Raw genomic sequence first — 72,089 nt, 5'->3', positions numbered from 1 at the left:
TAATTCTGCAGAATTTAGATATAGAAGATAATTGATAAGTATGTATAGAAGGATAATTAAAATGCAAATGGTCTTTTATTAAATGTAATGAAAGTTGTAAATCACTCATATTGTTCAGATGTAAAACATCAATTATTCCTTGAGTCTTCAAGTATTTGCTAGATAGTTACTACTTAAGAGGAAGACTGGAGAAAAAGATGCCCTTTGGGCACCATATGGTGAGATGATCCATGACTCAACAGTGACTGACCCTCCCAGTGACCAGAGCAGGAGACAGGGAGAGATGTGAGGCTGCAGGACAGGAACAAACAGACATGGTGAGTACTGTATTCGTGCTAGAAATCACAAGGCTGTTTGAATTTTCCAAAGCACAGTGATCCAGTCACATCGTGACAATGCAGAATGAGGAGTGGTCTCAGTGTCACAGAGCTGGTGCCACATGACTGTGCTGAATTTCTTATTGAGACAACAAAGGGTTTCCTTTTGCAGGGAGCAGCCTGTCTCCATTTCTCTCTTGTGAGTATGGACAGGCAAGACAGAGTGTCTTTTCCCACAATTTGCTGTATCAGCATAAACTTTCTTCAGAGAAATATGTCCCACATTAGAGCAACAGACAGATGAGCAAGAAAGATTCCTTTCAGTAAGTGATGATACCTTACGAAGAGACAAAAAATAAGACTGCAATGTATCATAAATAGGGTTAATCTGTATGAATTCTTGTGGCTTATTCAACACCAATTCTTATTAATAGTTTCTGCCCTTCAGCTGTGGGTGGGCAGATGGATGCCAATGTGGCCTCAGGCTGCTGTTGGTATATCCTAGGCTCTGTCTGCATTCCCAAGATAAGTGTTTGTCTAGGTTATGCATTGCTGAGGGCTTCTAGGCTTCCATGCTCTGTTCTGGTAGCACCTTAAAAATGGACAGGAGCACTCAGTGACTAAGAACAAGTAGTGAGAATTAATAAATGGAGATTTTTCGTGTAGTTGGCAGACAGCAGTGTCTGTTTTACAGACCAGCAGAATCTGGATTTCTGTGAATGAGGGAGAGGTTGTCTTGTTCGTTTGTTCATAAGAAGTCTGCTTGAGCCCCAATTGTAACAGCTAAACTCTATGGGAAAGCTGCTAGTTGTGTTAGGTCACATATGATGTCCTTAGCACAGAGACAAAGAAGATATTTTACAGGAAATTCTTTATAAACACAGCTTTTGAATACACTTTGGTTGTCCTACAGGCACTGTCAGTGCTACATTGTCATTTAAAACAGATCATGGTTAAATCCCAGCATGAGTAGAGACTATTTCAAGATCAATAAGAATATAGCACTTTCCTCTTTAGTTGATGCAATATTTGTATCCATTTACAGAAAAAAGAAAACCAAAATATTATTTTATACATTAGATATAAATGGTCAATTAAATTAGCTCAAACACCAACTTGTCTTAAAACTTAACATAATTTCCTTAACTGTTGTGCCCACAGGAACTGGACCCGCTTTCCAGTTATTGTCCTCAGCTTGTACTGGTGCATGGGGTTGTTCCTCCCCAGGTGCAAAACTCTGCACTTGCTCTTGTTGAACCTCATGAGATTCTTCTTAAGAAGTTGGAACACAAAAAGTTCAAGTTAAACACAAGGAAGAACTATTTCACAGTGAGAATATGGGAGCCCTGGCTTAGGCTGCCCAGGGAGGGTGTGGAGCCTCCTTCTCTGGAGGTTTTCAAAACCTGTCTGGATACATTCCTTTGTGACCTGACCTAGGTGGACTTGCTTTAACAGAGGGGTTGGACTAAATGATTTCTAAAGGTCCCTTCCAACCCCTACCATTCTGTGATCCTCTGATTCTGTGATTCTCTGAAATGAAATTTCAGAGGAGGAAAATAAAATTGACTTTGTGTATAGTAGAAACCCAAGGCTGTAATTGTTAATTCCTCTGGAATGCTGGCTTTCTGGTGTGGAAATATATAATGAGTGCACATCACAGTGGATGTCTGCTTTTTTACAGAAACAAACTTCCTTGCTCATCCAAGACATCTTCATATATTTTGTTAATGGGTCAGCCAGGAATAAAGTTAAGGAGGTACATTTTTAATGTATTAGGACATTCTCCATTAAGTTGAGTCAGAGGAAACTAATTTGCTACAGTTGAGCATATGCTCCATTTTAATCAGAAGTGTAGCTAGGGTGTTATTCAGCAGATAAATAGTAAAGAGTTCAGGACGACAATGGGCTTAGTTCTGCCCAGTTCAAATGTCACGAATTACCCTCTGGAGCCACTTATATTCACTCATTGACTCGAGAATAGTATTTTAAATTAGGCAGGTAAATTAGAAGATGATTAAGAAACTTCATTTAGAGCACAACTATGTACTTGTCAATTATATTGGCAGAGAAATAACCTGAACTAGGAGGGTCTGAGTAAGGCATCCTTTAAATTTTTTTTTCCTCAATGAAATCTCTATATCTGGAAAAACCTCATGGAAGGCAAATCTCAGTAACGGGTTCACTGTTAGGATCCATTCTACAAATGTGAGGTGAAATAATTTCTTAGAACACATTTTTCTACTGAGAATGCTCCTGTTTAAAGAACCAGTGATGCTACTGTCGTATCAACAAGGCTAGTGTCTTTCACATTATTCATACCTCAGAAGTCAGCTCAATTGTCTCTTTTGTATCCCAGAAACGTTTTACTGGGGATATCTATCTTCATTTTGTTCACATCAGCACCCGAGTAGGAACAGCCTTCTATGTATCATACCTCTGATTGTGAGAGGTGACCGAAGCATTGTATAAGATATGGGACAGCACTTTCGGGAAAGTAAGATGTCATCCTGCTTCATAAAATGCTGACTGTGGATGTGCATGCCCACAGGGCTCACCATGACAGCGGTCTCAAAATGCCTGAATCATCTTGTTGCTCCTGTCATGCAAGCATTAAACAATGTCACATCTCAAACTAGAAAACACACATTCTGGTTTGAGAAATGTGCTGGTGCAGCAACAAGAAAAATATTCCTCTCCTGTAATTTTTATACACAGTTGACATATGTATCTCTAATGTTTAAATGTGAAAGTTACTCTTCTGTCGTGTTGAATGAGGTAGACTATTTGGTAGCTGAACTTGCATATTCTTCTGATACAGCATATAAATCAAAGAGTCGCCTCTCTTCAAAAGCAATTAAAACATGCTTGAAATACAGATAACACTCTTTTTTTAAAGTTGCCAAAATATATGAGTCCAGATCCATTTGACTTTTCCTAAAAAGCAAAGTCTGTCTCAAGAAATTCATCAGGAACTGGACCCTCAAGAAAAAGAGATTCCTGTACAAATTTGTGTAAAACAAGCCTGCATTGCAGGCAGTGAATCACAGGGAAATGTCTTTTTGTTGTAAGTGAATCAGTGTGGTTTTCCTCTCTGGCACAAAGCTCTATGCAAAATAAAAGCAGTTTCATAGGCACTGTGAATCTGTGGTGAACTGATGATCTCAGACTAGATTAAAAAAACCAAATCTACAAATCTATACTTTCTTCTCTTTTGCTTTTGATTTCACTCATATACTGCTTTGAATGTTTCCATGTATCACAATTTTGTGTGTCCCTCCCTATTTCAATTCAATGTCTTTACTATTATTTTATTTATGTTTTCCAAAAGTATTTCTAAGGTTTTGATTTTATTCCTGTTTATAAAGGTAAAGGAAAAAATATCCCACAAATATTTTCAAACAGTGCTATGAGCTAGACTGATCCTGCTTCTTCATAATGGTGATTTATTCTCCTAGGAAGACAGTACCTAACGTTATATGATGAAGTCAATGTTAAGAAATTTTTAAAACAGAACCATCAAGGTTAAGTTTCATTTTGTTTCTCACTCTGAGAACACTACTCTGTGCTGGCCTCTAGTGTGAATGCAATTTATCTTTTTACTTCATCTATCAAAAGCAGCCAGTTGAGGTGCTAACATCCAAGTTAAAACACTGGAGCTTGACTACCTCAGTTAATTTACTGACTTCTGTGAAAATGTAGATCAGATACTTGGCAACCTATGTAACCAGGGTACCAACCTTCTTAAGCACCTTATTAAGGGTGCTTCTTTATGGAAATCTTTAAGGCCGTTGTGCATTATACCATGTTTTGCACACCATTCTCTAAACAAACATGTAATTGTCATAACAGAAGGACATATTTATGGTGGCACTGAAATTAACCGCACTATTAGAGTAGCTTTTCCCTTTATTCATACAGGCCAGTATTCAACTTCTTAGAAAATCTACATACTTTTGCAGGTTTATATTCTTGATCAAGTGAAAGAAGCCCAATCTGTAGTTTATGTACAGAGTTTCACAGAATCTTTCTGTGTTAATGTCATGTTTCAGCAAGGAGTAGCTTTTGCTTGGTAACAGGGTGAGGGGGTTGCAGTGAAGACTTGATAAAGAGTTTTCTCCCCCTCTCCTCCCTCCCCACTCCATCCCCCTCCCCCCCCCCACCACCCCACAAAGCTCCTGGGTTCAGACCCACCTCCAGCCCAGCCAGGCCAATCTGGCACCTCTGTAAAGTGATGCTTAGAATGGAGAAGTAGGAGAAGGAATTTCTTTGAAGAACACTGTAGGACCAGCAACATTATTTATCCTGGTCGAGATGAGAAAAGAATAATGAAGAAAAGCAAGGGGTTATGGGGATAAGGGAAGAAAATGAAAAACATATGTGTGGTGCTTTAGCCCTGGCTGAGTGCTAGGTGCCCACAATGTTGTTCTATCACTCCCTCTCCTAAACTGAAAAGAGGAGAGAGAAACATAACAAGAGGTCTGTGATTCAAGATAAGAACAGGGAGATCACACAGCAATTAGTGACGTGCAAAACAGAGGCACTCATAGGATCACAAGTCCTGAAAGCAATCCTGCTCCAACATGACATGAATTCGCAGGTCCAGTCAGGAACTTGTTCCAGTGTGGGCTTCCCACAGGGTCACAACCTCCTTTATACATCCACTTGCTTTGGTGTGGGGTCCTCCACAGGCTGCAAGTGAATCTCTGCTCTTTCATGAACCTCCATGGACTGCAGAAGGACAGCCTGCCTTAGCATAGTATTTACCACAGGTCACAGGGGAATCTTTCTTCCAGTGCCTAAGCACCCTCCTTCCTCTCCTCCTCCACTCACCTTGGTGTCTGCAGAGATGTTATTCTCACATTCTCATTCCCTTCTACTGCTGCCGCAGTTTATTACTTGTGCACAGTTTATCATTTGTGCAGCAATTTCCTCCCCTTCTCAAATACATCACAGAGGCGTCCCCTCAATCTCTAATTAGCCAGACCTTGGTCAATGAGTCCATCTTTGAATTGGCTGGTACTTGCCCTATCAGATACAAAGGAAGCTTCTGGCAACTCTTTGTTAAAACAATCCACCCCTGTAGCCCCCCACCCTCCACCAAAACCTGGCCCAGACAAAACCACTACAATATGGAAAAACTATGGCCATTCTGAGTAATTGTGAAAGACTGGAGAAAGAATTATATGTATAATAGTTCAAAGAAGGTGATTTATAAAATTAAGAGATTATAATGGAAAACAACCTGTCAGAGTGAAATATATATGTATATAACACACACACACACACACACACACACACACACATATATATATATATATAAAAATTAGGGAAAACTGTATTCCTGACTAGTGTAACCTGTTTGAGTGACTCCAACCCTCAGTCTGCTTTCACACCAAAGAGGGATTATGGACACATCAGTCGCCATAGACGCATCATGCTTGAATATATGTACTTTCCACCCTGCTTGCACTGATAAACTTCATAAACTGTAGGTCAGCTTTGTCCAGAACCAGTACCAGTGCTGGGTGCTGGCTTTTCCTTTGGGGTACATAAGGAATCTGGGACATTTGCTGTGCCTTGTATCTGTTCCCCACATCTGACACTATGCAGCCCTATTGGAGGCGGGTACCCTTTGCACCATGCCCTCTATGAGGAAAAGGAGGTTCATCAGTGCAATATGGACATGAAAAAGCATCTGAGAGCATGACTTCTTGAAATAGTCGGACCAGAGAGGGTGATACAGACATCACTTAGCTGACAGCAGCCTGAGATGCTGTGGTACCATCCCTAGAAAGATTTCAATTTAATCCTAAAAAACACCACGACCACAGTAGAGCAGTGCTCTGTGAGAACAGTTTCCCCTGAGCAGAGAGTGTTGTGTTTGGAGACTAGGCTTTGCTGCCACAGGTTAGCTGCAGTCCCCACATTCTAGTATGGATTGTGTGGCTGGGCACAGCTGACTCACCCGTTGCCCAGCATGAACTGTGACAAGGTTGTTTTGCTTGTGCAACTGCCTAGCTGCATAAAGAAGATGAAAGTGTGGATGCTTTGGCAACAAAGACAATATATTTTCAGCATGATATGAGAAGTGATTGAATCTCAAGGATAGTAAACACTGGATTTCAAGATATCTTTTTGTTACATCTTTTCTTGAGTTTGTGGGTTTTTAGGGGTTCTTTTCACTACAGCTAAAATACCAAACTTCTGCCTATTTACCGGATCACTTTTTATTCTCTTCATTTGCTGAATATCTTTGGTAAAAATTTAGTCTTAATAAGAAGGCATTACCCAATTGGCACAAAGTTTGTATATTGAAGAAAAACAGACTGTAGATTAATTTCACACAGTTGGAAACTAAATTTCCATTGGTAATAGTTTTAAATAACTGAATATACCAAGCCCATTCAAAGCAGACAATGTTCAGACTACCTGCAGTCATCCCCATCTTGTGATACAGATAATAAATTTTGCTTTTTCAGTCAATGCAGCTCATTGCCTGTCAAGTGTCCTTTTAATAAATTAATAAACAAGAAACTGCTGTCTACCCATTACAGAAATGAATTCCCCTCATAAAACAAATAAATACCTCTCAGGATTAATTTTCTCATTTCTTTATGTAGGTTCAAAATTCACATACTTAGCTGAGCAGAAATCGTTTCCTTCTTCATCACTTAAGAAAAGTTTCTTTACAGAATAGCTGAATGGTTTTTTTTTATCTTTTCAAATTTCCTACCAATATTAAATACTATGGAGCAAAGACAGGAAGAGACATGATATATATTTTCAAAGATGTTGAGAAACAGATATACTTTAAAAGACATTTTTGACAACACCAATTGGAATTTATCCAGATTTGAGAATAAATTGAAGATATAATAACTTCTTAATATGAAGAAATCTGTTAACAGGAAACTGAGATTCTAAAGCTTTCAAGAAAAAATATATTCACCTGGTTATGTTTTTGAAATTTTACCTTAAATCTATATTTTCCTAGGACAGTAAATTTAAAACCATCATATTTTTCAATAGAAAACAGTTAACCTTTTAAAGTACTTTTTAGCATAGAGCAAGAATCCCTGACCTTTCTTTTTTATTTTATTAAAGGATATCAGTTGATTGGAACAGAGTTTTTGCAGCAACACACTGGGAGCAGTAAAAACTCTTTCCTGGGATAAGGACCCATCTGGATATAACAATTGCTGATAATGCTACTCAGAAAACACAACAGTTGGTCATTACTTAACCTGAAATATTGTGTTTGTATTTCTCCCTAGCAAGTGCTTGAAAACAAAGTGTATGTACTTTACATCACAGAGTCACAGATTCACAGAATGGTAGGGGTTGGAAGAGACTTTTACAGATTATATAGTCCAATGCCCTGCTAAAGAAGGTTTATTATGACTCATAAAATAAGTACAAATGTAACAGACCAAGTCTACGGTCAAATGAGTGATTTCATGTTGCAAACACTTATCTCTACAGCCTACTTGGCCACTAAAGTCTTTTGCCAGACTTTTTCATATGACACATCCTGCAGCTTCCCATTGCAGTGGTGGCAAACACTGAAGACTATGTCCATTCTATTCTTGCAGAACCTTTGAATTCACATACTAAATTTCCATTTTAGATATATATTTATGTGATCATTTGCAAGTATTCAGAACTTCCTTCTTTAAGCAAGGATCTTCCAGCCACAGTTGTCTACTTTTTTTTCTTCTGTTGTTCAGTTTCTTGTAGTAGGAATCTTTTCGCTCTTCACCGAATGTTACCAGCTCTGAGCCAAACCTGCTTCTGGGACTGAGCCAATTATATGCCTCCATGATCACTTTTCAAGAAGAAGCTGGAAGAGAAGAGTGTTTCCTGTTTCTTCCTTCTTCTGTCTCTTCTTTCCCGGCTGGTGGTGGTGTAAGGAGTTGGGAGAGAGAAGCACCCATGCAAGGGAATTGGACTAGATGATCTCTAAAGGTCCCTTCCAACCCTACCATTCTATGATTCTATGATTCTAAGAATCCATGCCAGAGATATTCAATAAGGACTGCGTCCCATGGGAGGGACCCTGTATCAAAGCAAGGGAAGAATGTGAGGAGTCATCCTTCTCTGAGAAGAGAGAAATAGCAGAGATCATCTGTGAGAGACTGACCACATCCCCCACTCCCTGCCCCCCTGAGCTGTTGACGGGGGAGGAGGTAGAGATACCAGGAGCAGTGAGCTGGGCCTGGGAAGAAAGGGATGGGAGAGGGAGATCTTAAAGTGCTGGTTGCAATTTTCTCAATCATTCTTACTCCCTTTTGCTTTTTGTTCTGTTCTGTTTCTTGAGGTAGTAGAATAAACTTTCCCACTTTCCTCTCTAAGTCGAGTACTGGAGTCTGTTTTGCTTGGAACTGTAATTGGCAATGAGCCATCCCTGCCCTTGTCTTAATCCACAATAACCTTGGTTATGTTTTTCCTCCCATTTTGCTGGGGCCTTCATCATTCTAACAAGGATGGGGATGGATGGAAGGTACTGACTGTCATGGAGCTTCTGTGCTAGCTGGGCCAAACCATGACACTCATTTTCTAGACAGCCAGTTGTACAAACTGGAACATCTGAGGTCAATGCTATGGAAGTCAGTTGCAAGAATCATATCTGCAAATGCTCACATGGGTATATTCATTCATGGGGCTTGATAGGAGCTGGACAGAGGGGCTTTTTCTGATTGTCACCCATCATCATTTCCAGGGCTATGCCTACTCAGGGCAAAGCTGCCCATTGCTGTGGTTGTTCCTTCATGGTCCATCTATCTGGACAGTAGTACTGCCTTCATTACATGGCCTTCTCTAGCCTGGTGTCATATGTAACCTTCATGGGACTTCATCAGCCTCTTCTTTATCTTATTGTAAGACTCTGTCTGTAAAATGTAGTTCAATATGTAACCCATCATTTTAAAAATAATAAATTAATTAATAAACCTGTGAATCAAGGATCTGAAACATGCTCTTTCCTACTCAACATCAATGGTTTAATGACTAGGATACGTGGTCAATTTTCTATTTCTCTGTCTAAATAGGTGAATAATATTTACACACAGTATAAAATGCCATTAATTGACTTAACACTTCCACCATGTAGAGGCAATGCTCTAGAAAATTTTTATACTGAAGTTAGTGAAAAGAAACAGTTATAAGCCCATCCATTCCACAGCTTCTGCTCCCCAAATTCCCGTTCCAACTCTTCCATTTAATTTTGCAGTCATTACACTCATTAGAAAACATTTCTACATAATAATAGCAAGGAGCAATGCCTCTTGTTTTTGCTACCAGACTGAACAAATCAAATAGAAAAATATACAGGAAGATTAAGTAAAAAGTAAGGCTGTGCCATTTTTATTTTTATACTGCTTGCCTAGTTTTAGGCACCTGCAAAATCCTCAAATGTGGAGTTGATCTGCTCAATAACTGGGTAAGTGCCTACATTCTGTGATGATGCTTCCCCCAGGCTCCCCATTACACTGGTCTGAACAGGGGCCAGGACAGGAGCATTGTCTGATGCAGAGTTGAATTCTCTGTCCTTGTTCTCACAGATGTTTTGCAGAACATATTTAACAGTGTGGTGGCAATAAAAAGTACGACCTTTGTTCAGTGTACTGACTATGCATTCTGTCATATCTGGTGGCAGTGCAAGTAATAGATTCCATTTAAATTATGACAGGTTTGTTTTCAGGTGTTGTGCTCAGCCTGATTCAAAGTGACAGGTTTTCCCCAATTCTGTCACATGGAAAAAAATGCCCACATTAGTAAAACTGTCAAGTGAGGCTTTCTCAGTCTCTTCCTTTCTAGACATATTCAAAACCCATATCCTAAAGTGGCTCAGAAACATAAAACTCACTGTCTCCTCCCAACATAAATTCTTCAACCACTTGGCAACTCAAACAATTTGTTGTTTTCTGTCTGTCTGGGTAGGTGATAATTACCTTTGTTATTTTCCTGCAAGATTCACAATTCTGTGTTCCACACTGCTTCCTAACTCTAAACTGAGGCAGTAGTCTACTGGAAACTGCTTGTATGAGTGTTGTGATGCCACTTCCCATTACAGCTTGGGAAAACAACTGATTTGTTGGTGCCTCATGTCAAGCTTCATTCCTTTCCCTTTCTGCTCAGAAAACATTTGCCTTCTGACACCTCAATGGACATAAACTGCAAAGTCATTTGAAAGTAAGGCTGAATATAAGAGTGGCTTGAAGTCTCTTGTTTTCATTGAGCCTTTCTCCTAAAGGATTGATACTCTGCAGCTGAACTCATCCATCATGAAAGTTAATGTTGGGGGGGAGTCAGGGAAGGTGGCAGGGAAAAGGGCTGGGTGGGAGGTCAGGGATTTATCAGCTGCTAGTGAGTCAAGCAAGGGAAATACTGAGAATTTAGAGGTGCGTACACAGTGTTATACACAGTGAAAAAATATTTGCGTATACTTTTGAAAAAAGTGCTGTTAAGTTGTAAGCATCCAGTGCATCAGCCTCACACAGAAGCTGCTTCTCCTACTGGACAATGGAGTCCAAAACCTATTTTCATCAGTATGAGCCAGGAGAGAGATGGAAGCAAGCAGGAGACAGAAAAGACAGAAACGGCTGAAACTGAAGTCAGAATTTTCTCCAAATATTCTCTTTTGCTATCCTCACACAGCCTGGATGTTGCCCTGCAGCAAATGACTAAAGGAGAAAATGTTTGTCACGAAAGTACTTTAAAAGAGCCATGCCCGATAAACAAAAAAATCCACCAGCCTTTGTGTCTAAAAAAGGACAGCTGCCCAACGAGCTTTCTGAAGGATAACTTTTCACACGTCAGGACAAAAGTTGTCACCCTGAAAGAAACTCACTCTTTCTTTCTTTTTCTCTATGTAGCTGTCATGAATCTCACTATTTAAATAATGAAGTAGAAAAAAAAAATGGTACTGAGTTGTTTTTTTTCCTTCTGTCATATAGACAGTGCTGTCTGCTTGAATATCCTCTTCACTGTTTCCTTGAGTCTCTTTCCTGGTGTGTAGATTGTTAAGGTCCTGACTCTGACTTGCATGACACAGTTCCTCCTGACACCAAGCCTGCAATACTTTGAGAGGACCAAGGGAATATGGTAACAAAGGACTGACCACACCAGCCAAGTCTAATGACCAGTAAACCCAGGGTCATATCCTGAGAGCCTTAAGAGATACAAACAATTGAAGCCTAGAACTTGTTTTTGTACTGATGCTTAAAGTTAATACAAGCAATTAAACTTTATGAAGCATATGTTCCATATCACTGTTCATCAGACACTGCAGAGAAGATGTGTTATCTGGCCCAGCTACCTTGGGGCACTGACACGACTTTAAAAGTCTTTTAATACTGCTGAGCATGTGCTCAGCGTTTTGGATTTCACCAGTTTGATTGAAAACAAAGTCATAAAAGGAGACAGTGAGGCTTGTCAGGTACATTAATTAGGTAAATTAAGTTAACTCTAGACAGCATAGAAGTTGTATTGTAGATCTGGCATAAAACAGAGAGAATGCCAAATATTAACCAAAGAATTAAATGTAAACAGCTCTCTCAGAAGCCTTCTAATTAAATATCTGGGAAAATGATAGTGAAAACAAGTCAAATTATCAAATCTATGACAAAAATCTAATATTGAGAGTGAACCTGCCATTGAAACATCTATGGAAAGTCAATCACTCTTATTCTCATGAGGCTGAGCAGAAAAATGCCTTTCCACAAGCCAGAAGCTATGAGAAATGGTGGAGTCTTAGTTTAGGAGTGAAAGTCGATTAGAACAATTATAGTGCTAGAGGTAATTCTTTCTGCTCACTGCAAATAGGCTAAGCTGCATTTGCAAATTGCCATCTGTATGCAGGAGTTTTGTCTCACTTGGTTTAATGCTCACCTCTATAAGCGACATTCCCATTTCCTTTCTCTGTGGTGTTTCTTCAACATAAATGCGGTTTAGCTTAAGAGTATGAGGTTTATTATAGAGATTTTAATGTTTCTCACCTCTCCCAGTGTTTTAACTACATTACAATTTGCTTTATAGGAATTTGAGTGCTCAGTGACAAACACTTCCCAAAAGGGTAGTTTGATTTTTGTTTGTTTGGGTGTTTTGGTTTTTTAGTCATGGAAAAGAAATTCTCAAATAATTTTCACCTTGCAACATTTTCAGATTTCATCTTGTAAAGATCTCTCAGAAGTTCTTAAAAGGAAGTATGTGCCCTGCCATTGTCTTCCCAACTGGAGAGGCTCCTGGTTGACATTTTGCCCTCAGGAGCACCTGACCGCATGGCATCCCCTTCAGCAGGACCAGGGTGCCACGGTTTGTACTCTGCTTGAGACCTGAAGGGCTCATGGAGGACACTTGAGCTTCATATCCTCAAGTGCCTTTTGACAGGGCACAAGCTAAGAATTTCCCCAACAGCTTCCATAAGCTTTTCCAGGTCAGTAATCCATACAAAGACCTAGAAACAAACATGAGTTAAATGGTGTCCCCTGCAAAACATGTTGTTTCCAGAAAAAAAAGAAATAAGGGGCAAGTATAGAAACAGAGATACCAGGAGTTTTCTCTAAGGAACTTTAGGCCAGGAGGGCAATGGAAGGGTTCTCATTTTCAAAGAATTTTCAGTACAAGCTTAAAAAACCACCCCAACAAACTATAAAAATACAATATGTTAAAACCAAATGCAGAATGTGCAAGTCTAGTTTCTTGAAATACCAGATTACGATTAATTTTCAGCTAAGCATCTTCCCATATGTTGGCAAATAGTACATGTATTCAAGAGTTATTTCTTTACATTCCTGAAGATTAAAACTGAAAGGTGTTTCAATGAAAATGCACATTACTTGAGTTTTTGTTTTCTTTAATTGTTTCAACTAGAAACTTTAAGATGAGCCCAAATCATTTAATTGACTGACAAAACTGTGAATAGAATTGCTGTTTTTTTAGTAGCTTTGAATTTCAGTGAAGAAGAAATTATTTGACTGACATTGGACAGAAAAGCCAGGAAAAATTTATGTCTGTCTTTGGCAGATTTATTATGATTGAAAAATGAAAAATACATCCAGAAACCCACACAGTAACAATTTTATACTGCTAGAAATGATCAGCTGGTCATTAAATAGTGGTCTCTGTAGCTTTGCAGGTTTTCTTTGCATAGCAGCAGCAAGCCCAGGGTCTATAGTCCTGAACATACAGTTTTTATTCTGAAATCTATTCAATTGCAGTAATTAGGAAAGCTAAAAGGCAGAAGAAACCAAGACACAAAATACTGAAGTAGTATGCCTGCAGGTATAAACCAACCACTTAAAGAGAACAGTGGAGCCCACCAGGTCCTCACTTGCAAGCCAGACTATTCTTTTCATATCATCCTAGTTCTCCCTACAAATGTAGCTGATTTCAGAAAATGACACAAACCACTGATCTGCAAACTTCATTCCTATGTGAAGTTTAATATCCTTAGCTTCTACTGAGTCCAGCGAATCTGGAAAGGTACAGAACAGTTTGGAGCACAAGCAAGCAGTGGGACAAGCTTTTGTCTCTACCATTTTTTTAAAAATACCATTAGAGATTTAATGACTATATAATACTTATGACAAAGTGCTTGTGAAATTCCAGGTCATTACCTTCCTCTACCATGTGTAAAATGGAAAATACTCTGTTGTTACTATTGAAAGAACAATATGCAGAAATAATTAGTACTTATTAGACGAGTCACACTGAAAATACATTAACATAAACAGCTGCTGAGACTGGAGTGCATCATCCCTGACTCTTTGCAGAGTATAATACAGTTCAGCAAAACCCTACTGCCATCTCAGGGACATGCAGTCCTGTTTATAGTTGCATGTGGGAGGATGAGGTCTTTTATAGGTTCTCCAGTGTATCTACTAGGCCTACACAAACACTCATGTTTACAAAATGTGGTGCCACTGTGAGGAACTCTAGCTGCCTTGTCATAGTTAAGAGGGCCAAAATCTACCTGCATTTGCACAGACATGAGAAAACTCTCTCTCTGCTTCAAAGTCTATTGAGGTGTTGTATTACTGAATGTAGGAGCTGTTGCTGTCATTGTGCTGATAATATCACAAGGGTAGCCGGTGTCTGGTTTTTTTTAACCTATACCTATAAGATCTTCCTTGCAGTTCAAAGAGCTCTGTGACAGCACTGTGCTCTCCAGCATGCCTACTCTATGTAACCATGTAATTGAGAAGAAGCCATAGAGGCATCAGCACCAATTTCTTATGCTATTGCTCAAAGATTCTACAGAAGTAAACAGAAAAAAGAAATAAATTCCCATGTACTTTGTAGTGTTTGGCAATATGATACGTTCTGCCAGCAAGCAGTTGACAGCAAAGTCTCCCAATGTTTCATCTAACTAAAGTAAAACTCAGTGGCTTAAAGACAGACATGCTCAGCTGATAAGCTGTTTCCTTGAAGAGTGTCCATCCAGATCATCTAGTAGGCAGTTCTGTTCTTTTGTCCAAATTAAATCATAATTAATCAAAGCATCTAACTAATGCTGTCAACAATTATGAGAGGATCAGAGCAGCTATTCAGCCTATACCAGTCCTGTTTTAGAGGAATCTGAGGCAAGGACTTCAGTCAACCCAGTCTGTTGACTCCATAGCCATCAGTGAGCTGGTCAAACCTTTTGACATCAGATCAAAGCAGGCTTGGCTCCTTCAGTCGCCTGGAAATCTCTATTCAAACAACTGTGTTCTGTCCTACTTCCTGCAGCACCTTCACCTGGATGAAGGATTAGCTCATGGCTTTCCAGCACCCCTTTCCTCAACAGGGGACACACCAAAAATGTAACAAGAGCTAACTAACCACAAATACACTTGTGTTCATTTTAGTAAGTCTGCCTTTTAGTTCTCTTAAAAGTAACACATCCTAAATGTCAGATGTCAGACAGCTGGGACCTGTGTACTGACCCTATAAAAAGACATGCCCTTAATTTTTTAAACCTTAGCTCAAATCTTAATGAAAGGAATCAGTACTAATTGTGGCTTCATGAAAGACCAACATTATTTCTGGAAACTGTCAATCATGGACAGTAGAGGTGTGTTACCACTTCAGCGGGGATTGATAGCTTTTAGAGTGAATTTCACAGGCATATCCATGGACAACATGCTCATTCATTTCATGGAATACTTTCAGAACACGATGGTGAGCTTTTCTTTGGAAAAGACTTAGCCAAAACCTTCTATCTGGAGGCTCTTGTAATAAGCTTCACCTGCTACACCCTTTCAGTCCACAGGACAAATCTGATGTTAATCCAAAGTGAACCACTGTGCTTTTGTGTAATCTGAATATCATCCCTAAATGTTTCACTGTGCAGATCTACACCTTTTGTTCTACAATACCTACCAATGTAGATACATTCTTTTTTTACTTCTGATCAGTGTAATCTTGGCTTGATTTGAACCACATTCATAGTTTCCTAAAACATAGTAGCATAATACTAGAGGTACTGCCTATATGTAGTAAATAAAACTGATTCATTATATTGCCTGTCAAAAGCAGCAGCTGAAATAGAGGTCCTACCATCAGACCAAAATGCTGTGGCTGAATACTGCAGAAGACAGATTCCAACAGTATGTGATTAGACTAAGAACACCAAGCACAGCTGAAAAATGTTTCTGCACTCACTCCACTGTTCCTCTGTTGGCCTTTTCTCCTACATTTTTAATGAAATGAAGTATTTTTTTGTTTTGGAACAAAACATTCTTTTGGTATCTCTTACAATCTAAATTATCTTTTAGGCACTGTGCTGGTTTGATTCCAGCCACAGGACAAGGCCCATCCCTTTTCTTGTTAGGTCCCTGCCAGAGTGATGGGAAAGAGAATCAGGCAAAAGCAAGAAAAGTTTATGGGCTGAGATAAAGGACATCTAATAAATTAAGGGGAAATAGAGGGAAAAAACAGTGATGTAAAAGCAATCATTCACCACCTCCCACCAGCAGACTAATCCACAATCAGTCTCCAAGCAATGACTACTTTGGAAAAAGCCCTTCTGCACCTCCTGCAGTCTTATTCCTGAGCATGGTTTCATATGACATGGCTTATCTCTTTGGTTATTTGTTCATTTATGCCAGCTGTAAGAAATCCCAGCATCTTGCCCAACCCCCATCTGCTCATAAGAGCAGAGACAAGCAAAGGTGCTGATACTGTGCAAGCACTGTTCAGCAACAGTGAAACATCACTGTGTCATCAGTGCTGTTTTAGTCACATCTGAAGCAGCACATATAGGCTGTTGGAAGGAAACCTTCATCCCAGCCCAACCCAGTGCAGAAGCCCTAATTCATGTTTTGTTTTAACATTCTTGAATGGCACAGAATTCTTTAACAGGTTTTAAAAATTTGTCCAGAGTTGTAACGCCTCAGTGAGCTTGGCATTTGCATCTTTGGCTTATCTTTCCTGCATTTGGCTCAGTTGTATACAGACAGATCACTTCTTCTGTTGATATAGATAGCACTTTGTTAATTTAGTGATCCTAGGAAATCCCAGGCACCTGAAATTTCATTGCATTTCAAAAGAAGAAGATCTTAATTATCTAGAAAAGGCAGAGATTATTTTGAGGAAAGAAAACAGCAGCACTCTTTTTGAAGCATTTTACTGTGGTCCTAGTAAGTCAAAGCCCAACACTATGTTGAACATGGGAACCTGTCAGTAAGAGTGAAGGAAGACACCAGAGGTAAAAGGATGTATTATAAATGATACATTAGATGCCCTTTATCAGTTGTGTTGAGATTAAAACTAGAGCTGGTCTTTAACACTTCATAGAAGACAAGTTCTCAGCTTCTTTGGGCAGACATACCATCTGTATGGAAATGGAAGAAGACACTTAGTATTTTCTTAAGTGTTCTTGTCATTTGAGACAACACAAAGTGTTCAGTTTTTTCTGTCTTCTTCTCTCCATGTGAGCTGTATACAGAGAACTCCTGAATTTCTGTGTTCCACAAGAGATGTCAGATGCATTTTTGCTGGAGCATTTACATTCATGCTGGCCAATTAGTCAGAAAGAGGTTTGTCAGAAATACATATTCCAAAACTCTACTCTTCTAAACTCTGTAAAAACTCCCCAGTAATCTCACAAAACATGTCTTCCTAAAACTTGAGTTGTTGAACATTAGAGTTGATTTAATTGTAAGTCTTTACGGCTAAATACCATGGTCCTGATGTAAAGCCCCTCCTGAAAAAAAATGTGACTCTGCTTGTCTTTATTGATTGTACACAGATACAGTTAAAACTGAAGCCTGACACTTGGAGTGAACAATTAGAACAAGAAATACTTAAAACAGCCATGAGACGGTTGTGTGTGTGTTGTGGATATCACCTTCTCCATCTCATTCATGCGCAACATTACAGTTCTGTTCAGTATTTTCCTATGGGAAGCTGGTTTTGGTTTTTTTAATTGAATCTCATGTCAGTTAGAGTAAAAATAATGTTAATGCTTCTGAACATACTATTTTCACTCACTGTGAATATTAAATGGACAATATGATGATTTTGACAAAGAACAATATGCTCTTTATCAGAGAGGTAGTTCTCCCCCTCAACTCCACTGTGGTGATACCATCCTGCAATGCTGCATCCAGCTCTGAGGCCCTCAGCACAAGAAAGACACAGATCTGTTGGAGCGGGTTTAGAAGCAGGCCACAAAAATGACCAAGAATGTAACACCATTCCTGCAAGGACAGGCTGAGAGGACAGGTGTTGTTCAGCCTGGAGAAGGCTCCAGAGAGACCTTATAACAGCCTTTCAGAATATAAAGGGATCTTACAAGAAAGAGAGCTATTGTTCCAGTGCCTGTATTGACAGGACAAGGGGCAGCAATTTGAAGCTGAAAGAGGGTAGACATAGGTTGGACACAGGGAAGAAATTGTTTGTGATCAAGCTGATGAGACACTGGAACAGGTTGGACAGAGAAGTTGTGGATGCCCCAGTCCTGGAAGTGTTCAAGGTCAGACTGGTTCTTCCTGTCCACAGCAGGAATTTGAACTAGATCATCTTTAAAGGACCTCTTCTAGCCCAAATAATTCTATAATTCTGTGTAGCACATAATGTAAGAAAATGCACTCTACCTAGCTGCTCCTAGGTTTTCCCCAAGGTGTAGAAAGCCTGAGTACATTGTACAGTGTTTAGCGTCCTCACCAAGGGAAGCTACAGTTTGATCAAAACAAATAGAAGTTGTTCACTATGTAATTTCAGCTTCTCTGTTGTAATTGTAACAGGGAATTGCTGGTAACAAATAAACTTACAATTTCTAGTGTAGTGATTGTCAGCTTTTTTCTGAGAATGAGATAGTTTTCATCTTAACATTATTAAATCCTACAATGACTGGTTTGCATGTGGGCTTCATTTGTTTCTTACTGCCAGATCAAGGATTAAGATGGTAATGTTTCATGTAAAACTATGTAAACATGTTGTACAGAAAACTCCAAGCCCTCTAAATATGAAATCGATCTGTTCTAGGCAACAGAAAGCTGATTTGTGAGCAAGACATTTTTACACTTTTGAAATATTTTGCCAAATCAGAATGATTGGTTTTGTAAGTTTTTTCACCAATAACTTTTTTTAAAAAATAAATCATACTTCAAAATCTTTAAACTCTAACATCGAATGTGTATTAAACTAAACTGAGTTATTCTAAGTAATGTCACTTTCAGTTTAAAAAATGAATCATAGAATCATAAAATCATAGAATGGTAAGGGTTTGGAAGGGACCTTTAGAGATCTTCTAGTCCAGCTTCCTTACAGAAGCAGGTCCATAGGTGGGTCTTGAAGACCTCCAAGGAACAAGACTCCACATCCTCCCTGGACAGCCTGTGCGAGGGCTCCATCATCCTCATAGTGAAATCGTTTTTTCTTATGTTTAAATGGAACTTTTTGTGTTCCAGCTTCATCCCATTACCCCTTGTCCTGTTATTAACTAGTAGAGAAAAAAAGGAGAGGAAAAAAGAGGAGAGGGGGAGCTGAACCTCCCTTGACCTGCTGGCCACACTCTTCTTGATGCATCCCAGGATGCCATTGGCCTTCTTGGCCGTGAGGGCACATTGCTGGCTCATGTTCAGTTAATTATAAATCAGGACTCCCATGTCTCTCTGCAGAGCTGCTCTCCAGCAGCTCAATCCCCAGCCTGTACTGCTGCAATAATAAATTAACATGCCTTTAAAGAACATTTTTAAAAATCATTTTAGGCACTGAAATATTGTTATTTCTAGATATAAATCCAGAAATGAAAGTGGATTATGAAATTTTCTGGTTTTTAAAAATATAAGCTTTAAGTTTTAGCAATAAATGTGCACTGTCTCCTTTTATAGGTGGAATTTTTTTAAATGAGATTTTTCCAACAAAAAATATGCCATTTCTGATAGAAAAGAGTCACAAATAGCTATTTTAAATAAAATATTATTTTCCTGTTCTGTTTTCCATTTTGTAAAGAGATATGACAAGCCGGATGAATCACAATTTTAATCATATGTGCTAAGATTTTTATTACAAGTTGTAAATGAGTTTCTTGGTGTATCTCAGTGAATTTCCTTGTCTTTTCATAGGCTCGTTGCAGATTAATTTAAAGCAAGTAATAATAAACACAAAATAAAGCCTAAATGTCAACCAGAGAGGTGCTCCTAATGTCTTCTAATTAGTTGGTACAAGAAACCTAATATACAGCGATTTAAAAAACCAAACAGACAAATCACTAAAAGGTAGAGTGCAGATATAGACACTTTCACTACAAGCCTACCCTTCATAAATATTTATGTAGTAAACCTTGTGTAAAACTAAACCACTACTGACTTCCTTGTGCTGCAGAGCAGCAAATGGAAGGTGTGCCACCTCAGATCTTACATAACAAAGTTTAAGTAGATGACCTGTTAGTACCCTTACCGGCTTTTTGAAGAAGTCAAAAGGAGATAATGCAACATTCAGTGTAACCAGCAGGTTGAGGGAAGTGATTGGCCCCCTCTACTCTGCCATGATAAGGCCACATCTGCAGTACTGTGTCCAGTTCTGGGCTCCTCAGTTTGAGAGAGATAGAGAACTTCTAGAAAGAGTCCAGGGAAGGGCTATAAGATGATTAGGGGACTGGAACATGTATTTTATGAGAAAAGTCTGAAAGACTTGGGGCTTGATTAGCCTTGAGAAGGCTGAGAGGGGACCTTATCAACACTTACAAATACTTAGAGTGAGGGTGGTCAAGAGGATGGACCCAGTCTTTTTTACGTAATGCTCAGCAACAGGACAAAGGGTAATGGACACAAGCTTATGAGATTCTACAAAATATGTTTCAACATTGCTGACAGGTAAAACCACAATGCCCATGCGCCTTCCCCACGCACCTTCTGTTAGAGGTGCCTGTACATCCTCGGGACTCAGAATGAGGTTTTGCTGTCTTGAAAAACATCACCTCTGCATATGCACCCGGGCCCAGGGTCAGCTAAGACTTGGAGGAGAGGGGAGTCTCAGACCCTCCAGAATTTTCCATTGATGGGACTGGGCATGCATCACATCAGTGAGGCAAGAGGCATGGATATGCCAAATAGTTCCAGGAATTCATTGACTATGAAATGAAGCAATGTTATAAAGAGCAAGACAAGCAAAGATTGAGTGGTCATGAAGGCGGCGACAGTGGCAACAGCAGAACAACATTCACCACACCAGACTCAAGGAAACATCAGAGGAAACATTGTCATAGAAGATCAGTGGACTGCCATGATGTGGTGGGCTAACATTGGTGTTGACTATTGTAATCTCTCTCTCTCTCTCTTTTTTCTCACAGTGTTGATTGTTGCCTTGTTAAAATAAAGTAGCTTAGCATTTGATTCCTTTTGGGTCTTAATTCTGTTCCTGAGAATACAAGAAACCTAATCATGATAACTTGTTTGATTGGACGTCACTCAGGAGTAAAACCCAGCCACTCTCAGCCACTCAGAATTGTCTGAGTTCAGTTGGAAAGCAAGGAGGCTTGACTCCTGCCAAAATTAGTGTGATCCTACAGGGAATAGTGACAAGTTGGAACACAAGAAGTTCTACTTGAACAGGAGGAAAAACTACCTTGTGAGGGTGACATCATTCTGGAACAGGCTACCTAGAGAGGTTGTGGAGTCATCTCTGAGTTTTTAAAAATTTGCATGGATGTGATTCTGTGTCGATTGAGTCGAACCTGCTTTAGCAAGGTGTTGGGCTAGATTATCTCTAGAGCTTCTATCCAACAAAAACATCTACAACATGCAGGTGTCTTCAGGAGTGATGGATGAGAGTATTCCAGTGCATTTGGAGGACAGTGTGTCAACTGTAATTGGGTTACACTGTCCTTCCTACAGTCTGAAATCCCTCATTAAAAAATGCTGTTCTAGAGCAGTTCTAGAGTGATCAGGCGATGACAGCCCAGGAAAAAGATGCTCAGGAACACCACATATTCCTTCCTTCCTTGTCCTTGTAGATAGGAGCTGTCCTGTAGACAAGAACTGCTGTAGAAATCAGCCTGTTTCATTAGGTCTGTTCAGAACATGTAGTTTGTATCATATCCTCAGACCAACCAGGTTTACTATAACTGATGTACACTTAAACCATTTTTAGGGTAGATGTACACTTATGACCAGGCTGCATTCTTCTAGAAGTGCACACTGGTTGACAGCTAGTCTGTTTTAATTTTCCTTTAAAAACCCAAAGAGTGGGTTACACTGAAATGTCCTAGACTCCTGTACTGCTAATCCCTCTCATCTTCAAAACAAAAAACTCCTAGAATATTTAGGTGCATGTAGTCCCCTGAAAAGATGACCTTAAACTCACATGAACCAAATGAGATGTTCTGCTTGATAGTTCAGGTATCAATATCTACAAAAGATGAGATGCTTGTACCACATAACACCCTGCAGATCAAGTTAACTTCTAGTTGAAGTGCCCTGGACACTTCTGGGGAGACACAACAGCATCTTTGTTCTTTCCCTTCCCAGTGACAATAGTTATGAATTGCCAAGAGAAGAAAAGATTTCTAAACTTCTTTTCCTACCAATCAATTTTGAACCAACCTCAGAAAAATTTTAACAGTCCTGGATCCATAGCAACTCATATAGGACTTGATCTAGTCACAAACCCAAAACCTATGGAGATAAATTGTCTTGAAACTTGGAAGCATTAGATAGGAGCTTGCAGCAATCTCTTCTGATACTGCTTCTCTTCTCCCCTAGTACAGCTAGATAAATGTGTACTGAGCCTTTTCATTCAATTGTTTACTATTATTTATCTGATCATTGAACTATGCTTCATTCCTTTGGCTGGGAATGAAAAGGAAGAGGCAAACTGGTTATGTTTCTATGCCAGTCTATGCATTTTATTACCTCTTCCAGATAAACAAAATGAGGATCTACTTCCCTGATTGTGATTGAGAGTGATTCACATAAGTATTACGACATTAAAACCACAAAGGCCATATAGTTGTAAATCACCTACCAATATAATTAAAAATTGCACAAACCAATTGGCTGATAACAAAGAGCTGATTGCAGGGTGCTCACACTGTACAGCTGTTCTCACTGGAGAATATACACAGTCCAAGTCTCCATTTTTGTTCAGCCTGGGAAACTAGTTTAGTTTAAAAGCTATACATGTTCTTGTCTCATATGAACCAGAATACTTTTTCGGAGACTTTTAAGTAACAAACTTTGTCCTATCACCTTTCAGTCACTTTTCTCTACTAAAGTATCACTATGGTTGCTATGGCTGTGTAAGGCAACAAATGAGGTTTTGATCATACAAGACCTCCTCCAGGTCTGAAAATGATTAAGAAAGGGCTTAATGTGAGTGGAAGGGCAATTTGCAACAAAGATTGTGCTCCATTTTCCTAGGAAGGGCACAGTTAATGAAAACTGAATGGTAAAATCTTCTAAAAGGGAAAAGGTTTTTGTTTTTTTTTAAATTCCAGAAAGAATTATGGAAGTGAGTGTGGCAAATTATATTAATATCTTATCACATCTAATGAGAAGTGCTGTGAGAGGTTTAATCAATGCAAACCCACAGATGACCCTGATCACTGCTCTTCCTGACAGCCTTAGCAGATACGGGAAACAAATCATTGTCCTGTAAGTCCTTGCAGAAATGCTTCAGGGGCCTGGTCAAGATAAATAAGCATTAATTTCACTGCAATACAAATTTGTCTTAAATTTGAGGAGTGAAAAAGAATCGGTGAGCAAAGGAAAAGCTACCACCCAAAGAAAAGCTCTTCAGTTAAGACATATGGTTAAAGAAAGTCAGTCAGCAAACACGTGTTGATGAAACAAAACGAATGCAATAAACACTAATCAATACAAATTTTTTTCTTTACACAGAACTCTGGAAGAGCTAATTAAACAAGAGAAAAAACTGCAACTGTGGGGCGGTTCAAGCAGAAGTCCATTACAATCATTTGAATATTTCTCTCAGGAAAGAAGTATCCTAGCAATGCTGAAAAGGCTAGATCCTTTTTGAAAGCTAAATCAGGGGAAACTAAGCTGAAAGCTAGATAAGGGTGAATGAACTGCATTGCATTCTCCCTTCACAGCACCTGCCACTGCTACACAACACTGAACACCTGCCTCAACTTTGCCAAAAGAGCAATGTCATTTACAAAGGATAAAAGGATATTTTTTCATATATTTATGACCTTTCTGAAATGTCTGCAAGCAAAGACTATCAATCAGTGCCAAAAATACAATGTGTACTCCAATGACTACTTTTTTATCACATATATCTGTTAAAATGATATCAAACTGCAGCACCAGACATTGTAATACTGAACAGACATTCATGACTTGCTTCTGTAACATGTGATGTAGCTTTAGGAAAAAGGTGCATTAACATAAATTTCTTTAGCTTAATAAGAACGTCTGAAATGAAAGGTGCTAAATCTTTTCACCTATAAACGGGAAAGTGGAGGAAAGATCTGAATGGTGAGTTTGGAAATGGAAGGGGAAAAAAGGATCAGGAACTGCTGATGGGTGGTGAGCTGGGAAGTGAATTGGATTGTCCTCTAGGTATTTTATAACAGATAACACGTGTGAGAGAGAAGTGATTGAAAGTGAGACAACCTAAGCCAAACTACCTCTTATTTGCCCCACACTAGAAACTCGAGAACTACCAGGGCCCAAAAAAACTGCTAAATTTGTGTAAGTAATCATGTATGAGTTGGTTGATTTAGTTCTAGTACCTCAAGGAAAGAAGACCACCTATTACTTTAAACTTCTTTTTCAACCTTGCAGGGGACAATGACCATTTCTTTGTCAAATGTGTCAGAAGAGTCAGTCTGGAGTCATTGTCCTTGTCCCACGTGTACCAATTTACTCTTCCCTCTCTTTCTGAAATCTCCATTTCCTTTGTGATCATGTCTGTTTTCTGAATCCAGGAGCCTCTGGCCACCAACAAGCAACCACTCACAGGCAGCCCTGACAGTGCATCTCAGCCAGTGTGGGCTGGTAAATCCCTAAGCTGTTATAATTCCAGCATCAAACCCATTCCAAAGCCATTTGATATTGCTGACGTTACTAAAACATTGTAAAAAACTGCTATCTTTCATTTGGAGCTGACACGTGCTGAAAGGAGCAGCTGTAATCTTGAGACACTGAGTGTATGCAGTGTCACGTTCTTTGTGATATTGAGTGTATTCTAATCAAGTTGGATTAAACATAAAGAAGAGACAAAAGTAAAATCAGTTTATCCGTGAGATTAAGAAAATGGGACCTATAAAATATCCTTTTTATAACTGGGCTCACAGAGTTCTTTTCTTAGAAACAGGAGGCAGCACAGGCTGAGTCCTCTAGGCACAGAGTTTGTGGGCAGCACTGCTTTGTCTTGTGCACCAGGAACCAAGTTGTGCTACTTGTATTTTTACACATCATATTGCCTAGATGTCTATCTTTTACAGGTTGAGATTCTTATCAAGTTCACAAGCTTAGTGTTCCTCTGACTCTCTGGGGAGTTCCTGAGTACCTAGTGGCACTACCTGAGTGCCAGAGGTGCAAAGCTCACAGAGAGTCCTCAGGGTTGGCAAGCAAGAAAACCTGTGAGAGGAGGTTTTTATGCTGTGTCTTGGTACTCAGGAGGCTAGGTGGATGTGACCATGGGGATGCCATTGCAACCTTAGTTTCCCCACAGGAGATAAGTAATATCAGACTCTAAAACCAAGTGATGCATTTCATTAGATGAAAAATATCCAGAATAGGGGTCTTTGCGCTGCAGTGGATAAGCCACTTAAAAACATTTTATGAGCAACTTAAGGGATATAGTTGGCCATGGCTTTTTTTTATTTATTTATTTTGCTAAGCCCTCCTAAATTTGGTGTCAGTGGTTTTTATTGCTGCTGAGGGCAATATTGGAAGTGAGAAAAGTTATCTGTATTAAATCCTCCTCCCTGGTAAAACATTTTGCTACATAAATATGTAGCAGGTGCATAAATCTCATGTTTTGCCCACAGAGCCCAGCTTTCACTGCTGCTATGCCCTGTGGCAGCTCCTGCCATGCCCAGCTGGGCCGGGGCCACTGCAGGAGATGTTGGCAGGCCAGCAGCAGGAGGCAGCTCCCCGTCCACAGAGAAGTACAGGACAGGCAGCTCTCTGCAGAGAGGAAAAACAGCACGGGCTAATAATTCCTTTCCTCTCTCAGCCATGATCAGCATGTCAGTCATTAAAACTACCCTTTGCCTGCAGGCTGCAGGGACAATCCAGCAACAGCAGCAACAGAGAAGGCGATCGAAGTCACGGTTCCGTTCATCAGTTTTATGTCCAACAAGGGAGAAGATTGAATTGCACAGTCTGCTGCTGCTCTGAGGAACTGCTCAATTTCCTAGATCCCTGTTATTAATTATCTGGTGGTCACGTTCAGATGCTGCACTAAATTCATTTCTGAGGAGCATGAAGAATTTCAAAGACTTGAGCACAATGTGTTTTGATCCTTCCCAATTGAATGTGGCTTCAATTCCTGAACCTGTGTAAAATATCCTAAAACATGGTGTTCTAAAGCACTGAGAGAGATGTGGTTGTGCCTTCAATTCCTGAACCTGTGTAAAATATCCTAAGACATGGTATTCTAAAGCACCGAGAGAGATTTGGTGTAAAGTGGTTCCAGGTACCTCAGGAAATAAGGCTATTGTGTTTTTAAGGTGAGATTCTTCTGCTTTCCCAGCTGCTTTCCAACACCACGGTCAAATCACTCATTTCTACAGCTCTGTCAAAAATTAAAGTTTCCTTATTATCCTGTAAAATGGAATATTTAATTTCAAATATAGTTCCATATGTGTTGAGTTGTTTTGTTTCCTTTTGTGACAAAAAAAGACACATGGTCTTCCATCTCAGTAGAGATAATTTAAAATTTGTTTCAAGAGTGCAAATATGGCAAAAGTTTCTTTATCCTACAGAGACCTGAAGCATCTGCTGGTAGTAGAATCTGAAAAGTATACAAAATACAATATACAAAGGACTGGCCTACACACTGGCTATGAATTGAAATGTTGGGACACTTGGAGAAATTGAATAAAAAAACATGTTTTCAAGATCTGTCATTAATTATGATATTAAGTAAGGTTAAATTGCTTGACTCATAAGCATGATGCACTCCTTTGTAGACCTAATGAGTGCATTCCAGAAGTAGGTAACTTGTAATTTTTATGATTAAGCACAACCAATAATTATATTGTTTGTTGAAAATCATCCAGTAAATCTACTGCTCTGATGTTTTCTGCCTCATACTCATAAAATAAGCAGCAGATTCCTTCTTAGAATAGCAAAGATGGCTGAATACTGTAAAAACAATGTTTTCTCTTTCAAATCCTAGAGCCTTTCCAGTTTTTCCATGAATGTTAGTTTTTGCTCATGTTGGAAATACTCTGTTAAGAGGGGTTTTTTTCCCATTAAAATGTGTGCAAATAGCTGTTCTCCACAAAAATGTTTCTACAAAGGAAATATTTGGGCAGAAATGTGGCATTTTTTTCCTTATTTACAGCATGTAATATTTTACTGATTACACTGCAGTTTCAAGAGAGGTAAAATTTCCACTTTGAGAGCAAAACAGTGCAATTGCCTTTAATTGAACAAACATACAGTGTGAATGATGACTACCCTAAAATATTTCCAGGAATTTAACTATTCTGGAATTAAATCAACGGTGAACCTGGGGTTTTTTACAAATTGAAGTGATGTCACAAGCAGTTTCCAAACAAAGAAGACATCAATTACCTACTCAGAATAAACAATTTCAAAACAACAAAACAATCATCCCTGAACAGCATGAAAATTTTAAACTGCATTTTCAAAGACTTTTGGATCTCAGAAAGCAAAAAAGATTCTGCCTGTGCCAGTCAGAGAAACTGTACACAAATTATTCAGAGAGGAGAGCATCCTGCAGATGGCCAGTACTTGATGATGCTGTGCTCATGGGGAAAGTGACAGATCCTGGGCAAAACAGGATGGGAAGGTGCTTGATGAATTCCAGGCTGAGCTGATGGAATAGAGCAGCTTCAGGAGAAATCATTATACATTAGATAAAAAGGAGTGGTTCTGAGACTGACAGTATTGTTCATCATGTGAGTGCAAGTAAAAGGGGGTCTGACTTATGGGTGTCTATGGGCAAGGCTGAAATTAACAAGCATCTAAAATCATGAAATTCAGGCCTTCTGCAGGTAAAATAAAATGGAAACACGTTTTTTTGGAGAGAGAGTAACAAGAATGTAAACCAAAGCACACAGCATGCCTGGGGCTGAGTGAGGATTCTGCCAAGCTGTTTTGTGTCAGCCTGGTGCAGCCAAGATGGGGGACAGTAACTGACAGTTCTGCCTTCCCCCACTGTGCCTCAGCTCCTGCTCTCAGGCTGCTGCCAGAAAAGGAACAAGGAGGGACCAAGCCTCCTGCTTGTGAGGGCGATACTTGGAGGCCAGGCTTAATCAGGGTAAGAAAATCCTGCTGGAAAGAAAGAGGAGCAAGAGATGAGGGGAGAAAGAGGGAAACAGAGGGGAGAAAATGTGCTGCTCCTCTCTGATCAACATGAGATGCACAATGAGAATCACTTCCTTGAGTCCTCAAAAAATTATTGTGGAGATAAGTTTGACTTTGTGTTAAACTGAATGATGAAACTCAAATTTAATCTTCCAAGTGTATCACTCAGCATGTAAACAGCCTTTTCCAATCATTTGTGGGGAAAAAAAGGCTAGAACAAAATACAAATACTTTCATAAAACACAAGCAGGTAAATACAGTTGGATTCAAAATGGAAAAAATATTTCACATAAATCTTGAAGCCAAATATGAACTTTACTACCCCACTGACTGGCATCCTAACTTTTAAGTTTGCTAGGACTACACTCAAGTGTGGTTTACAAAATGTATCTGCTGTGTGTAATGTTCATAAACCTAAAGCCTTTGAATAGGTAGCTTCATGATAGAATAAATTTCCCCAGCAATATCATCTCAACTCCACTTGTCCTTGCAGATTCAGTCCTCCTCTGACAGGTGGCTTTTTAAACCACATGAGGCAACACAGCAGCAGCCACTGTCCCTCTTAAGCCAGGCTGCAACCACACTTGTACAGAAAGATTCAACCTCCTTCTTTTTTCAGTGATTCATGACTGAATCTCCATGCACGTGGAATGAAATGGAACTTTGACTACTGCCTGTCAAAATTTCAGGACTTCTGTCAAATGACATAAAACCAAAGTTGCTGGAAGGAGATGAGCAGAATGCTACCAGGAGCCAACATAGCAATGCTGTGAACTGCCATTCTTTATGTTACCGTTGACATATGGGAATTGATGAGGCAAACCAATTCTGCAACAGTCTAAGCTACACATGGAGGACTTCTTTCTTAATTATGGACTCACAGAAAAAATAGTTGTAAATAGCAGGGTGGTAGGAATACTGTTTAATCAGACAAAAATTAGACTTTTTTTTCATTTTAATATTTTTAATATTTTTAATTAAAAATTAAAAGTATTTAAAAATACTTTTTAATCAGAAAAAAAGAATCTTCTTCATTCTAATGTTTGTTTCTTATTTCATCAAATTTATATTTTTTTTCAAAAAAAACTTGACCCCAAGATCAAGTGGACATTTACAGGCAGCACAATATCTACTGTCTCGTGTCTTTGTTAGTCATACACCCTATTGAAAAACCTTCTCTCTTGATTTTTTTTCGAATACAGCTATCGAAAAACCTTTGTTTTCAGTAGATATGAATTTGTATTAAGAATCAAGAAAACACTAGCCACCTGCAAAGTTACTATTTTAAGTACAAAGTATGCTGCAGCTCCAAAAGACAGATGCTGTAAAAAACAGTATATTATTACTAATAGAAATAAAAATGAAATAATTTCATCGAATTTCCACTATGAAAAAAATCCCTACATTTTATGACAGAAAGTACAGTGAGGTAATTTCCTCACTATAGAAAAGTCATTCAATTTTGACAGTGCATTAAGAAGTGTGAAATAAGGAACCAAAAGAAGCACATTTGGTATTATTCTTTGCACTAGGTAACCATAGGGACTGTTTCAATTAGTGACTGTTTTGAGTCGGTTGGATTTCACACAGTCTCACTCCTTGATAGGGGCCAATGTGGCAAAAGTTTGATCCTGTCCCAGGCACTAGCAGGTGTAATGTAAGTGTGTTCAACTTCTTTCTGCCAACGTGGGCAAAGCCGGCTGCACAGCATTAAACTGGGAGACTTGATATACAGAGTAAAAAACACTCAAATTCCACCCTCAAATCATACACAAACCATCCTTTTCTTTTTTTTTTTTTTTGGTGAAAGGACATTCAGATTTATGTAGTCTGAGTTGCAACTTGACTATCTAGACATACTGAGAATTCATAAATCAATCATTATACACAGTTACAACAGCTGTAAAAATAAATGTGGTACATTTATAGGATCATGTCCTGGTTTAAACCCATCAGGGAACAAAAGACTATGATTAGCCTCAAGTACCAAAGACCTGAGGATTGCCAAAGGGCAGGGAGAGCTTAATTGCCGCTTAAGGTTCAGGACAAAACAGACCAGGCTACTCAGCTTGGGGAAGAAAACAGAAAATAATTTAATGCAACACCAACTAAAACATAACCTTAAAACCCCAAAACATAACCAAAATAAAACAACACAGAGTGGTACAACAATGAAGAGTCTTACCAGCCCTTTAAGACCATCTTCTCCCAACCGCTCCCCTCTTCCCGGGTGCACAGCCATGATCCCGGTGTGTTTTTGCCTCCTCCCCAACTGAATGTCTCAGGGGGGCAGGGAGTGGGGGTTTCAGTCAGTCTATTCCTGGTAGCTTCTGCTGTTTGTCTCTCCTCAGGGCACGTGAGCTCCTCACCCATCCTCCCTGCCAGTCCGTGGGGTAACTCACACACACGGCAGCCCTGCACAGGCTGCTCCGATGTGCATTTATCCCAAAGGCTGCAGCTCCTCTCTGCCTCTCGTGTGGGGCTGCTCTGCGGCCCGCAGGCTCTCCAGCACGGCCTGCGCCATGGCCGCCTCCCCACACAGTCCCTCGCCCATCTGGGTGCACTCACACGGAGCTGCTGGTGGCTCTCAGTCCTGCCATTGCCCTCCACGGGTTGCAGGGGCACAGCCTGTGTTCTCACCACAGCTTGCAGAGGGGTCTCTGGTCTGGTGCTCCTCCTTCCTTCCTCCTTCTCTGACTGTAGGGTCCACGTGGTCGCCTCCACCTTGGATCATTCTTACACGTCCTTCCAAGCACTTCCAAGTAAATAAAGTAGATAGGCAGGGTGTGGAAACCTGTTCTGATACCACCTTGGGTTGGCTCCCTCACTTCTGGAAACAGAAGTTTTAACAGTTTTGTAAGTGAAGTTCTCATAGCTCCCAGGGTAACCAGCCTGGTGTGTATTCAGGAGGTTGACCTTCAGTCTATATCAGAATCTTATGTTCCCAAATAACCTGATGAAGGAGTATTAGAAAGAGAAAACATTATCTTCATTTTCCAAATGTGAGGAAATTTGCAGTACAGACAGGCTCATAGGATTATTTTTTTTTTCTGTATCACAGAGGTTATTTGCTGTATAATAAATTCATCTTGTACAGCAGAAAGAAGAGAGACATGGAGATAACCAGTTGTATTAGGAGAGATGTAGCTTTATTTGAGCCCAGCATTACTGGTATTTTTATGGAAACAGGTGTCCGTAAAAAGTACCTAAAGATCACACATTGTGAGTGATCAATGCGAGGGAAAGGAAGGAGTGACTTTATACCTCAGAGAGGACCATCAACAAGATTATGTGAGGAGATCAGATGACAGGAGCATTAAGATTCTCTGTAAATGTGGTTCTATCCTTCTGTGATGTTCCAGCATGGAGAGACACTCCTCTCTATCAGTTCACATGGGAAACTTGGAGGTTCACCTTAGCTAAGCACATCAAGGAAACCTGTGGGGCTGCCATTGTGCACATCACTTTATGGTGATTTTCCCAGAAGTGTAGAGGCAGCCCCCAGCTGCCTGCAGAAGGGGCCAAATGGCTCTTACTCCTTCTAGATCCATGAGGTGGGTTAAGAGCACAGGCACTACTCCTTGCTCTGACACTGATGTGCTAGGCTGGTCACAGACAACCATGGATCAATGTCTGAGAACAGAGACATAGCAAGTGCACGTGTATGCCCAGAGTTACCTGAGTGGTGCTACACAGCTTCCTGTAAGAGCTGCTGCATCATACTTTTGAGCTGTGTAGATGCAAGGCCTGGAAAGCAATCTTCCAATCATTGTTACTCTTATGTTTTACTGCTTTGTCTCTATGAGAGCTTGGAAATTGCTGTGGCTTCAGTTCATGTCACACTGAAATGTGCCACCTTAGTCATTGCTACAGACTTGCTTCACCTTCCCCCTCACCCACTGCCCCCAAATTATTTGAGATTTTTAGCATGAAAGAAAGTTAAACAAGTTCCCAAAGGTCAGTATTTGTTGCATTTAAGGGTCCAAAGTAGAAACAAGAGAAACTTGTTTCCTTGCTCCTTTCCTTGTCCTTCAGTAGAACAGAAGCACCAAATCGGTGCACCGTTTACAGTCATTACTCAAATGCAATGCCATGTAGGTAATTTGGTGCATTGATTGCTACCTGGACCATGTCTAGAAAGCTCAACAGGGGCTGCAAAGCGTGACCAACACAGAGGATACAAACTCAGCAGGTCATCCTACCTCAAGTGTCCTGCTGTTTCAGCTGCATGATACTTGAAATCATTGATATAAAGCTAGCTAGGATGTGTTTGAGCAGCCCTTCAGGCATGGAAAATAAACCATGTAAACCATGACCGGCTGGCTGCTGATTATGTGAATCAGCTGGCCTGAGTTGTCTGAGGAATATTTCTCAGCCAGTATAATTTCTCCTTCCTAGGATAAAAAAATCTTGTGTCTCACAAAGGCTGTTACAAAAATGGTAGAGTGTTGATCTACCTCATCTAATCCAAGAGGCACCTCAGCTGTTTGCTGGACAGTCCCATGACTTTCTTGTGCTCTCTCACCGCTGTGGTATGAGGGCGCAGAGGCAACATCTGCTGCTGTGACTCGTTCTGCCTCTGCAAGCCAAACAGCATCTGTGCCACAGAAAGGCTGAGCCTGATTTGGAACCAACAAGTTGACAGACAGCTGTTGATATCGATTAGGCTATTGCTTCTTTAGTCCGTTACTGAGTGCTTGGAGGTGATACAATCTGGGAAATGGTGTGGAAATGCCCAGATTTTTCATTGCACTGGAAAAAGGCTTCTTTCTATTGAGAATGTGACAAAATTTCCCAGTTTATATATTTTTTCAGAACTCTAGATTACACACATATAAGTATTTTCCCAAAACAAAACCAAATGCTATCTTTTATAGTCAGTGAGCTGATGCTCTTAGTAAATTCCTGAGAAAGGTAATGCTGGCTGCAGTTCAGGACAGCTTTCTGTGGACATGAATGGCACAGACCCTCCTTAAATATTGTTTTATCAAACCCAGAAGAGAGTGAAGACTTTGCAGGGCTGCCTAGGAGAGTTAGAGGTGGGGATGAGTGGGAGCTCTAATCTGCTTTGCCCATGGAAGGTTCAAAATGGTAGCGGGGACACCAGGTGCCCAGCTGCCCAGAATTGCTCCAGAGGAACTCGCCAAAGCAGGTGCAGGATGCATTGTGGAATAGGCGAAACTCCCATCAGGAAACAAACAGAAAAAACCAGCTTGTGGCATCCTCATCACAGCCCCAGTGCTCAAGCAGTCATTTTTCACTCTGCTTTCCCAGTGGCCCAGGCAAATTACAAGTATGAGGAAACTTCCCTGGGCAGCCCAAGCACAGCAGAAGTCTGAGCTTCCTAATGGGCATCAGCTGGAGTGAGAAAATCTTTTTCTTCCCCTCCCTTTCAAAAAACTATATTTTAATAGGTTGAGACTAATCTGGTCCACAGATGTCATTAATACTCATTTATCCAGCCTATGCACTATCACACTCTCAAAAAAAAAAGTCCTTGGATGATCAGCTGAAGTTGAAAGTACAGGAAACTGAATCTGGTGTGTGCTTCTGCCATTAGAAATCTGTTCTAGGCACTCTCATCTGCTTTCTTCTTTGATGTCTGTTTCTGTGACTTTCCATTTCCATGTAGTGTTTAAGCCCCTTTCATCATGGTTTCCACAGTACCTGGTGTATGTATGAAAGAGATATTTTACCTATCTGTGTTTAAATGATGGCTGCCAGGTTTCACTGTATTTTATAGCAGTTCCAGTTACAAAGAAACAAACATGTATCAACATACCCAGAAATTTCAGAAAAGGAAATTAATACCTTGAAATTTGCATGGGAAAAAAACCTACCCCAAGCACTGTCAGGATTGTCTTTCTCTGGGCCTAAGGAGACAAAGATTTTGTAGTCAGTGTCACTTTTGCTAGATACTTGTTCAATTGGGTTTCCAGCCTATTTTCCTCCCTTGCATATCAGTATGCTGAGCTACTTGGCCACTAACATTCAAACATAGAAGCACAAAAGTTTAACAGTACTTGCAAGCTTTCCGAAAAAGATCTGTAGAAAAAACGTCCAAATAGCCCGTCAACCTTGGAGAAAAAAATCAGCTGTATGTTTTCAGTGAGATACTGAGGGAAAGGCTCTGCTCTTCATTGCATTTCTTGTCTTTCAAGAAATGACTCAGACTTTCCTGCACCATTCGGTATTCTCTTCCACGTGCACAGAGTTAAAGTTTAACGGCTACATGCAAATCATAGAAATTTGTTTGTGTTTCCTCACAATTTTAAAGTTTTTAATGCTATTTTATTGCCTTAAAGCTTTGCCATGGGATTTTTGTAAACAGTAATTTTTGTTGAGGACTCTATAAATATAGTCAGATATGTATGAAAGCAGGTGTAAGTAAAATGTTAAGCATGCAAATTAAGATCTAATACAGGCTTTGCCAAACAATTCAGGAGGAATTTTTTCATAAAAGAGCTGGTAACAGAAGGGCTGAAGACAATTATAGTAGCCAAAGACATGCAAAGAGAGATGTAAAGAAACAAAAATAGTAACACTTTCAGCTTTCTATTCTCACAGGAGCTCCAGACCTGTGAAATTTGTTCCATGTTTAGATGGAAAGAGAAAATAGAACTAGACAAGTGAAGGACAGAATGAAAAAAATTTCAAATTTGTTGCTTACTTCAAGCATTCAGGAGCTGACCTTATTTCTACAGGTTAACAGCAAGCATTAGTAGTGTTTAATCAGTAATCCCCAGTCTTCTTAGAGATCTTGCACATGTCAAGAGCATAATGCATCAAAAAAATACATTATTCAATTGAGATGGCACTGTGCCATGTGACAAAAGAACTTAACATGATAGGAAAAATAACCTAAAAAAAATTTTGCAAGGCAACTCTTAGGAAATCCTCACAGAAAAGACTGTAATTTTCACCTAGGTATTCCAAACAACATCACACAGAGCCAATACCAAATACTTATAGGTGGAAATATTGGCTCAATCAGTCCCTCAATCAGTTCCTAAATCGGTCTCTCAGGTCCTGATTGCAGTTGTAGGGAAAGATGTGAAAGTCAGCTTTGGAAGAAGACTTCTTCCAGGAGCCTGTTTGGAAAGAACAGGAAAGAAACGGGATATTTTTTAGCAATCTGACACATTCCCATTATTCTCCTCATAAGGAGGAACAAGTTTGGTGCTTAAAATACATGAAGAGGCATAATTATGATACCCTCCTTAAAAATAAGTATATATAGGGAGACTGGGAGATCAGAGGAGGAAATGTCTTTTAACAATGTCCTATCTTTGCCTCATGAGAAGCAGCAAACAGAGCAAATTTCAGGGCCAAGACTACAATAAGAGTGCTCTCAACCCTTTGAGGTATAGTTACCGTTCTGGACTGACCAAAACGTGATGTGGACCAACACAGTAGTTCTCAATCCTATCTATCTCTTGATGCAAAGAAAACATTCTTATCTTGTAACAACAGTGCCCTTAAAAGTCACCTCATGTTTACAGATGCTGGATTCTCTGTCCTCTATGGGTTGAAGAAAGAAGGCACAGAATTGTGAGAAGAGCAACATTCTCATCTCTGTCAACACCACAAGACAAAACCTTACAGAAGGCTGTCAAGTTATTTTAATTTGCATGGGCAATCACACTGAACACAAAAGAGATAACCAAGAGAAAACATCAGGATTTCATTCCAGTTGAAACCAAGAAACTGTTTTAAGACAGACTGCAGACATTCAGTGCCTCTGTGACCTAAAGCATTCAGGTTATTAATATGGGTCAAATTTATGCTAAGATTTCCACTGCAAGTTAATGAAGGACAGCAGAAAACACACTCTATGCTGAACAAAAGTTAAATACTCCTCTTCAATTAGTTTTTTACTCTTCTCTCACAAAAAAAAAAAAATAATAATCTAAAATACTGGTAACTAGATCTTATTTTCAGTCCTTACTGTAAATATAACCCTCACTTCCGTATTTAAATTTTAAATAATTAATGAAATTATTTGGAATGACATAAATTTGAAATTATCAAAATAAAGTAAGTCACTGTTAAGTGATTAATTTAAGTAAAGAAGAATTAGAAAACCTATATATTTAGAAATCTTAATGTATCTAGAAAGATGTCCAAATACGTCCAAGGTCCAAATAAGCAGAGTGCCTTCTCATTGAATTACCATTGTCTTTGAAAGACATCAATTACTGAAACCACTTTATAGATTATTAAAAAATTACTTGGATATTTCATTACTTTTTTCCTTCAACTACATAAATATGTCAGTCACAAATAGGTATCCTGGGTTACATTTCATCGAAGGCAATAGACTCTTTGACCTCGTGATAAAAGGCAGTTTTTACATTGACATTTGAACATTATTATTATCCAGTTGCTGTGGTTTAACTGTGGCTGATTGCCAGATGTTCACCAGATTATTCTATCACTTTACCTTCTGAACTGGATGGGAGAGAGAAATAAAATGAGAGGTTTGTGAGTCAAGAGGGTAGGGAGGTCACTCAGCAATTAGTATCATGGACAAAGGAGACAAAGTCTGGGAAGAAATTGTTTGATTTACTAATGAACAATCAAAACAGAATAGGTAAATGAAAAATAAAATCTGAAACTTGAAACCTTTACCCCTCTGTCCCTTTTTCCTGGGACATTTACTCCTCCCCCTGAGGTTTGCAGGCAATGGGGGATAGGGGTTGCAGTCAGTTCATTACAGATGGACTTTGCCACTGCTGCTTCTCAGGGGGAGGCCTCTTCACACTTCCCATTGCTACAGCATGGAATCTCTCCCACAGGAGATAGTCCTCCACCAACTTCTCCAACATGGGTCCTTCCCATGGGCTATAGTTCTTCACAAACTGTCCCATGAGGGTCTCATCCATAGGCAGAACAGTCCTTCAGGAACACATTGCTCCAGTGTTGGCCTCCCATGGGGTCACAAATCCTGACAGTAAACCTGCTCCTCATGTGGGCTCCTCTCTCCACAAGTACACAGGTCCTGCCAGGAACTTGATCCAGGGTGAGTTTCCCACAGACTCACAGCCTCCTTCAGGCATCCACCTGCTCCAGCATGGGCTCCTCCCAAGTGGATCTCTGCTCCCTGGTGGCCATGGATTGCAGGGAGACAGGCCTGACTCACCATGGTCTTCACCACAGTTCACAGGGGAGCCTTTCTCCCAGTGTCTGAGCACCTCCTTCCTGCCCTTCTCCACTGACCTTGTTGTCTGCAGAGATGATGTTGTCACATTCTCACTCCCTTCTGCTGCTGCAGTTTAGCAACTGTGGAGCAACTTCTTCCCTTTTTCAAATATATTATTCACAGGGGTGTTACTTCCATCACTAATTTGCTCAGCCTTGGGCAGTAGCAGGTTCATCTTAGTGCTGACTGGCACTGGCCCTATCAGCTACAGGGGAAGCTTCTAGCAGCTCTTTTTTTTTAAAGAAGCCACCCCTGTGGCGTCCCACTACCAAAACCTGGCCACATAAAAGCAATATACCAGTGAAGATACTAACAATTTCTTGAATCCATGATAAGAGAATGTCAGAAATACAACTTTTCTCATTTTTTACTACTGTATTGTTAAGCCTTTCTACAACTTTACACTCATGGGTAGTCAGATTATTTTAAGAGACACATATTTCTTATATCTAAAAGTTAGCCTTCATCTGTCTTTTCTCCATAAATTATTGAGACATTTTTAATGCTAACAAATTGAGAGGTCTATACAGAGTCCTTAGGTCTTGTTTTAGTCCTGTTTTAAAAATTAGAATGAAGACTGAATGATGCAACAAGTATTGCATTGGCCCTATGCCATGAGAGAAGACGTTGCCATGAGAAAGAGGAAATAACCTCTCATCTGCTGCTTCAGACCAATGTTAAGAACTTCAATAGGACTGAAGTGGTTCAGAAGGACCTTCCTTTAAACTTGCCTTCGCTGGAATAAACACCATTGCAAACAGAGGAAATGCGTTTCTACTGCTATTCCCCTTCTTTTCTTGTCAACTGAACCTTATTATGAATCTTTTTTTTCCAATAAAGTATGTTAAGTATGTATCCTATAACTTCCAAACTTTTAAACCTCCTTCAATACTACATCAATACTATGAGATTACTAAACTAAATGAGAGTTTAAGGAGCAGGAATTTGCATGAGACAGTATTTATTATGAAGATTTTCTGATAATTCCCTTAGGTAGACAACTGATATATGATTGTGGATTCTGATTGAGTTGCTGGTTGTATTATTTTGTTACATCCAAGAGCTGTGCACACAGCTCAACAACACATTTATTGCATCAGTACAGGAGCATGAAATCATTAGAAAGTGCAGTGTTTAACTGCAATTCAGTAAACTCTATTACCACTTGCTGAAAGAGGGAACTTAAGACTTTAAAGAACAAGAAACATTCTGGTAAAATACCAGTCATTCCAAGCTACATGTTCACACCTCTGTTTAACCATAGTGGCCTATTACATTTCATATCATACACTTTCCAAGTTCAGAAATCTGTGAATGCCCTAATAAAAGAAAAATATTCTGTCTGTACAAAGGAAATTAGACTTTAAAAGTATTTTGGTGCAATGATTTTATTATGGTAGCTTACTGGCATATAGAAATCATCTGAGATTTTGAACACAATATTGTTATTTTTCTACTTCTACTATTCTTTCTACTGCAAAGTATAAGTTAATTATATGAGATAATGATTCCTGGAAGTTAGATGCAAAAGGCTTAAAAGTATATTTTGCATCTTATGTCATGAGCAAGAACAGAGAAAGAGATGACTCTACTATTAATTTGTAGCTGCAAAGCACGTGAGATCTTCCAAAGAAACCAGTCAGCATGCAAGACCTGAGACAAAGCTCATCCTTCCTAGGAGCTGGTTGCTGAAGTTCTCCTGTTGAGATAACACTCTAAATATTTTTTTCAATATATTTCTGTGTTAAGAATATATTCCTAATAAATCTGGAAGGTTATCCACTGAACATAACAGTACAAAAACTGTTTAGACAAGGCATGTACTGGAAGAGAAGCCCATTAAATTAAACATCTGTACTTCCACAGAGTTTAAAATTCTGTCTTTTAGCAGTAACAAAAGCAAGTTTCTCAGAGTCATGGAATGGCAGTGGTTGGAAGGGACCTCTAGATATCATTTAGTCCAACACCCATACTAAAACAGGTCCACCCAGACTAGGTCACACAGGAATGTGTCCAGGTGGGTATTGAAAACCTCCAGAGAAGGAGACTCCACACCCTCCCTGAGCAGCCTGTGCGAGGGCTCAATCACCCTCACAGTAAAATAGTTTTTCCTTATGTTTAAGTGGAAATTTTTCTGTTCCAGCTTTTGTCCATTACCCTTAGTTCTGTCACTGGACACTACAGAAAAAAAAGTGTCATCCGATCCATTTGACGTACACCTTTCAAATACTTGTAAGTATTAATGAAGTCCCCCTCCCAGTCTCTTCTTCTCCAGGTTGAATAGTCTGAGGTCCCGCAGCTTTTTCTCACAAGAAAGATGATCCAGTCCCCCTAACATCTTGGTGACCCTCTAAATTTTACACATTGCTTTATTTTCACATTACAACTACTGAAAATTATTCAAGAAAAATCTATTGTTAGTACTTCTGCTTGCTGGCAAGGCAGGATGAGAAGAGGAAAAGGCTGTGAAAGCACTGCTAAACAACAACAAAAATATTCTTATGTTATCAATGTTCTTTTCAGCATAAACACAAACAATGGCCCTGTAGCAGCTACTAGGAATAAAATTAACTCTATCCCTGATGAAACCAGGAGAAACTAGAATATGGCAGAGGAGAATTTTATTCAAAATATGTCAAGGCTGTGAAGGCAAGTTCGTGCCAATTTTAAGCAAGTGATATTTACAAAAGACTTGTAAATTTTTATCTCGATCTTGAACAACTCTGTTCAATACAATTTGTATTAATTTCAGATTTTTTTTCAGGGTATACTTCTCAAATTACCAAGTTACAATTCTCAGCCAACAATGAAAAACACAAGAAGATGGGTTATGCTATATAGTCTCACCTGAATAAGTCCAATTCAAATTAAGCTAATGGCATGTTATAAGTTTCTTTCCATTTAAATAGAAAACTAACTACATATAGATTTTATACTCTGTGTAGAAATGTTCATTTTGTTGAACTTCGTTTTGCTTAAAAAATACAATTTATCTTTTTGTCAGATAAAATATTGTAAATAACTGGTTTAGGTTTTGGAATGAATCCCATTATCTTCCAACTCTAAGTAATAAATCAATATATAAAACTAAATAAACAAATGGTAAGTTCCAAAATATTTCAGTGAGTGTTGTAAATCTACCATTTATTAAAATAAATGGTTTTTATTCTAAGTTGGTCCATTTATTCCAAAATTTGAACCTTTTAACCATAGAAAAATTTGAGCAAACGTGAACAGACACACTAAGTTAGTGTTGATTACCACAAACCATCTTTTATGAGAAGGATGCCATTAAGGAAGACCTCACAGTGATGTCCATCAAGCTCAAAGCCAGACCACCGTTCATACACTGACTGTACGAATTTTACTGAGTTTTGATGTCCAAGGTATTTTGTTATCAGATATAAAAACATAAATTTTACATTCAAGTTAGATTTACTAGAAAGAGTCTACTAGATCTCACTGGAGCAGAGTGAGATGACATATTTCATCACTCCACAGTTCTTATCTGTTTCCTCTAGCTCTCTGATTTCATGACCCCTGCCTTGCCACATGGTTTATTTTTTCAGGCAACTAATTAATCTCCTTGTGTCTGATCTCTTTCCAAGTCTAGCTGCGCTTGCTCATTTCTCCTGATCAGGAATTGTTCCCTTGTCTGAAGGTTTACGCACTTCGAAATTCCAATTTTCTTTCTCTCTTTGTCTCTAAATAGACATTTAGCCATCTGTTCTAGTATTTGTATGTAAATAATGTGGCCTTGCTCTCCATAAATTTTCAGTTTAAATTAAATTTGAGCCTGATTGTTTGTTCTTTCTTAGGCACTCTCCTAACAAATATTAACATAAAACAATTTCTTAACACCTTCTCCCCTTCTCCCTCCTACAGCTCTCATAGAATCATATAATGGTAGGGATTGGAAGGGACCTTTAGAGATCATATAGTCCAATCCCCTCCAGAAGCAGGTTGACCTAGATCAGGTCACATAGGAATGTGTCCAGGCAGGTTTTGAAAACCTCCAAGGAAGGAGACTCCACATCCTCCCCTGGCAGCCTGTGCCAGGGCTCAATCACCCTCACAGTAAAATAGATTTTTCTTATGTTTAAATGGAACTTTTTGTGTTCCAGCTTCATCCCATCACCTCTTGTCTTGTTGCTTAGATACCACCAAAAAAGGGATACTCCAGCCTCTTGACACCATTTAAATATTTGTAAACATTAATGCAATCCTTTGTCAGTCTCCTCTTTTCTAGAGTAAACAGCCTCAGATCCTGCAACTTTTCCTCATAAGAAGGATGCTCTAGTCCCCTGATCGTCTTGGTGGCCCTGTGCTGGACTCTCACCAAAAGTTCCCTGTCTCTCTTGAGCTGGGGAGCTCACAAATAGACACAGGACTCCAGATGAGGCCTCGCCAGGGCAGAGGAGAAGGGGAGGAGAACCTCCTTTGACCTGCTGGCCACACTCTTCTTGATGCATCCCAGGATGCCATTGGCCTTCTTGGCCATGAGGGCACATTACCAGGTCATGGTTAGTTTATTATCAACCAGCACTCCCAGGTCTCTCTCTGCAGAGCTGCTCTCCAGCTTGTACTGGTGCATGGGGTTGTTCCTTCCTAGGTGAAGGACTCTGCACTTGTCCTTGTTGAACCTCAAGAGGTTCCTCCCTGCCCAACTCTCAAGCCGGTCGAGATCCCACTGAATGGCAGCACACCCTTCTGGGGAATCAGCCAGTCCTCCCGGTTTGGATACACTCAGTCTCCTCATCAAGGTCGTTGATGAAGATGTTGAACAAGACTGGCCCCAGAACTCATCCCTGTGGAACTCCACTGGCCACAGGCCTCCAATGCAAATCTGTGCTGTTGGCCACCACCCTCTGGGCTCTGTCATTCAGCCAGCTCTCGATCCACCTCACAGTCCACTCATCCAAGCCACATTGTCTGAGCTTTTTGATGAGGATGTTATGGGAAACAGTGTCAAAAGCCTTGCTGAAGTCAAGGTAGATGACATCTGCTGCTCTCCCCTCATCTAGCCAGCTGGCTATGCCCTTGTAGAAGGCTATCAGGTTGTTCAAATAGGATTTCCCCTGCATGAATCCATGTTGACTTCCTCTGATAACCATCTTTTCTGTCATATGTTTCTAATCTTAGAAAAGTTTGGAGATCAACTTTGGTTTAATTATTCCTTAAAGACAAAATTCATCCACTTTTACTTAGTTCTCTGTTCTCTAGATAGATTAGAAGGGAAATAAAAACTCCAAACACAAAACCCAGTTGTAATAAGTTTACATTAGACTTTATAATATGTCCAGAAACAAATACTGTGATGTCAAAAGGTCATGCAGGGACATCTTACCTTGGGACCAATGAGGTTAATCTGCATCAGAATTTTATATCCCTGAGTGCAATCTTATGAGCCTTGCATGCCACTTCACTAAGCATGTGCCAGGACCAGCCTCGGTGCCCAAGCATCCTTGTACAGGACTAATCCTATGCCTGTGCAGCAACCTTCAGTAGGGACTTCCATGTCTGTCCTAGGAATTCCAGAGATGGGCAAGCGGCCATTTGAGCTGGGTAGGGAAGGCCGTGCATAGATGAGCTACAAGATCTCAACCTGCCAAATGTCCTGTGATTTCACTCATGAGGTGAGCAGTGAGGACTGTGTAACTACGGGCCTCATTTTTTCTCTGTAGTATAGTTGAATAAAATAAGTACTTTGTGTTAAAAAACCACTTCAGAAAATATAATGCAAGTTTCTCATGTGCTTGCACACCTGTTCAAAAACAGGTAAGAATGAAGGAGGCATAGCTTCAGAATGACTATGAGAATGGCCTTAAAGCTTGACATTATATCTGTATGTTGTGCACTGTTGGACTGGAACCTGAAGAAAAGTAAAGATACAATAGTTCTATTATTCTCAATGCTTTGCCACTGTTCTGCATCCATAGAACAAAGTTAGCATCCATAGTAGAGTTTAAAAAGTTAAATAAATAAAATCCATTTCTATTCCTTCAGATTGCTGCAACAGAGATCTCGCAGGTGGTCAAACTGAAGCATCAGACAGAAAGCTAAGAATATGAGTCAGAAACTGGAAGTATGATCCTTCTAAAGGATATCTGTGATGTACAGTAGTCCTGCAAATGTGTGTCCCTTTTTCCTGAACCCCTCTCCAAGTGCTTGTTCTGATTCTGCTGCTCCACTAAAGGCATGAGACAAGCATTGGCCAAAACAAACTACAACAGAAGCAGCAAGGCAGGAACCTCTCAAAGTTAGGAATGGAAACCAGTTTTCTGCTAGTGATCATCATGGTTGCAATGGGCCTAATTTTAGGCAAAACTATGGAAAGATTTATGAGGAATAAACAAATTGGGGAAAGTAGCAGATTTCAACAACATGGTCTTGCTCCCATTGAAGAAGAATATATGCCCTTGTTTCGTGACTGGGGAAGGCTGTCACTGGCCAGTCTGACCCTGAACCACTGGGCAATTTGATGCCAGTCTTCACGGATACCCTGAGGATGAAGCTGCCAACAGTCCTGGGGAGCGTGGTGACTCATATCACTACAAGGAACTTTGCAGGAAGGTGATGTTGCTGACATCCTGACACTGTGACTTCAACAGCAGCACAAGGTCACACCGGAGCCCATCACAACAGCTTCTGCACCCAGTCAGAGCTGATAGTAAATTGACCCTACACACAGCTCTTTTCTAAAGTGTTATTTTACTGTTTTACCCCCTGGGGGTTCATTGCATGACTTCACCCTTCAAGAATAACAGCCTGTGGCAGGCCAGACAGCTCACACAACATTTGTCCTCTGCTCTGATTGGATTAGCACATGCCTCCATCAAGAATAATTCTACATAAAAATTTAAGGGTGGTCTCCATGGCAACTTGAATGCACAACTTAGAAATTTGCTCTGTGTGAGCACTTTTTGCCAGTAGAACTGGGTTAATGAAATATCTCATCGGGACACTGGATAAAACGGGCAAAGTGTTTAAGATGACACAATGGCAGAGAGACCTCTGAACAGTGTTTAGACAGCTCCAAGCATGAGTCTGGCTTGTATACAGGATCCCCATTGCTACTACAATTTCAATGAACACATTATAGAATGAATTTATGCTAAGAATGGTGCTTCATGTGAAAACAAAACTTTGCCATTTCTTTGGTTCTTCTTTACAGAACTACTTTTTCATGCTTGCTCTACAGTCTCTGTCGCCACCATGAATGAATGAAGAAACTATCCCAATCTGACAGTAGCTTTTACAGGAACTGCTCCCAAACCTTGCAAACAAGAATTGAAGGGAGATGTTCCAATTCTCCAGAAATATTTGCTAAAGTTTTTCCTATTTTTTACCTAAGTTTTTTACCTATTTTTCTTTTTTTCCTGGCGATTATCATAAATGGCCAAAGATACTTCTTTTCCTGCTAAATCAATGTGTTTCTCTGGACTCACATCTTAATAAATGGAAATCTAAGTGAGATAATTATGAAATTAGACCTTCATAAATGGAAAAGATATTTCATGCAGCATAAATCAATTGTATTGGTCAAGTACTTAAAACATTTGTTACTCAGTGTTTACAGTTAGGTTGCCCTGATCACTGAGGGTATAGAGAGACTTCAGAAAAGTCAAAGGTTTTTGTTTCTCCTCATGAGTTTAATTCTGGCGACCAGTGAAATCAGCAAGAGCCTTAACATCAGCCATTCTTCTCAGGATCAGAATTTTCAGGTACTAAGGGTGTTTATCCACAGATTTCATACCATCTAGAGATTTTCCTTTTGATAAGTAGATGTAATTTCCATTAAGATTTTTCTCCTCTAATTATTTTAATCACAGTCATTCAATTTTTTTACTTTCCTGGACATTATTTTACTACCATACAGTAGAAGTCTAGAAGTCCATAAATAAAAATAAAGATCTAATCAGCATGACACCATTTTGTTTCCTTCTGCTTTTAGCTTGTCTAATACATTAACAGTCTACAATATAATGTAGTTTGCTAGTAGATGTAAAATTAAATCTTCCTCTACAAGTCTGAGTTTTCTGAAACATCCAGAATTCCAGTCCCATACTTTTACACATTAAAAAGGTGATTTACTGCATGTAAGCAGAACACATGAAAAGGCAGAGAATCTCACAACATAATTATGATTATTTACATGGCCATTTCAGCATCCTCATTCACAAGTGTAATGTATGTCTAGTGCTGTCTCTGTGAACACCCCATGGTGAACACATTTGAAAAAATAGCATGTATAAAGAACAACCAAGTGTCTCTTAGGCATCTCTATAAACAGGTCATCTGTTTATATACTCATCTTCTCTCATGTAGATATACTCACGTTTATAAACTCATCTTCTATAAACAGGTCATTTGGATCACCTCAATAATTTTCCACGTTTACCCAGCTTGAAAATTGATTAACTGCGTTTCCTTCTCACGTGCACAGCCATTGCTGACTGTGGGGAAACATTATACACTGAAGTTTGGGGCTTTTTTTCTGAAATATAAACCCAAAGTGTTTGAGATTCTTCTTCTAATGAATCCTGCCTCCATATACTGGATAAGATATTTAGCATAAAACTGTAAGCACAATTTTTAATGCCAGTCTTTCAAAACCTGCCTGTTTCCCATAGCTCCTTAAGACACTAAATTATTTTATTCTGGGTAAGCAGTAGATTGCTCTCACAGAGAGAAAACAGCAATCTGTCCCTTGACATTTTCATGGCTCATAGATCTCAATCTGAACTGTCAAAATGGTTTGAAATTGTCTGTGGAGGTAAAAAGAAATGCTGATCTCAATTGAATACTTGCAAAAACCCATGGAAGAAATGTAGTCTGTCTAATCTAGTTGAACTGCTATGAAAACACACTACATTTTGAATATAAAAACTTAGGCTTTGTTCTTAGTGGGAATCTAAGCAGGTAGCTACTAAAACTGGTTTAGTATTCAGGCATGCACAACTGAAACTACTGCTCTTACTGTATAGGGAAAAATAGGTGACATATCTGGAGGCACTGCTGATCTCCTGAATTTTACAATAGTTTAAAAGATCCTCAGAAACATCTTATGTAGGAGTGAAGTGTTGTTCCAGACTGAAAACTGAATTCAGCCTGGTTGGAGAAAATTCTAATACTTAATGAAGAGGCTGCTAAATTGCTCTTTGAACTAAACATGTCAACACCCTCAGAAATCATAAAAACTCTTGTTATTGATTGCTTGGACTATTGATATAATATGTTTGAGTAACTATATATAAATATAATATCCATGTTTTAAACGAGCAAAGAAATTATTTTCAACATAGAAAATATAAATTAAACTGTTAGTACACCTTCAGCCTCACTGCAAGTTCAACTGAGAGACACAGAGCTGGAGTAGCCTTACAGCTGTTGGAATAATGGACTCAGCAGGAATTAACAGAAACATGAATGTGAGGTGAAAAAAAAACCCACAAACTTCCTCAAGCTCATTATTTTAGAGACTGACAAAAGAGAGGATTTTGCTTTATGAATTCACAGAGGAAACTTCTCCCAAGCTGACCAGAATGCAAAAGCACTCAGGGTAAGAGGCAGATGTACCTCCTTCCTTGATCCTCTTGCTTCAGTCTGAAAACTGAAAGAAATGCTGAAGAACCACAGGGGAAAAAAAAAAAAAAAAAAAGCCAATCAAAAAAAACCAAACAACTCTTAGAAAAGGCTCTAGAAACTGGAATAGAAAAAAAATTACAAAATCCTCCAACAGCTATAGCCTTCAAACAGCTTCAAAAAGCCTGCTAGACTTGAAACATGGAAAGTGCTTTAAAGGCAATAGATAATAGGTAAGGAGTAGAACAGAAACATCTACATCAGAAGAAGAGTCATGCTCTTGACAGAAGACTAATGTAGAAGACTTGCCTAGATAGGGCATGGTGATGGCTTCTCTTCACGCAGAAAACTAGATAGGAGAAAAAGCTGGAATTAGGACTTGCTGCAGACTGCATGAACTTCTTCAATTATGAGTACACTTTACAGTGGTGAAAAACAGAGAGAAAATAACACTTCTGGCAAGTACTTAAATGAAGCACACAATTTGAATTCACAGGACAGAAAACAAACACAGATGATACTTATAGCCAACTCATTCCTCACTGTTAACATCTGTGCTACCCTCTATGAGAATGGCCCTTACTATTGCTAAAATTTTTCTCTAAAAGAGGGAGGAATAAAAAGGGAACAAAAGGTGTTAAACATCTCTCCATTGTTACAATAGGAAACCCTTTGCTCTTTTTATATCTGTTTTCTTTATGCAAGTATTTTTACACAAGAAGGACTCTGGCACTTGAAGATAAAGATTTCTTTTTCCTAGTGATTTTTTTCTAGTGATTTTTTAGAAAATCACTCTGAAATTAATAACAGAACTGGCACATTTAAACTTAGTGCTTTTTAAAAGGGAAATTTTGATTCTCCGAAGACCTGAAAGGATGACCCTCCATCAGCCAAAATTTTCCTTTGTTTCAAAAGGCCATGTATGGTGAAAGGGAGCACAGATGAAAAGAGAGGAAGATCTAGAGTACAGAGACAGGGATTTTTACCATAAGAGTACTTACAGACATTGTGTTCAAAGCTGGCAGTTTCCTCAAGGATTTTTATCATTTCTTTGGGAGCCTTTTCAACATTTTTTAAAAAATATATATTCAAATTAATCTTGGCTTAACAAGCCTCCATTTATCTTCTTAGGGCAATTAGAATGGTAGAATCACAGAATGGTAGAGGTTGGAAGGGACCTTTAGAGATCATCTAGTCCAATCCCCTTGCAGAAGCAGGTTCATCTAGATCAGGTCACACAGGAACATGTCCTGGCAGGTCTTGAAGACCTCCAAGGAAGGAGACTCCACAACCCCTCTGGGCAGCCTGTGCCAGGGCTCCCTCACCCTCACAGTGAAATAGTTTTTTCTTATGTTTAAGTGAAACTTTTTGTGTTCCAATTAACTTTCTTTTAGGTTGTAAAATGCAATCCAAAGGATTCTCACACTGGAATGTTGTGGATTTTTTTAACTACCTTGAATACTTTCTGAAAAAAACCCAGAGTGGAGTGCGATTGAATTCCTTCTCCAAGCTGATTTGCCTGTCCTCTTCAGCATATTAGCAGCATTGACCAACCACTCTGGAAAAGAATAGTGACTGGCAGCTCTTGTAAGCTCTTGTAGTGGCTGGTAGCTCTGTCCTGTAACAAACAGGACAGAAAGTAGCAGAAAGGCTGCTCTAGCTTCTATTAATAGTAATGAAAATAAGTTTATTATACACCTGAACTGTATACCTTTATTGTTAAGGTACTTGAGTTTCCATTATCATAGCTGTATTTACTGTAAGGAGTGACTTGTTTTGATTAAATTAAGAACCTTGTAAAGTATCATATTTCACAAAGTACTTTTTTTATAATGGAGGTCATAACTTCTTTTTTAAATAACAACTTCTTTTTTTCTCCTTCATATCCCTGAAGCTCGGTCCAATAGCTACTATCTACCTAAAATAGTTTATACTTTCCCACTTACAAGGCATTTAACTACATAAAGCCAAAGATTAATTTGCCACACAGTCGCTAAAAACTCTTGTCTTTCTGCTTAAATTCCCATTTAGGCAAGACAAAAAAAAAAAAAAGAAATCAAGATAGAAAACTAAAAACTCCAGAGTTTTGTTTTGGCTTGCTATACTTAATCAAGAAGCTCTGATGGAGCAAAGAAACAAAAAATTGCTAATTACATGCAAAAGAAAATTTTGCACATAAAACAAATTCATGAAAAAACCATCACTACTTTGAAATAGCAAGGAATAACTACAACAGGATGAGAAAAAAGTACTCTGACACAACCACCAAGTAGCCACTGGACAGAAAAGGTAAGCTCCACATTTGGAGGGTGCATGTGCATATGCATATGTATGTTTTCCTACTGCTACTTTTTATTCCTCTCTGCATACCTGTTTCTAAAATATGTCTGAAGTGTTCTTCAAGACCCACCTGGACACATTCCTATTTGACCTGATCTAGGTTGACCTGCTTCTGCAGGGGTGTTGGACTAGAGGAATTCTAAAGGTGCCTTCCTACCCCTACCATTTTTTGATTCTGTGATTCTATGATTCTCCTAACATTTAAGGTTCCTAATCTCACAGGAGTGGCATTCTAGGGCCATGAACCCTGACCCATAACACCAGAGATGGCACTTGACTTTCTGTTTGGGTCATTCTGGCAAACCATTCCCAGCTCAAGTACTGAGCAATAATATTATTCCACAGTCACTGCTATGAAAAAGACATTTTCATTATAGAAACTACCTAAAAGAAGGGAAGAAAATCATCTGTATCATATTGGTCAGGGAGCATTTTGTTTTATTTTGCTGCACTGAAAAAGATACGTATTTCATCTGAAGACAAGCAGATGGGAAGTATTCACAATAATGGATGATTAAGCAACTGTGTAACTGTGTTCACTTATTTCTATTTCTGCCAGTATGGAACAGCACAATGTTCTTTTATAATAATATTAAAAAAGATGAATGATGTTAATGTCTTTCTGCCAAACCTAGACCCCACACTTGCTAAAAAAATTTTACCCACGAAACTTCACAAGACAGAGGCTGCAATGTCTGTAATTTCCTGTAGAAATGTACCAAGAAACCTCTGTGTGTCAGATAAATGTGACAGATGGAACAACTGATGCAAAATATGTGCTTAAGTCTCTTGAGAAGTTTGAGAACATTGCCTCTGAAAAGTTACTGGTTGCATGGCGGGGTTTTTGATTTTTTTGCCCATCCTGTTCCTGAACAATCAAGCACTTTGTATCTTCACCTGCAGTGTCTGTGTGGGGTTTGCTGCCCCTGATGTTTGGACATGAAACCACAGAAAGCTGCAGCAAAGGTGTGGGGAGAAGCAGGGCAGTGGGATCATTCAGAGGTGAAATCCTGATGAGTGGCCCAGAGCTCTGTGTATCAGGCAAGACCAAGCTCTTAGAGCATGGAAAAATTATTTCTTCATACAGCTTGTCACACAAGAGACTGACAGTGAACCTCTTTTTGCTGTTCCACCTTTTCTCAGAATTTAACACTGATATACTAATGTCAACACAAATTCTTGGGGCTTGTGCAGTACCCATCTAGTGTGAGAGCAAGAACCCTGAGTTGTCAGCAACACCGTGTAGTCTCTTACAGCCACGTCTCTGTGTTTGTACCTATGTTTCCTAATGAGTTTGAAACTTGCTGAGTCAAACCTAACTAAAGGGCACAGCTCTCACACAGATTCAGCTGCCTAAAATGTTGTGAAACGAGGAGGTCAGGCAGAGGAGAAAAGCTTCATTAGTTCTCCCTCACAGAAAAGCTCACAGCTCATCTCTTGTCAGACTTCCTCTATCATGAGACACAGATAACAGGAAATCTTGCTTCATTATTTCCCCTTCCTTCAGCCTGCTTCATTATACACTCATAACAAATTAAAAAACTCCAAAACAAACGTTTCTTACTCCAGTGAAACACTGGTAACATCTTCAAAGTTCTTTCATGTTGGCTTCAATAGGAGCTCAATTCTCTACAGCTCTGCAGTCATTTATGTAAGAAAGCGGTGAATGTTTCTAAATTGGGGATTTTTGAGGAGTCTGTTCCACAATTCTCCTGCTATTAGCCTTCGAATAACTCAGTCCCAGGGAAACTTTTTAAAAAGGTCATTCTGCCTCCTCAGGCCATTCCAGAAATTGAAGTCATGTTTTGTACCAACATAAACTGATTTGAATTTTCTGCTACAGCATGTCAGAGATTATTACTGCAGCTAGACTTTATCAGAGGTTCCACATTTACTTCTCAGCTGGAGGCCAGGATGGTGCCTCAGTGGTACTCCTTCCTCGGACTGCTCAGAAAATAACCTGTCAGGACCATTTGCTGGGAAGAGACAGTCTACTTAAAACAAAGCACATGTTGACTTTCTTACTTGATTCTACATTTTTCATTTTGATTCATCACTAATTTTTAAACTGTCATATTTTAACACAGAAAAGGTAATCCCATGACTTGTGGTTTTTTTAATTAATGATTAATTTCAAATCAAGGGAGTAGAAGGGTCTTTAATCCAGAATTCAACCAACATTTAAAGGTTGAAGTGTTTCATGATGCAAAATTCCTGCCCAGTAAATAATTCTTCCCCTCTCGACTGCTACTCTTAGCCTTCTGCTCTTTAGTTCATAGCTACATGATGGCCAGAAAACATTTTCTTTGCCTATCTATAGTTAACTCTCTCAAAGTGTTTTTATGCCATCATGAATCACCATGGATGAATGGAAGAGACAGAATGTTTCCTCAAATGTTAACTGCTGTTTTAACCAGATTTCACAAAGGACTATCATATCTGACCAGATACCTTTGTGCCTCATGGCCTACAATTCCCACTCAAATTCTGATATGGAAAATTCCTTCAACTGTGACAACAGTTGACTAACAGGTGACAACCTTTAGACTGTTTCTTTCCTGCAATTTGTAAGACCTGAGTACTTCCATATCTCTGTCTAATTCGATCAACAAAGAGACTGAGCTCCCATTTACAGGTAGATTGTTCTAGGAATTACCAAGGCATTAGGCCACTGGACCTGCAACTAAATGCTTACAGCCTATAGATTGCTTCTGCAATTTTCCTACCTTGGTGTCAAACAGTGCTGGGATGATTAGATTATGAAAGTTCTGTAAATCTTTCAAAAATCCATACACTATTAGCTCCTGATCCATGACTGCTTTGTTTAGAGACTGCCATAAAACAAGCTTATTGGCATGAAATACACACATGGTCATGAATACCAGGCAAAGAGCTATCACATTTCAGGCAGGTGGGTGGGATCAAGGTTTGCATCCTGACTATTGCTTTCAACACGTCCATTGTTTGGAAGAGCATTTAGGAACAGCTATGTGTTTTCTTATCTTGATTATTGCTCTGAACCACACCAAGTAACAGACTATGTCTGCTGATTTACAGCAGTTATGAAACACAAAGTTTTAGGAGCAGATGCTCACAGAAACAACTATGACTATACTTTTCAGATACTCAACATCATATAGTCAAACTAGTGAATGACATGGCAACTTGAGGTTAACTGCATCTTTCATAAGACTCCCAAGCAGCACATGGAGCCTGGATTTATAAACTGTAGTAGAAGTAGGCTACGTTTGGTTTTTTTCTGCCCTCTGTTTAACTGGAATAGTTTAAGTAATATATCACTGAAAGTTATCATTTTAGACACTCCTTGTACTAGAAGCACCTCCAGTCAGCCCTTGAACACTTATCAGCAAAACTTAACTGTAATAATCACCTCTATGTTCTCAGCATTGGGCATGTCTGTTCTGGACCCAAGTTTGAACAATTAGCAGAAATGCATAAAAACACCTGACTAGCAGCAGCACAGTTGCCATGTTGTGGAGGTGAGAACAGCATGCTCTCAGGATCTACATAATCTAAGGGTTGTAGGGCACTTTAGGTCAGCAGGTCCTGGTTAATTTCCTTGTCCTGAATGTTGGCTGCATGACACACACAGATTCCCAGATGGTAGTGATAGAAGAAATTTGTTGTGGGACACCAGTCACACTGTAAAGCTCTAAGAGCATCTAAACTTCTTAAGTAAAAATTTAAATTTCTTAAGTCGACATTTAAACTTAAGTCAACCTTTAAAATTTTGACCTTTATACTGTCAGATTAAAACAGATTTTGGATCAATTTCTCATTTTCTAGAGAATCATATGGGCTCACAACTCTCATTTTTTTACACTTTCTATCCGAACGTTTTAGTCATTCAGTCTTCTGCAAGCTTCAGTTTCCCTATCCCATAGTACTTAACTTTCGCAAAGACCAACAGTGCCCTCATAAGAGAAAAGAAGCAGGACTAAAATTAGTACACCTGCAGCATAAATCAACTAAAGATGGGACTTAAATGTAGCATTTGTGCTAATGGATTAAAAGGTCCCAGTTGAGGCTTGTCAGGGTAGTCAAGACCAATTAGCATCCTTTGGGGCCTGACACAGACCTGCTGAAGGTCATTCTGTCTCTTCTTCATGTTTTATTTATGTGTACAGTAAACCTCTTACTGTCTTTTAAAACAGGAGGTAGTGTCCACGCAATACTTTGTCTTGGCCATCTGAAATAGAAGTTGACAGTGGCTATGAAGTAAAAATGAATATATAAAGGAAACAGAAATGATCTAACAGAATCCTTGATTGTCTTCATTTTTAAGCCACCTTCTGTATCAGAAAAAAACTCATCTCATGACTTATTTTGCTATAATGTTCCAATTTAATTGAAGATTTGGTGGGGAGTTTATTGAGGTTTATGTAGATAAAATAGAGAGAAAAATGTTACCACAAAATGTGTATTATAAAAAAACCCAAAAACCAAAGCCCAAACCAAATGAAGACAAAACATAAAAATCACAAATCAAATCAAAACACTGGGAAAACCTTGGACTGTTTGTGAGTTGCTGTGATACCAGCATTTTCCACAGGAAAACACTTACAAAATAAGAGCCTGTTAAAACTTGGCTTGAGTGGTACTGGAGCCTCATAAAACACCAGAAAACAAAATAATCGTAAGTATGATTCCTAATTAAACTAAACTTTACTAAGAAAGCAGAAGGGAAAATTTGGGTAGTTTGGCTGTGCACCTAATTGTTTTGTGAACATTTTAAATAGGAATTGCAGATGAATTCTTCTCCCACACTGACTCATTCATATCTAGAGTTAGCTCACACTCCAGGTGTTCTAAAGAGCAGATCATTGTGGAAAATAATGTGCAATTATCACTCATTTTAGGATGCAAGAAATGGTTGATTTTTGTTGTAATGCTGCAAGTCAAAATCTAGGGCAGCTGGGGAGGGGTAATTACTTTTCATATCATTCTCATTTTAACAATGCTGAAATGTACACACAGAAAATGTAATGCAATAAACATATATAACAGGTTAAGTACTGTCTTAAGTAATTTATTCTCTTTTTTTTTTTTTGTAGAGAAGATCAGCAAAGATCACATAGGACAACATATCTGTAAATATCAACTGTTTTTTCCTATTCTCTGGGGCTAGATGGCCTATATGAGCTGGGATGCTAGGCTGGACTTTGAAGAACACTTGCAAGTTTCAGATGAGTCTTCCTTATCTCATCACTGCATCTCCAAGCCATTGTTCTTCCCACAAGCGACCAGATTCACTTGCCTGATGATGTTTATGCTGGTTTGTGTCCCATGTTGATGCTTCCTGGTCTGATTCTCCACTCCATTGCTTTGCACTTCCTCTGGTGTAACTCTGCTTGAACTGCTAATGAGAAACACTGGTATAGTGGGGAAGGGATAGGGACTTGTGGTTCTTTGTGGTGGAAAAGTGTTAACATTCAGAGAATGTAAATGATTCAATAGCTTTTCACTTGAGAGAGAAAAATGGTTGTGAGAAGAGAGGGAGAAAGTGCACTGTCTATGATCCTTCAAACACTTCCATTGCAAGAGAAACTCCAGAAGAGACCACCAAATTATGAAATTCCGTGAACAGACGAGTCATTGAGAGCCTTTCTCTTTTGTAAGGAGAAAGAAACCCCTCTGTCTTTGGCAAGGACAGTACAAATGAGTGTCTGGTTTCTGCTCCGTTTTTGAGACTGCAGTACTCCGTAGCTCACTAGTTTTGACTCTCCATGTGCAGTAATATAGGGCTGAGTCTCACTTCATGCAGAAATGAGTGCCTCACCTCAGGCTGTGTTATGGGACTGTCAAGAATTGATTTGTTTTGTTTGGAGAATGCTTTCAGACCAGAAAGCTGTTTGCAATAACTATCTAAGCTAAAGCTATGCCACAAAGGATGGTGAAGTTTAATTTGTTTATCAGGCCTCAAGCAGAGAGATAAATACTTCTCTGTTTCTGCATACCCAGGGAGCCAGTTAAGCTGTATCTCACTGGGCATTTGCATAATGTGTTTAAGATATCAGACTTGAAGTCATTCTTTTTACAAATGGGGAGATCCAAACATGGCTGTGCAGACACCATTGTAAGAAAAAAAACCTAAAAGGACAATTGGCATTATAATTTGGTTAAAGCCCAGAAATGACCCACAAGACGACCCTTGCTTGTTGTGAACATGCTTTATATTGAAAAATTTAGTGAGAAAGACTTTTGATTCTGTCTTTCATACAACTTTTGTGACACTACACTCTTATTACAAAGAAAGTCTTTTCAGAACTAAACTACTTTTTTAGCAGACATTTCCACTGGAATTGCTGTGGGAACAAAGTAGTATCCCAAGGCTGGAATGGCAAATGCTGTGGACCCTATTACCAACTACATATAGTATATAAGGATCTGAACTGTGTATTGTCCATCAACCTGTCCATCAACCCATGGCTCTGGTTCATGGCTCTGACTCCTCAGCAGACTTTGTACATCCCAAGTACATAGTGGAGTGCATAGTAATGTGTACTTAAGGGTATATGTAACCTAAGGTTGAAAAGGAAAAGGCCTCTATGTTTCTTACCTGATCTACTTAAAATCATCAACCTCAGACAACTCTGAAGCATCTGAGTTTTGTTGTTGTAACTGAAGACAGAAATAGTAAAGGTTGCAAAAAGATTAATTCTGGCACATTTAATTCATTTGGTCACTCTCCAGTTGCATTTCCAGCACTGTCTCACCTCTCTGGTGCTTAATGTTGCAGTGGTACAGTGCAGGTGGGGGTTTACCCTCGTCAAGTCTTAGATGCCATGGAAGGAAGACAGAAAGTCCCACTGAGATACACAGACAGATTGCTAGTTAGAGCAAATATATGTGTGTAAGTGCACAGCATTTCACTTATGTGAGCAGAGATATTTTTCAGAAGCCCTTCTTTTTTTTTTTTTTTCACCTGAGATTTGTGTGATAAAACCTCAGAAGGAAATTAGTGCAGCCCCTTGAAGAAGGCAACTCAGTGCCAGGAGTCAGCTGGAGGCAGAAGCCCAGCTGGAACAGCCACCCAGCACAGTGGGTGGGCAGCACAGGCTGTTAGAGGCAGCTGCTTCCCCTAGACCTGCTCCTGCTGCTGTGCTCCAGGCTTAAAGACAGTTACCAGATGTGATAAATGAAGGAAGCACTGGTGGCAGTGGTCTCAAACTCACCAGGAAGAGTAGATCAAAATCATAGAACTGTTTGGTTGGAAAAGACCTTTAAGATCACTGAGTTCAACTACTAACCTCGCACTGCCTAGCTCGCCACTAAACCATGTCCCTCAGAACCTCATCTACACATCTTTTAAATAACTCCAGGGATAGAGACTCCACCACCTCCCTGGGCAGCCTGTTGCAGAGTTTAACAACCCTTTCAGTGAAGAAGTTCTTCCTGACATCCAATCTAAATCTCCCCAGGTGGAAATCAAATCCATTTCCTCTTGTCCTATTACTTGTTACCTGGGAGAAGAGACTGAACCCTGTCTCACTGCAACCTCCTTGCAGGTAACTGTAGGGAGTGTTAGGGTCTCCTCTGAACCTCCAGACTAAACATCTCCAGTTCTCTCAGCCATTCCCCATAAAACTTGTGCTCAAGACCCCGCACCAGATTTGCTGTCCTTCTTTGGACACACCTCACGCTGAGGCTGCTGCACTTCCACAGTGTGACCCAAGTACCTGAAAAAACCATGAACATAAATAACTTGGGTGGATATTAATTACCACAGGACTATGTCTTGTCACACTTGACTCATACTTGGAAATAATACTGTCTTCTCTGATTTTTTTAGGCTTCTTATATCTTATTATATTTTATTATTTTTATTATATTTTAGGCTTCTTAGAGCACAAGAGTTTCAGCTCATTGAGGTTTTCCTACATAACACAATATATTTATACAACCATTTAAAAGATACTAGGAAGCTAGGAGCTTACCATTTACTCTGTACACTGCATTGGACAAACATCTGGACAGTAAGGAAGCCAAGAGGCAAAAGATTTAGTTCATTTTACAAAGAAATGTTAAAAAAATATACAGAAAAGACAGAATAATGTGAATAATAACCTAGAGGAAGTACTAAGACAGCAGATTTTTAGAGTTCAGGGGGAATTTTTGTTTGCAATTATCACACGTCAGTAGTTCTTGAAAATTAATTAACTTTTTTTTTTTGTTTTCTCAACGTGCATAGCAGTTAGCATCCAAATATTTTAAAATCAGTTTTTGCATATGGATTGTCCACAGAGCAGTTTTAATGGATAAGGGGAAAACCCAGCTAACCCTCTGAGTTCACCTTCTTATTTCTTTACTGACATCTATGTTGTTCTGCCAACCACCAAACTTTCTAAACAGCATTTCTGCTGCTGCTGTCAGCAGCTGAATCTCTTACACTGTGTTCACTGCCTTATAACGAAATGCTATCTAATTCTTTGTTTCCTTATTTAGCACTTGCTTATTCCAGCTTTATAGCTATCCTTACCTCATTGAGATTCTGCTGCATTTCATGTTTTCTTAGGAAATGTCATGTCATGGCACTTCCTCTGGTTATTGTAAAGCTCCACTGTCTCCTGGTCCCTGGATTTCTCTCATCTCCATGTGCTTTATTCTCCTCCTTGCCGTATAAACCATTCCAGAGTTGGTTGCCACTGAATTTGTATTAACAGATGTTAAGCATTCTGCCAGGGATCTCACACTTTATCCACCACTACCTCTCACTCCTACCTGAAATTTAGCAGTGTATGGAAACTGTGCTGGGTGCGCAATACAGCTCTGTAAAGTAAATAAAAAGTAGAGTAGCTAGCAGGACTGATTATACTCCCATTTGTTTAAAAAAGATAAAAAACAAAGCAAAACTCCCAAACCATTCTTTCTGGAGATGAAAAGTGCCTTGAGGCCCATCTATGCAATATATGACAGTACTTTTGCTGAGATCATATTGCCCTGAAATGACAGAACTATTCCTGCACGGCTTTCAGAAAGCATCTCTCCATGGCTTGGATACAAAAAGATCTAAACATTACATGGCATTCTTCTAGATCAGGAAACACTTAGATTTCATTGTAAATATTTCAATATATCCATATATCACAGATATATATATGACCACACGATGTCTTTAATTAGGCTGGCTTCTGTTATAGTTCAGTAGCAGCAACACTAAACATGGCTTCAACAAGGCCTATCTTAAAACAAAGCTTCCTAAGACAGTTTGCCACCCATTAAAAAGAGTTGTAATCAGGTATCAATATTCAGTAATACATGAATGGGTGATTCTCTCATTCCAAAAGAGAAAATAAAAGTTGGAAACACATTGGTCTATATAGAATCACAGAATGGGAGTTGGAAGAGGAGTTGGAAGAGACCTCTATGAATCAGTTCAACCCCCTCCTAAAGCAGGTCTACCTAGATCAGGTCACTCAGGAACATGTGCAGATGGGTTTTGGAAACCTCTAGAGAAGGACACTCCACACTTTCCCTGGGCAGCCTGTGCCAAGTCTCCCTCACCCTCACAGTAAAAAAGTTTTTCCTTAAGTGAAACTTTTTATGTTCCATTTTTTATCCTTTACCCCTTGTCCTATCACTGGACACTACAGAAAAAAGTGTCACCCCATCCTCTTGACATACACCTTTTAAATACTTACAAGTAATGAGATCCTCTCTCAGTCTCTTCTTCTTGAGGTTGGACAGCCCCAGTTCCTGCAGCCTTTCCTCAGAAGGAATATGTTCCAGTCTCCTGATCACCTTTGTGGTCCTGTGCTGGACTCTCTCCAGAAATTCTCTGTCCCTCTTGAGCTGAGGAGCCCAGAACTGGACACAGGACTCCAGATGAGGCCTCACCAGGGCAGAAGAGAGTGGGAGGAGAAACTCCCTTGACCTGCTGGCCACACTCTTCTTGATGCAGCCCAGGATGCCATTGGCCTTCTTGGCCATGAGGGCTCATTGCTGGCTCATGTTTAGTTTATTATCTACCAAGACTCCCAGGTCTGTCTCTGCAGAACTGCATTCCAGCAGGTCACCTCCAGCCTGTACTAGTGCATGGGGCTCTTCCCCAGGACTCTGTACTAGTCCTTGTTGAATCTCATGAGTATCCTCTCTGCCCATAGACGTTTAAAGTCGTAGATGGCAACCTATAAAATACAGTAGTTACCAACATTTTTGATCCATCTATTTCTAGTAATTTTAGAAAGCTCACAGAAGGTGATTTTTGGCAGTCTTGGATATGCAACACAAATTCAATTACCAGTTGGTGGCCAAGTCCAAGTTGCAGGTACAAGTTATCACAGTTTATAGTGAAACTGTTCCTACACATTTCATTTCAAAGCATGCGGAATGCAACAATAATTTCTTTAGCATGCTTTTGGATTCTCCCTTAATATGCATCTTTTAATTTAAAACTTATTAAAAAATAGTGGAGAAGGGGAAGAAAGATGCAAGCAAAAGACAATCTGGGGCCTGGGTTATCCAGACTTTCAGCGTCTTCATCCTGAGACAAATATAGTAAAACTGAACCAGTAAAATTACACTGAATCAAACTGAGTGCACAAAAAGGTCAAACAGCATTTGCATTTTGAATGAAACAATTTGAGATCTGACCTTCATCTTTCACTTCTTTTAGAGGGATTTAAATATTTATGAAAAAATCTGACACTCTCATAGAAAAAGCATCCTGAATCAAACATGCTGTCTAATAGTGTCTGACTATTAACCGTCTTTTTATGATTAATTTATTGAATAGCTTTGTTCCTGTTGTACATTCATCTCTTTTAGGGCCAGCATCCCCTGGAGATGACTTTTATGCTGCACGGGAGACAGAAACTGGAAGCAGAAAAGACACTTAAAATGATAAGAAAATGGAATCGAGAACCTAGTTCCATAAGTAACAATGAAATGTGGCATTTATTAGAAAAAGTGAAGATACCATAAAACCAAAGGTAAACATATGTGTGTACCTCTCTAGGTATTTTTGTGTCACTGATCACTGTACAGATCTATCCCTGCATATGCATAGACATGCACACACACATATTATAAAATAAAGAAGCGTAACAAAAAGAGCAATGTGACATTTGGTATCATCATGGGTATGTGCAATGTGCCTCTTACACCTACATAAATAAATTTACATTTTGTATATATTTGCATCACATAATTTAAATATTTTCACCTTTTTAAAAAAATCTGCATCAACTGTATTTTGCACTTTTTTCACCTTGTTTTTTTGCCATTAACTGCAGAACTCAGTAGGATTTATTCAGGAAGATAATGCTTTTTTCTTTTTTCCATTTCAGACAGAAAAATAAAAGGGGAAGCTGTAAAATCAAACCACTGACTATTATCTGCCTTTTCTTTTGTTAATTGGCAAAATAAGAACATGAAAGAAAAAAAGAAAAGTTTTTGTATGACAGAAAACAAGAAGAGAATAAATCAGAGGTTTTATTTGTTCTTCATTAGGGAGAGCATATCTCACTAATCCTATTCACTTGGTTCTGAAATAAAGAGAAATGACATCAGCAGCAATTAGTGGTTTGGACTGAGATGTCTGTGTCACCAGGAGGGTTTATTGTTCCATGTAAAGAGGCCACTTAGAGAGAATGGGGAGAGAGGAAGAGGAAGGGCTGTCTTTTGCAGTTCTGTACTGGGCTGGTGGTGAAGCAGAAACGTCAAACCACAGGCATGCTAGGACTCTCCTCGTCCCATGCCAATCATTACCCCCTGGTAAACTTGAAGAAGTTCTTCCCTTCCTGCTCCCGGACTAGGCTTCCACAAGTAGTGAGAGCAAGCACAAGACATCTCTGAGGAGCAGCTGACACACTGAGGGCTCAGGCTCTCTTCACACTGCAGCTTGTCTCATGCTCTGAGAAAGAAGCAGAGAAGCTACCCCCGACTCCATGAGCCAATGCCACTGGCATCAGTGGATCACACAGCTGATCCAAGGACCAACTGAGCTCCTGAGATATAAAATATATTGACCTCTCCTATAATGCCTGTGACCTAAGGTGTATGAACTCACCCATGGCAAACACACTGTCAAGTCACACACCTGAGTGCTGCCAAGGAGAGAAAACCAGATATGATGTGCAGTGATTGTTTTGCATGTGCAATACAGGTTGTTAGGAAAGAAACCCACAACACTGGAAGCCTAATGCTCTGGGGTATGTTTTCCTGAAAGCCTGCCTAGCTCCTGTTGATTTAACTGGCACTGTTTTTTTCACAGGAACAGTAGTTTAAGACAATAACACATTTCTCTAATCTCACATCTTGGCCTGTTCAATACGCAGCTTTTCCAGCACCATCTCTGAGCTCAAGGGAGCACTTAATCCCAAGCAAAAGCCTCATTCACAAGAGAAATTGAAGCAACTGACAACATTTGCTTAGATGTTGTGCTATTGATAAGTGTTTTATGCTGTTTCATCACTGCTTTTCCATAAATCATTATGGTTGTATCCAGACTTTCTGTTGCCAAGTAACTCACAGCATTCAACAGGAACTGCAGCAGGACAGCAACTACAGCAGTTGACCAGAAATCCTGCTGTTAACTACGCTCTCACAAAAACTCTGGTAAAACAGTAAATGGGTGAGCACCAACAGTTGCAAGCCCTGTGTGGCCACATGTGCCCAAGAAAGGTATCATCACCCATTTCAGGGTCAACAGCAGCCTTCATGGCTTCCAATGGCCTGTGGCTTGAACCAGGGTCTATTTCTGTATCACCATATCTCACAGAATCTGGGGGGAATAGCAAAATGTGACAGTGGAGTTGCTCCCATCAGTGCCGTGGTTTAGTTTGTTCTAAGGAAAACAATGTGCTAGTCCAGTTGTCCAATTGTTGGGATTTCCTGAGCACTGAAGCACTGCACCCTCCTGTGTTCAGAGCCCTGGCCCCTGTTCACCACTGCTGCAGAGAGGGCAGCAATGCAGGGATGTTTGTACAAGCCAGGATCCCATGAGCTCTGTCCACAAAATAAAGTTGGTCCTCCAGGTCTGACACACAGTTTGGAAACTGACACCTCAAGGTCTCTGTACACACCCTGGGGAGGGAGTGACAACAAAGCAGACACTTCCCACAGCTCAGAGGCTGGAGGATCTTCCTGCAAAGGTAATCCAAGGCCCACTGCTTATCATGTCCTTTTTCCTGTCAGGCATCAGGTTCCTTTTGAAAATGTTTTTCACTGCAATCTATTTGCAGGCTCGTAAGCTCCTGTCACATTAATTCCCACTAATCAGAGAACACTTTGTATTTTTTAAGAATTTATTTATTGTGTACCATCTTGTAGGATTGCTGGAAAAAAGAAAGAAATGGATAATTAGCCATGTTCTTGGCTCTTTGAGAGTGCTGATGAATGTCAGGTCATGCTGCAGTGGAAGAAAGAGTAATGTGTTGAGTTTTATTTTTAATGCAAATCTTACATTCATACATAAGTGCTAAACTTAATATTAGCTTTTCCCACCCGTACCGATCACACCATTAATTCTGACCATAAGGGTTTGGGTTTTTTTTCCCTTTTCTCTGAAAAGTTTAATGCTGATAATACCTAGATCAAGAAATCTCATTTCCCTTCAAAATCAGCTCACCAGCTTGGTATCACAAGGGTGATGGCATTAAGTCTTCAGCAGAGGTGGCAAATGTATCCGTTTGGAACATTTGTGAAAACACAGCTTTCTTTTCCTAATAAAGTAAAACATTGTAAGTTACCAAATAGGATATGAGTTCCACGGTGTGATCCACAACACTGCTAGGTGGGTAGAAAGGGAACTAGTAATTCCTGTAAGACTGAAAATTTCTGTCTTTCAGTATTATCATTCAAGGATCTGCAATTTCCAGCAGAGATGTCAGATATGCAAAGCATTTGTCAGCTGTGTTTATCAATGAGCTTTCTATTCACAACTATTCATGGAATTAAACCTTCTCTATCGGTGACATTGAGATCAGCTGCAAGTTCAACACTTTCTGCAGGTTTGTGGCAGTCACTGTGCATAGACAGAAAACTGGTAGCTGATGGAAGCAGTGCTGGTGGGATTAAATCCTGGATGTTGCCTGCAATTTATTTTGCAAATCAAGTTAATTACATGGATTCTATTTTAGTTGTCAATAATCCCAAATCAACTTTCATGCCTAATTGTGTTCTAGAAATGTTATTTTAAAAAAACAGTGATCTACAAAGCAAACAAAGATAATTAGTTGGAAGGGGACAAAAAAGAAGCAATACCATCATTTAAATTGGAAACAAACACTTTTAAGAAAGGACAAGTGGGGAGATCCAGATTACATGTGGACAGCAGATAAAGAGTTTGCTAGTGAACTCCAAAGACAATCCTTTCTAATTGGCATGAATGGGTACATAAACCCAAAAATTAACAGCATCCCAGCACAAATAACAGTTTTAGCCTCTGGCATGAAGATTTGATTTCAGGGTACTGGTCTTACTTCTTCTGCCACTTGTTTAGGGGAGCTAGTGAATTCTAAGAGAGCAGCGAAAAAGCCAGCATCTCTCTGTAAGAGATAAAGAGAAAACGCTCCTCAGCTTCAACAGGCTGTCAGCTAAAGCCTATCCAAACAAAACCTACGCGGTTATGTTCCCAGAGAACTACAGATCTGCAGTACTTTAGAGGAAACAAAAGTTCTCAATGTCTGTATAAAAATCATAACTGAAAATCAGATATTTTCAGTTTATAAGTTCCTGCTGTTCTCAGAAATAAATAAAATTTGGTGAAATCCAGTTGGAAAGGTCATTTGGATTCCATTATGGATTAAGACATTACCAATACCTGAACTCATGAACTGTGAAATTGCAAATATTTAGACATGTACACACACACACACGTGTATTTTTTTTCCATTTCAGAAAATTAAATAAATAAACAGATAAATTGGGTACTTGTAAGTTTTTCCCAACAGATTTGTTCTAAGCTTGCACCTTGCTATGCCAAATTGCAGCCTGAAGTAAATTTTCATGGTTAAAAAAAGCTGTAAATCCCTAAAATTATAGTTTAGAAATGGAAACTGTGATAGACCTGTAACTACAGCAGCAAGAGTAAGAGATTTTATAGTACCTATTAATTTATCTCCTTGGAAAACATGACTGCAAAGTATTAGGCATGAGGCTCTCTACTTACCAGGCTTTTTTTTTCTTTTTTCCTCTCAGGAGCGTGTTGACAGGGATCTTATGATTAACTTAAAATTAGCTAGGAAACAAACATTCTGTCTCTGTAGTGCAGAAGAACCTTGTGTGTCCTGGTTCCAGTGGCTTTGAGGCACTGGGATGCAGACAGTGATGTCCCTGATGTTTTGCAGGGTCAAGGTTAAATGTGCGTTACTGGGCTGCTTCAGCAATCAGCTTTCAACAGTTTTTTGATCAATGTTTGTGGCAGCTGGAGCATTTGCTCACTGTCATCAAGATGTAGAACACAGTAGCAGTCACTTTGGATTTTTGGGACCTCATGTACTTATCAGTAGGTCCCCTCACCCAAAGAAATCACACTAAGCAAACTACCAGGCTAAAAGTCAGATGCCAGAGATATTTCTTTGGTGGCGTGTTCCAGAATTTCATTGTTATTAGTATTTTTAGTCCTGAGGATACAAAAGGCATAGAGGTCACCTTAATACTGAACTGATACAATCCAGTCAGGATACTACTGAACAGACATAAGAACTGAGCTTCACTGAGTTTTGTGGATCAAAAGGTCGATCACACACAGCAGGTCTTCCTGGATCCTATTAGTGTTTGTCTATGGCGTGCTCACATCACTTGCTGGCTATTTCCGAGCACCTCAAAAACCCACCATCGTGGAAGTTCTAGTGTTACTATTTCTGTTTTCTCTGGAACCTTGACAGAGTAAATACCCTGAGTAATTGTGTTGTACAATGTCAGGGCTGGTATCCTACTCCAACATGTGCAGCTCGCCTTGATCAGTACCTGTGCAGCTCCTGTACCCTGACGGGTCCTGCAAATCAGTCCTTGGACTGACCCTGAAATTCAGTCAGGGAAAAGACTTGTATTCTGACTGAGGTTTTGCAGGATGTGTTTCATTAGAGAAAATAAACAGCAGTATGCTTGTTTTTTCTTTATTTATACTTAGGATGAGACAGAGAGGATATCAGCAGAGGACCGGCTGCCAGCAGCACAGAGCTCTGTGCATCCCATCCCTTTTCTCTCTCTCCCTCCTCTGCCTTCTTCTGCACACCACTTGCTAATCCTGACACATGTTTCCATACTCATCTTGAAACTTGACTTGGCCTGGGATTGGAATATGGGATGAAATTTCTGGTCGCAGCTCTCATCCTTCTTTCTCAACTTGTCATAGTCAATTGACAGATTGTACATACTCTAGTAAAAAATAAAGATTTCTTTTTGGCCTCCTTATGCTCCCATTTTGCTGTAATTACAGCAAAACCAGACCTGTACTATTTAGTCTTAGATATGTGTATTTTTATAGGGAGTTGAACACTTCAGATTTGAACGATTGTTTTTTAATTAGGTAATGAAATATCAAAGTCCATACCCAAGAACAGCTTTTCTCCTGTAAAGATGTAAGCTTGAGGTAAGTGCACTCTCAGAAAAGCCTCTGAGACTGGAAAGCTTCTTACTTGAAGATGTCTCATTTCAGACCTCAAGTTAAAAGAGGTATTCTTGATGAACAGTGGCAAACACCTCCGAGCAGGTCAGTTATGCCTTAGTGACACAAGTCAGATACTCCTTTAAAAAGTAAACTCTGTCACTAAAGTTGTATTTTCACAAACCAGCAGTGACAAATGGTGACAGAAAGAAATCAGATTTTAAAAAATAAATTTATAGCTGGTCAGCTGAGACCAGCTAGAGTCTGTGCTAGTGCTGAAGGGCTGTTTCCTGATACATTTGGAACACACCTAAAACCACAGTGTCTCAGATTGTGTCTGACAAAATCAGGGCCTTTGGAAGGTACAAAGGCATACAAAATTTCCTGAATCATAATGGTTTTACTAATGTTATTCTGGATGTTTATACCCCATACATAGACATTCTTAGTTTACTTTTCTGTTCAATTAAAACATTTAATAAGTGTAAAGAGTAGCAGCACAAGAAAAATATAGTGAAGTGGTTAAAATGTTTGATAAAACCCATCTCAATAAAAATTGCTATCAGCATCCTTTTCTCAGAGCCTTCTCCCGTGAGCAAAATTATGTTTATAAGAAAATGTACGTGAAAAGTGTCTGAGTCTCACAAATTTATTGGGATATACTTCTAGTGCTCTGCAGAGTTGGCATAGCATCTATAGAGATTATACTGTGTTCCTACAGGAACATATACGCTGCTGTGAAGAAATTGCTAGTTATGGTGCTGCAGCTGTTGTTACCTTGAGTCACTCCTCATCTGAACAGGCAGAATCACATAGGAAAGTGCTTACCTTCCTTCCTACAGCACTCACAGCCCTACACAAGGCCAGGTACAGCTTCAGGGTTTATGATACCCACACAAAACAGAGAATTTCATTTTGCATGCAATGTCTTAACACCAAATACGTGGAACCCAGCAGTCCTACACAGGGAACAGAATGCACTGCTGGGATTTGAGCCAAGATGGAAAATTTTCTGACTTCCAGAAGACTTGGCATATGAATTTCTCAAGCCCCTGCCAAAAACTGCCCTCAGGCTCTGCAGAACTCCCAGAGATCTCTGTTCACCTCCAGCTGCTGCACAAGTGCTGTGACAGTGCTGTGTATGTAACAAGCCCTATCTGCACCAATCAGCCCAGTTAATTTAGTAATGCTGGTGACAGCCAAGTCCTATGGAGTCACCAATAACACTCTCACTTCAGTAAGCCTCAGCATGAGGCTCCCAGTTGAAGTTTGTCCTGATCCCTCAGAGACACGTGCTTCAGTACTTACCAGTTGTCAAACAAAACCTGTGTTCACACAGATTTGTCACATGATAATATGAACAAATAAATAATTGGTTAAACAGAAGACACACAAAGTCTCACGATGCTGTTCTTTTGTCATTCCTGATGAAAAAATGACTGAGGAAATACTACAAGATCAGAGAACAGGTTAGCAGTTGGTAGGAATTCTAACACAGCACACTGACAAGGACTTCACTGGAAAAAAATCAATTAATTCAAGAATGAATCTACAGACTATTGGAAGGGGCTGAAACACTAGAATGTAATGAGTTCAGTGAATACTAGATACATACAATATACTTCCATGCTTCACCTAAAATAACTTACTAGCTAAGACTAGAGACTTTTTTAAAAGAAGTTCTATCATTTTATGTTCACTTTTTGTCTGGTGAAAACTGAATAATTTTCAACCAAGACACTGTGCTCCAAATATGATTCAGTTGCTGTCGGCATGGGTACTCTGTGGGCATAAGAGCTACAAACAATAATCTTCATTATACTTTGCAGGATGCAATGATTTTAAAATATTAATCACTGTTGGAATCAAAGCCTCTGAGGGATTGCTTTTAATCTTCCAGACCATATTGTGAACGCTCTGGGAAGCAGGGCAGACATAACTGGGTGTAAAATTCATTTTTTAACTGGCACCATGAGCTGTATCTGTGTTTTGCAGAAAAAGTATACATAGAAAATGAGATAAGAGCAGGTCATGTCTGTAGCCATCTGTCGTGGTTTGGCCCTGCTAGCAAAGAAGCACCATGACAGTCTCTCGCTCGGTGCCCCTATTCACCTCCACCCTCATTAGGATGGTGGAGGCCCCAGGAAAATGGAAGGAAAAAGATAAGCAAGGTTGTTGTGGATTAAGACAAAGGCAGAGAGGGCTCGCTGCCAATTACAGTTCCGGGCAAAACAGACTCCAGTACTCGACTTAGAGAGGAAATTTGGAAAGTTTATTCTACAAGAAACAAAATGGAATAAAAGCAAAAAGGGAGTAGGATGATGAGAAAATTACAACCAGCACTTTAAGATCTCCCTCCCCCATCCCTCCTTTCCTCCTCCCCTCACAAGGACTCAGTGGGGTAGGGAGTGAGGGATGTGGTCAGTCTCTCACAGTTGAGCTCTGCCACTTCTCTCTTCTCAGAGGAGGATGACTCCTCAAGTTCTTCCCCAGGGTCCCTCCCTGGGGGAAGGACACAGTCCTTAACAAACTTCTCTGGTGTGGGTTCTTCCCAGCAGCTGTGGCTTCTGCCGATACAGGGTCCCTCACACGGAACGCAGTCCTTAGTGAATATCTCTGGTGTGGATTCTTCTCCACAGTTGCAGTTTCTGCAGATACAGTGTCCCTCTCTCAGGACATGACGTCTTCTGGGCATCACTTTAATGAGCTCCTTTGTCATGGGTTCCTCCCCACAGTTAACAGTTTCTGTGAATATAAGGTCCCTTCCTCCTCCAGCCATAGTGATATAGGGTCCCTCCTTCAGGACACAGCCTCCTCTGGCAATAGTTTTAGTGAAGAGAATCACTGGCCTTGGCTCTGGGCCTGTAATGAAGTGATTGGGTCCTTCCCACAGTACATGGCTTCCTCCAGCCATAGTCACTGTCCCTGGCCTGTGGTTCTTAGTAATATGAGTCTCTGCCCCTGATTTGGGGTGATTATCAAGATAAGTCTCTACCACTGATGCGAGGTCTTTAATGAAATGCAAACAAATCTCAGCTTCATCAGTCCTCTCCATAGAATGCAGGGGAGTCTCTGCTCCAGCACACCTCCTCCTCTCTTTCCTCATTCAACTTGGAGTCTGCATAGCTGTTTCTCTCACTATTCCTACTTCTTTCACCACCACCAGCCCGGAGAAGAAGAAGCAATAGGAAAAAGAAGAAACAGGAAGAACTCTGTCAACGTCTTCTTAAAAAGTGATCCTGGAGGCATCTAATTGGCTCAGACCCAGAGTGAGTCTGGCTCAGAGCTGGGGAGACTTTCAAGCAACTTCTTACAGAAGCCATTCTTACAGCCCCCTTCCCCTTACCAGAAAAGGCTGTCATGTCAAGCCATGACACCGTTAGCACATTGTTCTTTCTGTAGGCTGGTTGAGTTGTGCTGCCCTGACTGCTGACAATGCTTCCTCCTTCCCCTGCATACATGATGGGTCAATCTGCAGGTTCTTCATCAGCACAGGCTTGCAAAACAATAATTCAACATCACATGTATTTTACATACAAATGCATCTATTGAGTCTGCATAGTCCTGTTTGAGGCCATTCTGCTTATTTCTAGTCTCCAGCTTGAATTTACTTGCAGATAAAATTGTGCAAAGTTCTTACTTTACTGCAAGAATAGTTAAGGGTGAGCAATCTGCAGAAAACACCACTACCTGACAACACATTTTCTCACTGGTTTCAGCTGCCAAATGCAGGAGAGTACACTGCTAATCCATCATCAAACAGCAACACTTGACCCACAGACACATTTTGAAACCAGGAGTCAGTTTGCCTGTTTAGAAACATGAGGACAACCATGGCAACTGGAGCAAAATTTAGCCTTTAAAAATTTCTTTTGCTAGGAAAAAAGAGGACTTTAGACCACTTACAGTGTGGAGGGAGGGTAGGATATTCATGAGACTTTCCTTTTTATAAGTGGATCGTTGAATCTGAGTGTCTAAACATAGGGAAAGTGTCCTTTGAGGTATTATAAAAAAAAAAAAAAGAAGAATTGTGCCGTTGAACAGTGACTCACTCTGAAAAATGAAATCATCCCTAGGACAGAGCACAGCTCACTTGCACATTTGCAACTATGGGCTTTAACTGGCTGATCTTGCTGCACAGGCAGGGAGAGAAACATTACAGAGGGTAAGAAGGAAGACATTGATTGCTTCCAGCATTTCTGTGCTGGCACACAGCCATGCAGAAAAGAGGAAACATACTCTGCCTTGGATTTTCTGTACACTGAAGTGCTACACAGAAACCCCAGTCATATTTAAGGTGGCAAAAACTAAATAAAAACCCTGGCACAATGAGAAATCTGCTTTAGACATGTCTATAACCCATCCCCAGTACCTTTTTTTAAGACCAAACATGATTTTGTAGTCTGAAAAGGTCTCACCACTTCCTACAAAATAATTTTCTAATGATGCAATGTTTTCAGAGTTGGACCACTATAATTTGAATTATAATGGTCTATCTGGACCATTATAATTTGAAACTAGGTTTTTTGTTTATTTTCCAAGCCAATTGAGAGACTGAGCTGATCATGCTGCCTGGATGCAGTCAGGGATATCTCTGTGTAATACGATTTTTAGGAAGGGCTCTATAATGATCAACACACTTACCCCTCCAATAGTCCATGAAGCCAATACTCAATCAACTTCTGATTATGCTCATGTTGACAGTGATGGAACAGAGGAAAAGTGTTAACAGACAGAAACAAGTTTTTATTCTAAGCATAATTATAGCACCAAAGATGCAGCAATTCTACTGAGAAGAAAAAGGTGAGGTGTTTTCTCTTCTTCCCTCGTGATTTTGCATACTGTGTTTCCACTTAGTCAGCTGTGTGTGTGTTGGCATCTCTGGGTAAACAATTGTGATACATTTCTGTCTCCTCATCACCTGGACAGAATGAATATGTCCATCCTTTACGTCTCAGTGCTGTAAAACATGACATGAATGTCGTTGATTAATTTACATGTGCTTAATTTACAACACCATTAAGCACAAGAATTTTTATTTTCTCTTTCCCAGCTCATTTCCCAGCATTTACTTAATTAAGAACATGAGGAAATAGCTATGGACAACATTGACATTTTATATAAGTAATAATAATGTTAAATGCACTTCATACAGAAATTAAAAAAATTCCCATAAAATGCAAAGATCTTCATGTACAAAAAAATGTCATCAAACCAGATATTTCAGTTCTGTTTAATAACTTCTACTGATGATGTTTTAAAGATTTCTAGATTTGGTATAATATTTAATGATCCTTAAAATTTTTACTCTTTCAAGGCCTAATTGTCCCTTATGATTTGTAATTATACTTCACACATTCCTGACAAATACTCTAAATTAATTTCAGTTACGACTTACACCTGCCACAAGGGAGCATTGACAGTAATAAAACTTTGAGATAATTAATCACAGACCTCAAGAATTAATTTATCACTGCACAGAGTGTGAGCATTTTACTGACAAGGAGGTTAACAACAGTTACATGTTCATATGGACCTTGACTCTGACATAATTAAACACTTTTGCAGCTCTGAGCATCTTTGCTGCTAATGAAAGTGGGTGAAGACTTTAGGTAAGATCCGTGATAATAGTACTTTGTTGAAAAGGAATGAAAAATGAAGATTTTTTTTTTTCTCACTGATTACTGGATGTATTTCATTCCATCTCTGCAAACAGCAAATAAAGTACCAAAAAAAATCAAATGCATTGAAGGTAATGTCTTCAAGCCCTATTTTGGTGCAACTATTTTAATTTTAATGGTAGGGGACAGGGTATTTACACTTTTGTTTTGTCATGCAGATGCTACAGCAATTGTACATTTTTTAGAAATCTTTTTCACCAAATTATATGATACTACAGTTCTACATCACAAAAAGTTATTATTTTTCCCAGCCTGTTAGTATTAACTAACACATAGAATCTTCTTCAATCAAAGCATTTTGAGAGAAGGATATGCCAGCGTTTTCCTCTTCCATTTCAGATTCAGAATGTAGCGGTTTCTATCAACATTCATTCTAAATGTTTAAAATCTTGTGAAAATTGACTAAGAAGTGGTTAAATAGAAGTTTTAAAA

Source organism: Colius striatus, chromosome Z (assembly GCF_028858725.1).
Source record: "Colius striatus isolate bColStr4 chromosome Z, bColStr4.1.hap1, whole genome shotgun sequence".
In the NCBI taxonomy this organism is placed as follows: domain Eukaryota; kingdom Metazoa; phylum Chordata; class Aves; order Coliiformes; family Coliidae; genus Colius; species Colius striatus.
Note: the sequence above shows the minus strand (reverse complement) of the source record.